Source organism: Procambarus clarkii, chromosome 41, assembly GCF_040958095.1.
Source record: "Procambarus clarkii isolate CNS0578487 chromosome 41, FALCON_Pclarkii_2.0, whole genome shotgun sequence".
Taxonomy (NCBI): Eukaryota; Metazoa; Arthropoda; class Malacostraca; order Decapoda; family Cambaridae; genus Procambarus; species Procambarus clarkii.
This window is the reverse complement of record NC_091190.1, coordinates 1,292,934-1,364,657: the sequence shown is the minus strand read 5'-3', so window position 1 is coordinate 1,364,657 and position 71,724 is coordinate 1,292,934. Positions and strand designations below refer to the sequence as shown.

At 47.6% G+C, this 71,724-nt stretch overlaps 1 protein-coding gene across 2 annotated transcripts; it reads left to right on the top strand.

The window, feature by feature from the left end:
- The first annotated feature begins 17,603 nt into the window (after positions 1-17,603).
- LOC138349660 (uncharacterized) lies at positions 17,604-66,788 on the top strand. Of its 2 annotated transcripts, XM_069339111.1 has the most exons (4): positions 17,604-17,734; positions 33,773-33,862; positions 50,171-50,918; positions 66,514-66,788. In XM_069339111.1, exons 1-4 carry the CDS (start codon positions 17,684-17,686, stop codon positions 66,561-66,563), a joined length of 939 nt encoding a protein of 312 aa, XP_069195212.1. In that variant the 5' UTR covers positions 17,604-17,683; the 3' UTR covers positions 66,564-66,788. The 2 variants fall into 2 exon arrangements, with proteins under 2 accessions (XP_069195212.1, XP_069195211.1); XM_069339110.1 differs by lacking the exons at positions 17,604-17,734; positions 33,773-33,862 and adding an exon at positions 35,884-36,043.
- The last annotated feature ends 4,936 nt before the right edge of the window (positions 66,789-71,724 follow it).

Genomic DNA, 71,724 nt, shown 5'->3' with positions numbered 1-71,724 from the left:
GGTGTCTAGAGCTGAAGTGGAGAAAATGCTAAAGGAGCTCAGTAAGAACAAAGCAGTTGGTCCAGATGGCGTTTCACCATGGGTTCTGAGAGAATGTGCACCTGAGCTCAGCATTCCACTTCAACTGATTTTTCAGGCATCCCTGTGTAAAGGAGTTGTAGCTAATGTGTGGAAAAAGGCTAACATCGTCCCAATCTACAAAAGTGGAAGCAGGGAAGACCCCCTTAATTATATAACTGTATCATTGACAAGTGTAATAGTCAAAGTATTGGAAAAAATAATTAAAACTAAATGGGTAGAAGACCTGGAGAAAAACGATATAATATCAGACAGACAGTATGGTTTTTGATCTGGAAGATCCTGTGTAACGAATTTACTGTTTCTATGATCGAGCCACAGAGATTTTACAGGAAAGAGATGGTTGGATTGACTGCATCTATCTGGACCTAAAAAAGGTTTTTGACAGAGTTCCACATAAGAGGTTGTTCTGAAAACTGGATCATAGTGGAGGGGTGACAGGTAAGCTTCTAGCATGGATGAAAAATTTCCTAACTGATAGAAAAATGAGGGCCGTAATCAGAGGCAATGTATCAGATTGGAAGAATGTCACAAGTGGAGTACCACTGGGTTCAGTTCTTGCACCGGTAATGTTCATTGTCTACATAAACGATCTACCAGATGGAATACAGAATTATATGAACATGTTTGCTGATGGTGCTAAGATAATAGGGAAGATAAGAAACCTAGAAGATTGTCATGCCCTTCAAGAAGACCTGAACAAAATAAGTATATGTAGCACCACTTGCCAAATGGAATTTAATGTGAATAAATGCTATGTTATGGAATGTGGAATAGGAGAACATAGACCCCACACAACCTATAAATTATGTGAGAAATCTTTAAAGAATTCTGACAAAGAAAGGGATCTAGGGGTGGTTCTAGATAGAAAACTGTCACCTGAGAACCACATTAAGAACATTGTGTGAGGAGCCTATGCTACACTTTCTAACTTCAGAATTGCTTTTAAATACATGGATGGCGAAATACTAAAAAAATTGTTCACGACTTTTGTTAGGCCAAAGCTAGAATATGCAGCGGTTGTGTGGTGCCCATATCTTAAGAAGCACATCAACAAACTGGAAAAGGTGCAAAGACATGCTACTAAGTGGCTCCCAGAACTGAAGGACAAGAGCTACGATGAGAGGTTAGAGGCATTAAATATGCAAAAACTAGAAGATAGAAGAAAAAGAGGTGATATGATCACTACGTACAAAATAGTAACAGGAATCGGTAAAATTGATAGGGAAGAATTCCTGAGACCTGGAACTTCAAGAACAAGAGGTCATAGATTTAAACTAACAAAACAAAGCTGCCGGAGAAATATAAGAAAATTCTCTTTTGTAAACAGAGTGGTAGACGGTTGGAACAAGTTAGGGGAGAAGGTGGTGGAGGCCAAGACCGTCAGTAGCTTCAAAGCGTCATATGACAAAGAGTGCTGGGTAGACGGGACACCATGAACGTAGGTCTCATCCTGTAACTACACTTGGGTAATTACACTTAGGTAATTACCAGCCAGTGTCAGACAATGTACTTCTCTCCACAGTGCAGCCACAGGACAACAGTATGAGACAGGAGAGGACACCACCAGTCACACACTGTACTTCTCTCCACAGCCCAGTCACAGGACAACAGTATGAGACAGGAGAGGACACCACCAGTCTCACACCAGACATCGCCAGCCTCTGCACATCTTCCAAAATTCAAAATAATGCAGACAGACCACTTTCCTACATCATATGGAGTAGTAACGGCAATAAGAAAAGAACAACCAGAGCTCAAACTTTCCATTACAGTCATCCTGAAAGGAGAAATAATAATGACACCACAAGACCAACAGACTGCAAATTACTTAAAAAAAGTACAGAAAGACGCACACGAGTCATGCTTTTGGGATACCCAATCAACTTTCCCCCTGATCCAGTACTAGAACATGAGCAAATCGTGAATGCGGAACGATGCCGCACAAAAGTAGACAAGGCAGGGACATGTTAGGTTCTGGTGACCATCATGGGACATGTGCCAGAAACATTCAGTCTTGGAAATTGGGGAACATACCGACCGAGACCATACGTCCCGGAACCCCTGCACTGCTTCAGGTGTCAGAAATACAGCCACCATCAATCACGTTGCACCGGACAGGAGAGATGCGGAGTGTGCAGCCTGAGACATCCAACCAAAGACTGTATAGCCAAGCACAAGGCAAACCAGGCCACAACAGCCAAATGTCCAAATTGTGGAGGCAAACATCATGCCTGGAGCACAACCTGCTCTACACGGAAAGAAAAAGTGCAGACAGCTCAGGCCAGGATAAACACACAGACCAGCACTACATACACCAACACCAACGTCTGGAACACTCGTGCACAGCCACAACACACACACACACACTCTCTCACAGAGCAAAGTTTCCCGAATTTATTAATTCTAAATTAGAAAATACACAAAAGTGCTGCAGAAATACAGCAAATGCAAAAGAGCAAAAAACAATTACTTTCAAAATCAACACAACAAATATACAGTTTTACCCCCAAGGTCCAGCTGAAAAACATAGTGAAGATCATGGCAGAAACCATTATCAATTGCCTACAGATGACGCAGAATGCCTCACAGCAACAAACTCAAGAAATCACTTGTGTAATAATAGACAAGATCGTGCAGCAGACCACAGTTACACAAGAAATAGACAGTCTGAGACAAGACGGAGCACAAGAGGACAAACAACGCAACATGGACATACAGACTACCAACAACAGGCAGGTAGTCAAGACACCAGAACATCAACATTTACAAAAGCAACTGCAAGAAGCAGTGACCACCCAAGATCAACAGAATCTTACAACACAAGAGCAGACAACAACAGCCAATGCAGTCTGATATGCAACAATACCAACAAAGACATATTGAACAGCAGAGATGCACAGGTTCCAACAATGCAAGAAACCGCCAAGAGCAATCAATGCAGTCCGACATGCAGCAATACCAACAGCAAAGCGATGGCCCACAGTTATGAACAAATTCCAAACAATGCCGGGGATGACCACGAGCAATCAGTGCAGTCCGATTTACATCGACAAGACTTGTGAGGTGGAGAATATAGAGGTAGATTCCAAAGAGGAATTCTACTAGAACAGGCAACACCAACCGAAACCGTCGTCTGGCCATTACGAATACTGCAGTGGAACATACAAGGTCTTGGAAATAAAAACCACACACTTCAGGAGGCTGCAATCAGCACGAAAGCAGATATAATCGTGTTGAAAGAAACTCTTTTTCTCAGCCACGAAATTCTTCAGATTAGCTGGATATCAGCACTATGTTATACTGTATGAGCAGGGGAGACAAAGAGGGTTAATGACCCTAGTCAGGAACACCATACCCAGCAAGAAAATACACCCAGTTTCATGTGGGGATGGAGTAGAGGTATTAGTAGTAACAGTGAATATGGCTAATACTCAGCTCCTCATATACAACGTTTACAAGCCCCTAGACGTAAACTAGAAGCAGAGGCAGTGCTTGCCTTGGCCACAGGAAAATGTAATTATTGCTGGGGATTTTAATGTTCATCATCAAGAGTTAGGTGCGACTGGGCAAGCCAATGCAAATGGGTGCCATTTAGCTGCAGCTCTGCTAGAAGTACCTGAAATTACACTTCTCAACACTGGGAAACCCATTAACATTCTAGGAGGTTCTCTTGATCTTACATTAATCTCAACAGCACTCAAGCATCAGGCGAAGTGGGAAGTAGACCCGGTGATCACCAGTGACCACTATGTTACTGTCACAACACTAAATATAGAACGACCTCCTACACCACCTGCACAACCTAGGTGGAATTTGCAGGCGATGAGTCACAATAACGTGGCTAAAGTATGTTGACCATACTACACACTAGAAGGTGAAGGGACGACGACGTTTCGGTCCGTCCTGGACTATTCTCAAGTCGATTGTGACTTGATCTAGGTGGAATTTAAAAAAGGCCAATTGGAATATATACCAAGAGGAACTTGAAAAATGGTATGCAACATACACGCCACCTGAGGATTTGAACATACATGAGACCAATCTGTAGGAAGCGATTGCAGCTGCTGCAAACAAAGCTATTCCAATCATTATCACATGAAACACAAAATGAAAGAACTATTGGTTTTATAGTAATGAGGTTAAAGAACAGAACCACAGAGTCAACATCTTTAGAAAACATCTAAAGAGAAACCCCTCACCAGAGGGAAGAATTTTGCTAAGAGCGGTGATATCTGAAGCAAGACGAGTTTCTAGAGAAGTAAAGGAGGCAAGATGGTTTGAGTGGTGTAAAACTCTAAATGAACATAGTAGTCTTGGCAAGATATGTGGTCAGGTTAAAACTATATCAGGTCGACCAACCCGATCACAGGCATGTATTCAACCAATGCAGGAGGCTGAGAGACTTGCTCTCCAATTTGCAGAAAGAACAGCTTCATATCGGCTTCCTGCAATGGTCCGAAGGCAGCAAGAAAAATTAAAACAAGATAGGTTGACAGCCATTCATGAGAGCATAGCTACAAATGATGAATGTAACTGTCCCTTCACAAAACAAGAACTAATCAGAGCCAAAAAAGGTGGTAAGGACACTGCACCAGGTGCTGATAACATTACATACTCAATGATCGCACATGCAGGTCCTGCTGGAGAACAAGGAATATTGGACGTCATCAATGCATCTTGGCAGCAAGGCAAACTACCGACCTCTTGGAAGAAAGCAGACATACCGATTCCTAAGCCGAAAGAACCTGGCAATTACAAGTCCATTTCATTAACATCATGCATTAGTAAAACTGCAGAACGGATGGTTTTAAATAGACTACTGTGGAAGACTGGAAACCTGCATAAACACACATTTGGCTTCACTAAAAGAGTAGGTACTCCCAACTGCATAGCAACATTACTAGGAACAGTTAACTCGGGTCCAGCTATAGTGATCTTCCTTGATCTAGAAAAAGCATTCGAACTTGCAAACCCGCAAGCAATTTTTCACAATTAGCACAATTAAGTCCCACAAGCACAATTAGGTGAACTAGGTGAGTACACCTTAGTTAAAAAAAGTGTAAAGGGAAATATGCTAGCATGGATTCAAGATTACCTAAGTCACAGGTATGCCAGAGTAAAGATTCAAGGACAAGTGTCGGACTACCACCTGCATGAGAATGGGACTCCACATGGAGGAGTCCTCAGTCCTAGTCTTTTTAACATCCTTATGGAAAACCTTGTTACCATGACATTTACAGAAGGGGTTAAATTGCTAAGCTATGCTGATGATATAGCATTAGTCATTACAGGTCCTTCACTTCTAAATAAAGCACAAGGTGCATTAGATAAAGTAACATCTGAATGCAGCGTTTTAGGTCTAAAAATATCTGCACAGAAGTATAAGGCAATGAGACTAGGCGGCAACACTCCAGACAGGCTCCTACGCATTCAAGACCTTCAGTGGGTTACACAATATCAATATCTCGGAGTGTGGATAGATTTTAAAATGACATTCAACAAGCAAATTCAATATCTAAAGGAGAAAGCAAAATCACGACTAAATATAATGAGAGCAATTTAGTGGGGTTTGTGCAGAAAACAACCACAAACCGTGGTTGAAACGGTTTGACGAGAACCGCACAAATCCCACTAAACCCCAAGGGCGAAGTTAAAATTTTTCTTCGTTTCGAGGTTCTCCGTTTGGACCCTTGGTAGGGAGTTGTTGGCTGGTGATGGCGGTTGTTGGCTGGGGCACAAAGTGTTTTGCGCAGCTTGCATGTAATTGCCTAAGTGTAATTACCCAAGTGTAGTTACAGGATGAGAGCTATGCTCGTGGTGTCCCGTCTACCAAGCACTCTTTGTCATATAACGCTTTGAAGCTACTGACGGTTTTGGCCTCCACCACCTTCCTGCCTAACGTGTTCCAACCGTCTACCACTCTGTTTACAAAAGAGAATTTTCTTATATTTCTCCGGCAGCTTTGTTTTGTTAGTTTAAATCTATGACCTCTTGTTCTTGAAGTTACAGGTCTCAGGAATTCTTCCCTATCAATTTTATCAATTTGTTACTATTTTGTACGTAGTGATCATATCGCCTCTCTTCTCTCTTCTAGTTTTTGCATATTTAATGCCTCCCACCTCTCCTCGTAGCTCTTGTCCTTCAGTTCTGGGAGCCACTTGGTGGCATGTCTTTGCACCTTTTTAAGTTGTTTATGTGCTTCTTAAGATATGGGCACCACACAACCACTGCATATTCCAGCTTTGGTCCTAACTAAAGTCGTGAACAATTTTTTTAGTATTTCGCTATCCATGTATTTAGAAGCAATTCTGAAGTTAGAAAGTATAGCATAGGCCCCTCGCACAATGTTCTTAATGTGGTTCTCAGGTGACAGTTCCCTGTCTAGAACCACCCCTAGATCCCTTTCTTTGTCAGAATTCTTTAAAGAATTCTCACATAATTAATGGGTTGTGTGGGATCAATGTGTGAAGATTGGATACAGAAGATTTGGGACACTAAAGCCCCGAAATCATCTCAAGATAACCTCAAGAAGACGCTGACACAGCCTACGCGGCAGGCTGTGATATTCTCTGGCCTCTAGTTGTTTGTGGCACATTTTCGAGGATTTCCGTTTTTGTTTTATTCCTGGAAGTCGTCGGCCTAGCTCCTGATTAGGTTTGCCAAGGTTGTGTAGGTGGTCCTCCTTTGACCCACTTGAGGTTGCACTCATGGCTTCATGGGGTAAGTTTGCCCAGTATTAGATGGGGTTCAATTGGCTTAGCACCACCAGTGCCTTGGTTCCCTGTCGGGGATTTCCCTCCTGGGGGCCTGGTAAACTCCTTGGGGCTCAGTGTGACTATACATACGTCTTCAGAGTCCCCACTTGCTCTGTGCGAGTTTGAAGGCTGTTCATTGCCCTTGTCTCAGGGTGACGATCATCTGTTCCGCCCCTCTCATGCTGCTTGTTGGGTCGGTTACACCTACGATGCAGAGTCATGCGGGACTTGTTCCCCGCTCGTCATCCACATTACCAATTCTTCTTCTTGTTCTTCGGAAGACCTTAGGGGTCAGGCAGCGGTTGCATTGCATGTTAGGTTTTTGTTGTTGCAACGCACCCGGTTAGTTACTCGGTCGGAAGCCCCGGTGCTGCCCCTCTTCGGTTAGGACCCTGGATTTGGGGACGTTGGTCACTCAACTTTGGTTTTGTCCGCACCCCCCGCTTCCTTCCTTTGTGGGCGTGGTTTGCCCTGCTCCTCTTTTCCCCTCCCTTCCCCCCCCCCCCTTTCTGCTACCAGCTCCCGGACGTCTGTGGGGTTTGGGAGTCAAGGCGGGGTTTAGCTTGGGGTGAGAGACTGGTAGGCTTCGACTATTTCCCTTTCGATTTGGGTACGGAGGTGGTTGAGCCTAGCTGTTTATCACACCGAGGCGTCTGGGTCGATCCAGTTCAAAAGATTCTTCTTCGAAGCCTTTCCCTTAAACTCCGCCTTTTCTACTGGGGTGGTGGGTATGGATCTGGGCTTTGCCCTGGGGCCTCTGTCGGGTTTTTTGGGGGGTGATTTGGGGAGAGCACGCAACGAGCACTTGGGCTGTTTGCCCCTGCCTGGGTCTTTATGCCTTCTGGGCTGGGGTTTTAGGTTTTCCACATTTGCTCGTGTGATTTATGCACCTTGTGTTGGGTGCATCTCTCTTTGGCTGGTGTTGTTTTGGCAGCCATTTTGCTTTCCTGGGACAGCTTCCTGGCCCGGCCACCAGGGCAGCACTGTGTTGTGTTTACATGTGCCGTCTGGGCGTGTGTGTGGGGAGCTCCGTCGGCTCCCTGGAGCTATCGGACTGATATTAGCTATATTAGTCTGGGTCTTCAGTTAATTGGCGTTCTGCCTACTGGGAACTATGCAACCTGTCCTCTTAAAAATAACGTCGCTTCTGGCCATTTGCCCGTATGGCCGAAAATGGATGTAATCTCAAAATGAAAAAAATGAAAAATAAATTTTGGATTTTTTTTTCTCAAAACAGTAAGTTAAGGGTCTTCTGGTAGGTTAAGTGTGCAGGAAATTCTCCTTAACCCTTCAATTCCACATTGCATCATATGATGCTTTGACCAACTTGCATTAAATTGCGCATCGCATCATGTGATGCTTTGGAGTACTACACAAGATTTAAACGGCCCGCGGATACACGGGGTTCACCACACCTTCATCAGGGCTCTTGTAAACAGACGCCATTTTAAAAAAAAATCGTGGGCCAAACTCCAGGGTGTTAGGGGCCTCAGTATTGAGTGAGCAACCAAGCCTGAAGCACACAGCATGAGCTCACAGCACTGCTGTTCAGTTTGTGACCACAGCATCGCCTAAAAATGCCATAATATACTTGTTCATGCTATTATGTAGTGATGATATTATTACAGAAGACCCCTGACTGTGATAAAACTGACCAGGGTTCTGATAATAGCAGGATTGTGGTGATATTTAGCGCCGTGTGCCATGGAGGGAGGAGTAATGCTGTGGGAGGGAGGGTAGTGGCGTTGTCTTCTGACTGTGTGGCCACCTTTTATTGACTGCACTCACTCTACCAGCTTAGCGGTTCGCTATGGTGAACACAAATGTAGATACTTATATATATAACGTGTGTATAGAGGGTATAAACAGCAAGAGTAGGTTGGGAGCCGCCATTTTGGTGAGGGAGGTGGCGTCGTCTGCACGACGCCACCGTGCAGACGATGGTGTTGTTTACTGGTTACCACGATGGTCTTTGGGCACCATATCAGTTTACTTGTACAAGTATGGTGAATAAAACAGGTAGATATTTATATATAATGTGTGTATATAGCGTAATAACACCACAATTAGTATTGTTGGAGGAGAAATATTAGTGCGTCTGGCCTTGAGGGTGGCAGCCATCAGCTGACTGTGTGAGGTCCTTTGTCTTTGTGCCTTTACTCACCATACAAGCTTAGATATACAGTTATGGTGAACAAAACATGTAAATACTTATATATAACGTCTGTATATAAGAGCAAAAACAGTATTGTGGGAGGAGAATGTGGGTGAGTCAGGTGACTTGAGGGAGGGTGTGAGTGGCTGGCTGGTACACAGCGGTCACTCCTCGTTACTTTTTGACTCATAGTAGCAACTTAGTGGTTCGTTATGGTGAACAAAACATGCAGATACTTATATATAACCTGTGTATATAGTGTAAAAACTGACAAAGTATTTGTTCACTGATTGATGAACATAATTGAATTAACGATATGCACACCATATTTATGAGTACAGCAATGATTCACTCATTTTATTATATAAATATATCAAACTACACACTATTGAATAATATTACAGCAAAAAAACTATGAAAAATCAATCAGAGACATTGAAATAATTAGGTAATTATCTCTTTGTGGCAACTTCGGCTGACATTCCATTTACTAACTACTCAGTCACTGAAAAAGTTCTTTCTAATGTCTCGGTGGCTCATTTGGGTATTCAGCTTCCACCTGTGTCCCTTTGTGCATGTGCCACCCATGTTAAATAATCCATCCTTGTCCACCCTGTCATTTCCCCTAAGAATTTTGTATGTGGTGATCATGTCTCCCCTAGCTCTTCTGTCTTCCAGCGATGTGAGGTGCAGTTCACATAGTCTGTCCTCATAACTCATGCCTCTTAGTTCTGGGACTAGCCTAGTGGCATACCTCTGTACTTTTTCCAGCTTCGTCTAGTGGTAAACTAGATACGGGCTCGATGCTGGGGCTGCATACTCTAGGATTGGCCTTATATATGTGGTATACAAGATTCTGAAGGATTCCTTACTCAGGTTTCTGAAAGCAGTTCTGATGTTAGCCAGCCTCGCATAGGCCACTGATGTTATTCTTTTGATGTGGGCTTTGGGAGACAGGTTTGGCGTGATATCAACTCCCAAATCTTTCTCGTTGTCCGTTTCATGAAGGACTTCATCTCCCATTCGGTATCCAGTGACTGGCCTCCTAGTTCCTCCTCCTAGTTTTATTACCTTACATTTACTTGGGTTGAACTTTAGTAGCCATTTGGCGGACCATTCCTTCAGTTTGTCTAGGTCATCTTGTAGCCTCATACTAGCCCCCTCTGTCCTGATCCTCCTCATTGTTTTTGCATCATCAGCAAACATCGAGATTAACGAGTCAATTCCTTCTGGGAGATCATTTACGTATATCAGAAACTGTATAGGTCCAAGGACTGATCCCTGTGGGACTCCACTGGTGATTCCCCGCCACTTCGAGACCTTACCCCTCACAGTGACCCGCTGTGTCCTGTCGCTTGTGTTGCCTGCTGTGTGTGGTGTGGTAGCCAGGATGTCCAGAGTGGACATTTGCTTGTTTGTTGTCTTATCTTGGGGGAGTTCTTAGCCTCTGTTCGGTCTTGGGTTGCCATATTTTACCAGTTGGGGTTTGTATTCAAAATTCAAATTCAAAATTAAAAAATTCAAATGTTTATTCAGGTAAAGTGCATACATACAAGGTGTGATACAAATATTGATGAATTTATAGATAGAGCTAGTACATACAATGCCTAAAGCCACTATTACGCAAAGCGTTTCGGGCAGTATTGGTTCGTATTCTGATTGGTTCTGATTGAAATTACCTACCTAAAATTATCTGCTAGATTAAGGACCTGCCCGAAACGCTGCGCGTACTAGTGGCTTTACAAGAGTGTAAATACTGTACTATCCAATGTATTCTCACAAACCCAATGTACCTTCTTTTATATATATAAATAAATAAATAAATAAATAAATAAATAAATAAAAGTATTGCATTATAAACGTATTGGTTCAGCAACCTTTTTGGATGATACTTTCTGGGTGTCAATGGCTGGCATGATTGTTCTTTCAAACAGTTGAGTGTTTCATAGAGCCATTGCTCCCTGTGCCTCTCATGAGGGAACAAGGTTCTGGCTCATGGTTCCCTGTAGGCATAAGGAGTCCTCTGGGGCTCAACTCATAAAATGGCGTTTCATTACATTGAACGCTGGATTTTTGCAGTAATATTATTCCAACCTGTTCTTGCACTTGCTTATAGTCAATATTGGCTTATTTAATAAGTGCATATGTGACATACTAATTGATTGTGAATATTTTAGTTTACCTTGAAAAGCTTCATAGAAAACACGAACCTCACCTAACCTTCTTAGTATGTTAAGATAAGCATCTTATTGCTTCTTAATTACAATTATTACTTAACATATACAGTTGATAGGTTAAGTAATAATTGTAAATAAATTAAAGCCAATATTGACTAAAAGCAAGTGCGAGAACGGGTTGATTATTCAGCAATGTATAACATGTGGAATTTATATAGTTAAATGTTTGGAACATCGCTATTCTAAAAAACATGGAGCTCATATATGGTGACACATATATTCTTAGATCAATCAAACAGTGTTCCTGTTGTTATTACACTATATGTACATGTTATATATCACTATCAACATTTATATGCACCATAACAAACTAATAAGCAGTTCTGGTTAGTATGGTGATGAAATTAAAACACAACATGGAGCCTCAAGCAGACGACGCCAGCAGTCACATGATACAAGACAATGCCTCCAATATTCTACACATCTTGCTATGACTAGCTACAAACCTGCTGTTTGTATCACATTCCTGTCACAAAATCCCGAATATGAATCCATTTCCATAAGGAAATGAACATTAGTGAAAGAACTTAAGGTCATTTCATGATGTGTAGATGCAGAAAACAATGGCTGGGTGCTGTGTTTGTACCTTATGCTATAAATATCATAACTAGCATTGTATTCACTGATATTTGAAAATTGTACACAGTCTTTATCACCTTCACGATCATCTATGACACTATTAACGCAAAATAATTTGTTGCCTATTTTATTCATCATTACTAAGTGGTGCTGTGGCCCCCCTAGCTGCACAGTGGTGCTGAGCGCTGCTCCTGCATGCGCCAGCCTTTATCGGTATCTCAGTACAGTACAACAGCGATTCAATGTACCCTGATTCAGCGAATCTCCAGCTAGGTCGCACACATTTCAGGCCAGATTTACTCACAGTTTCGACATAGTCTGGCTCGCCGAAGCGGGGGATGTGCGGATTTGCTTACGAACATCTTCTTGAGGTTATCTTGAGATGATTTAGGGGCTTAGCATCCTTGTGGCCTGGTCCTTGACCAGGCCTCCTTTTTGTTACACATCCTCAGGAAGAAGCCTGTAGCAGTGTTCTAACTCCCAGGTACCTATTTACTGCTAGGTGAACAGGAGCATCAGGGTTAAAGAAACTGCCCATTGGTTTCCACATCTGCCAGGGATCGAACCCGGAACCTTAGGACTATAAATCCCGAGCACTGTCCACTCAGCCATCATGCCCACACAATAAGTAAACCATATTAACCAAACACCAGTCAGAGTGGTTCACACAAGTTTATCATAATTCAGTGACCCATGACTTGGAAAGTGTCAGATCATTTCAGAATCATTTCTAAAACCAGTGTTTAACCCTCAAACCGCTAGGGGCCCAAATGGAATTCACACCCACAGGCGCAACAAAAAAACAAAATCCAAAAAAATTCTTTCGTCTTATAGAAGTGTTCATTTTTGTTCCCTGATCACGGAAAAAATAACAAAAAAATCGTAGGTGGCATATTTTAGCCGCAATAGGGTAGGGAAGTGTAGCAAAAAAGGGGCGTTGGCAGAGCCTTCGCCAGACGAGGTCTACTCAGCCCAAGCTGTCAGACGGCAGTTGCCACAAATATTACCTAATTATTTCAATGTCTCTGATTTTTTCTTAGTTTTTTTGCAGTAATATTATTCCATACAGTGAATTGTGGTATATTTATATTATAAAATGTGTGAACCATCGCTGTACTCAAAATTATGGTGTTCATATTAGTGATTCAATTATTATGTTCATAAAACAATAAACAAATAGTTTTGCTGTTGTTACACTATATACACAGGTTATATATAAGTATTTGCATGTTTTGTACACCATAACGAACTACTAAGTTGGTCTTGTGAGTCAAAAAGCAACGAGGAGTGACCGCCAAACACCAGCGAGCCACTCACTGCCACTCCCTCCCTCAACACCACCACACTCACCCTCATTCACCTCCCACAATACTCTTTTGTATTTATTCACTATACACAAACGTTATATATACGTATTTACATGTTTTGTTCACCATAACTGTACATCTAAGCTTGTATGGTGAGTAAAGGCCATAAAACGTAGCTACTCACACAGTCAGCTGATCGGCGGCCGCCCTCAAGGCCAGATGCACTAATATTTGTCCTCCAACAATATTGTTTGTGGTGTTATTACGCTATATACACACATTATATATAAGTATCTACCTGTTTTATTCACTATACCTGAACAAATAAGCTGGTATGGTGCCCAAAGACCATAGTGGCCATCAGTAAACACCATGCCAAGTCGTGCAGACGATGCTCCTCCCTCACCAACTGTGAAACAGTTGCTAGGTAAATTTGGCAAGGACACACCTGGCATACAAAGACCCATTCGAGACCCAATACTGAACCATGCTCCTGCACCCAGGCTCGCTTACAGGGAGGCCTTTCTGATACATCAAATCAAGAAATTACCACCAACTGGAGCTCGTGCAGCAGGCCAGCGTCGGTATGTTGTGTGTTCCAGTACCAAATTGAGGCCACAGAAACATAAATTGGTGTTGACATGGTGCGAAGCGTGTGCCGTCCCTCTGTGCTATATCGACTGTTTCGCACAGTATCACAGTCTCCTGGAGTACTAAATGTGTAATTCTTTGGTAAATAAATGTACATATCAAGTTTATTTTTGTGTTTATATTGAAAAAAATCCAAATACATTGAATATTTCCTGTAAATTATACCATTTTGGTGGGCATACTTGTGACACTAATATGTGAGCGCCTAGTGAGTTTATACCATTTTTATTATAATACAACGTCTATTGCTAATAATTGGAACAATACTAGCGAAAAAAAATTGTGTAAAATGACCCAAGAATACTGTAAATAATTCCGCGAAAATAAATTCGCGGCAACTCGGGCCGCGTGAGCGGCGCGAGTGACAGCTGGCTGACGCAGCACCCTTGAGCGCTCACGTTCTGTGACGTCATCGGCCAACTTCTCGGCTCAATTGTGTCATTGGTATGTATAATAGAATTTTTTTATTATTTTTCCCGTGCTCAGGAGACTCAAATCAACATGTTTAGAAGACGAAAAAAAAATTTTGAATTTTTTTTTTCTTGCGCACTGGGGTGTAAATGTCCATATGACCCCTGAGCAGTGTAAGGGTTAAAGTTCCAGGTCTCAGGAAATCTTCCCTATCGATTTTATCAATTCCTGTTACTATTTTGTATGTAGTGATCATATCACCTCTTTTTCTTCTGTCTTCTAGTTTTGGCATATTTAATGCCTCTAACCTCTCCTTGTAGCTCTTGCCCTTCAGTTCTTGGAGCCACTTAGTAGCATGTCTTTGCACCTTTTCCAGTTTGTTGATGTACTTCTTAAGATATGGGCACCACACAACCACTGCATATTCTAGCTTTGGCCTAACAAAAGTCGTGAACAATTTCTTTAGTATATCGCCATCCATGTATTTAAAAGCAATTCTGAAGTTAGAAAGTGTGGCATAGGCTCCTCGCACAATATTCTTTATGTGGTCCTCAGGTGATAGTTTTCTATCTAGAACCACCCCTAGATCTCATTCTTTATCAGAATTCTTTAAAGATTTCTCACATAATATATAGGTTGTGTGGGGTCTATGTTCTCCTATTTCACATTCCATAACATGGCAATTATTAACATAAAATTCCATTTGCCAAGTGGTGCTCCATATACTTATTTTGTCCAGGTCATCTTGAAGGGCATGACAATCATCTAAGTTTCTTATCCTTCCTATTATCTTAACATCATCAGCAAACATGTTCATTTAATTCTGTATATTAACTGGAATATCATTTATGTAGACAATAAACATCACTGGTACAAGAACTGAAACCTGTGGTACTCCACTTGTGACATTTCTCCAGTCCGATACATTGCCTCTGATCACTGCCCTCATTTTTCTATCAGAAAATTTTTCATCCATGTTAGAAGCTTTCCTGTCACCCCTCCAATATTTTCCAGTTTCCAGAACAACCTCTTATGTGGAACTCTGTCGAAAGCCTTTTTTAGGTCCAGATAGATGCAGTCAACCCAACCATCTCTTTCCTGTAATATCTCTGTTGCTCGATCATAGAAACTGAGTAAATTCGATACACAGGATCTTTCAGATCGAAAACCATACTGTCTGTCTGATATTATATAATTTCTCTCCAGGTGTTCTACCCATTTAGTTTTAATTATTTTTTCCAATTTTTTGACTATTACACTTGTCAATGATACAGGACTATAATTAAAGGGGTCTTCCCTGCTTCCACTTTTGTAGATTGGAACTATGTTAGTCTTTTTCCACACATCAGCTACAACTCCTGTAAACAGGAATGCCTGAAAAATCAGTTGAAGTGGAATGCTGAGCTCAGGTGCACATTCTCTCAGAACCCATGGTGAAACTCCATCTGGACCAACTGCTTTGTTCTTATTTTGCTCCTTGAGCATTTTTTCCACTTCGTCTCTAGACACCTCTATGTGCTCTATGTTGTTCTCTGGAATTCTTATTGTGTCTGGTTCTCTGAAGATTTCATTTTGTACAAACACACTTTGGAACTTTTCGTTTAATATTTCACACATTTCCTTTTTATTTTCCGTGAATCTATTTCCTATTTTCAACCTCTGAATATTATCCTTTACCTGCAATTTGTTGTTTATGAATTTATAGAATAGACCTAGTTCTGTTTTACATTTGTCTGCAATCCCTTTTTCAAAATTTCTTTCTGCCTCTCTCCTCACTGCCGTGTAGTTGTTTCTCGCATCTTTGTATCGCTGGTACATAATTTGGGGGTTTGGCCTCTTCCTGTATTGATTTCATTTTTGTGTCTTTTGGTCTCTGGCCCTCACGCAATTTCTGTTGAACTAATCCTGTTTCCTAGTTCTGCCTCTCTGTTTTGGTATAAATTTTTTTGTGCCTTTATCATATATTTCACAAAACTTGACATACCTTGGGTGGCTCTTCTGCTGAGTTCTTGGGGTTCACTCTCCATGCCATTCACATTCAGGGAGTGTCCAACGTCGTGGTGGACGACCTGTTTTCCTTCATTCGAATGTCGGACGTTCGGGCACCTGGAGGTGAGCTGCTTCGCGTCAGCCAGGTCCTGGCGCTTCCATTTACGTTGCATCTTTTCCCAATGGCGAGGTTTTTTCAGTAGACGCTTTCCAGCAGGAATGGTTGAGGGGGGGATTCCTGTACCTTTATCCTCCGGTCCAGCTGTTGCTTTGGGTTCTGGCTCGGCTCGAATTCTTTTGTAGGAGAGTGGTTCTCCTGGTTCCATGGTGGCCGGCCCAGCCTTGATTTCAGGTGCTACTTGCATGGGAGCAAGTAGCACGTCCACACCTGTTAGTTTTTCCACCTCTGGCCTGCTCATGCACTTTCTGAGTTTTCCTGGTTTTTGGATCAGGTGCTTTCGTTTCTCTCCTCTCCTAAGTTTGTAATGACCCATTCAGTCCAAATTGTTTTTTGAAGGCCTTGTTCTTGTTGGCTCTAGCCTCTGGGGGTCGGGTTAGGGAGCTTCATGCTCATCTCCAGTGCAGGGGTTTCTGCTCTTTTGGTCCTGTGGGTCATTTTGTTCATTTACAGCCCTCTCCATCATTTCTGGCAAAGAATGAGATGGCTGGTTTCCGGAGGGTTCCGTGGGTTGTTGATGTTTGGTTGGTTAGGCCAGGGATACATTATGTTTTGTGTCCAGTTGCGACTTTACATCGCTACCTGCATGCCACTCATATGGCGACAGTGGACGTGCTCTGGGTTCATCCGTTTCCCTGGTTCCCTATTCCAGGGCTTGTCTCTCTCAGGTTGTCTGCAGAGTTATCAAGTCTAGCCAGCCTGCAGTCTACCCTCATGCTCTTGATGTGAGGAAGTATACTGACATATTCTAAATGTTGAAAGCTAATAATGGTCTCTCTGCGCCTCTTTGAGGGGACCTTGGTTCTGGCTCTTGTCTCCAGAGATTGATGGCACCAAACTAATATAGCACATGTCAGTTTGATAGCTTCAAGGAACCTCCGGGACTCGCCCAGAAAATGGCGTTTCATTACTTTCAACGCTGGTTTTTAATAAAATATTTAATTCCGTACTCCATATTTTTTAATTGTACAGTACAGGAGTGTACTGTACATAAGTACAATACAATACTGTACTGTACATGAATACTGTAACATTAGTATACTGTAATTCATTATCTGTACTGTGTTAGCATTTTAGCCATTTGTTACAATAAACCCAACACAGAGTGTAACTGAGGGTATCTTTGATATTTAATTTTGTTAAATATTAAATATCAAACAATATATATATTTAAATATTGTACAATATAGCTTATAGAAGGCCTTTGTTTCATGTAATTTTAGAATTGGATATTTAACTAATCTTTCACCTGTTTTACAGAGTCAGCGAATTGCAGAAGTGAATCTCATAGAAATGCCGTTGATAGAGTAAAACGGTTGAAAAAAGCATACAAGTTTGCAATGAAGTGCATAAACATCTATGAAAAGATGCACACTCAGCAAAAAACTGAGGTACAGTATTGATTTTAAATAGTTATTAATTAATAAATTTTCTTAGATGGCTATTTTTTTTTTTTTTTTTAGGTTTTGTATATTTTGTTTTATACTTCCCTACATTATGTTTTCTGTGGGGAGCCCCTACGGCTCCCTGGAGCTTATCGGGCTAATGTATGTTATATTAGACCGGGACATTAGCTATGGAGTTCAGACCTACCAGGGACCAGCGCCAGAATCTGGCCCCTTCAGAGAGGTTTCAGGGAGCAATGGCCCCGGAAAACCTCCCTGTTGTTGGGGGTTTTCCTTATCTGCCATCGACCGGGGTTAGGCACCCAGAAAGGTAGGCATAACAAAACAAACCCCACATGGTAAGAAACTAAAACAAAAAATCCAAACAGAGAGATAGAAACAATCCCAAGGAAACAAGCAAACATCACACTTTACTGGTGCGCCGATTGTCCGCGCTGCCCTCCTTGCCCCAAGAGTAGGAGCCCCAGACCTCACCGTGCCAGCTGCCTAGCACCAGTTCATAAGCTAATGTCAGACAGGACAGACGCTTCTCTGGCCTTAGTTTCCTAGGCGGTGTTTGCCTTTATGGCGTTTACTGCCGTGTGTTGTGTTGTGCGGTGGCCAGGTGTACCAGGGCTGCATGCACTTAGGGGCTTCCTTCCCTAAGCGCCCTGTGAGTACTGCCCCTGCGTGACAGGGTTATCTTCCCTGGGGCATTCGGGAACCATTCCCGTAAAGGTTCTTGCTGCTCGGCTTTTGCCTCACCCTTGGGGCCAGCTGGGGCTTGGGGCCCTTGTTTGGCCATGGGTAGGGACTGGTATTTGCTTACTGGGTAGGGACTGGGTGCTTACAATGTCCAAAGAGAGTTCACTGACTGGTGGAAAACTTTCCCATTTTATCACGGAATATAATTAATGATTCCCTCATATGACAAGTTCGATCACACAAGTGGACCACATAAGTGGACCACACAAGTGGACCACACAAGTGGACCACACATGTGGACCACAAGTGGTCCACAAGCTTACGATGTGGGGACAGAGGTCACAGAGTGGTGGAAAACTTTCTCATTCTATCACAGATTGCAGTTAATAATTCCTTCTTAAGACAAGTTGGATCACACAAGTGGACCACACAACAAGTGAACCATATGAACCAAACACCAGCCAGAGTGGTCCACACAAGTGAACGACTGAGTTTTCAGTATTTTCATTCACTGATTTCTGGCACACGTATCTTTGTACATTAATTTAAAGGCTGAAGCGTGATTACCTAGCTACATGTGGTAAAATCTCCTTATAGACATTTTCTGTGATGAAACAAGATGAGTGAGAGTGGACAGATAAGAGAATACTGTATTGTAAACCTCACTTTACAGTGAGGTTTCACTCGCTTTCATCTGTGTCGTCATAGTTCAGTGACTCATGACTTTAAAAGTTTCAGATTAATAAATCATTTCTAAAACCAGTGTTTTAATAGCTTTTCATTATTCTAATTAAACTAAACTAAATAAAACTGAAAATGTACTGTAATATGATAGACATCTGCTCTTTGAGAAATTACAGTATGTTATTGGAACAACTCCAGCGTGAGTGGACAGGTCTAATCCCTGTACACACGGCACCATGCGTTTTTCGTTCAATTTTGTCACCACAGTTCAGTGACTACAGCCTCGAAATAATTCTCTAATCTCAATACTCTGCAGATTCATGCAATGTTAAATGGGATTCTTGTAATGTTATTTGTCTATTTGTACTCACTGCATTTGTGCGCCCCTTGAGGGACTTGAAGTAGAGGGGGGTAGAAATAGCCTAAGCTACTCTATCCCTTTGAGATGTATTTATTGCTTATCTCAATAAACATACTTGAACTTGAACTTGAATCTGCAGATTCAACTCCATCCTCATTATCTCAATCATAGCATTTCTTGAGCATCCTAAGATAATTCTCATGGCTTCATTTTGTACCTTCTCCAACTTGCCCATCCTACCTTTACCAAAACAAGAAATGACAGGTGCAGCATAATCAATAAGAGATCTCACAGTACTCAAGTATATCATTCGTAGCACAGGGACTCCCACTCCCTTTTCACAGCATGCTAAGGCCTTCATATTTACAGTGGGGCTCGGTCAGTCAATATGATTCCTTTGACATCACTCAACTTATGTATTCTGCTCTCGTATTGACAATTTGAATGATATCAAGAATATTTTGAATATCTTCTGACATAGATGGTGCTGTAGTTGATTGTTGTTCATGACCTGTCCAGTGGGTCGAGACTGGTCTCATTAGCATCTCTCAGATTAGTGGGAAGAAATTCTTGCTGCAAGAATGTGTATTCTCAGAGCTAACTAGGGTAACTAAAATACTAATTTCCTAAATAAATACTTTAATTGCAAATATTTGAAAATATATGGTATGTTTCAGAATTTCTGATGATATAGAACATATTGTGGTTTATAATTAAGTTCATAATATTTTTCATTTTTGTTCTTTATTATGCACCCCATACCCATCCCGTGGGCGGTGGTGTAAAGGGTTAGGGAGGCACATAATCGATTCAGGAACTGAACTCTCTAGTTCGTTTAGCTAAGCAAGTAACAATCTTTTGACAATCTTTAGATAAATAACAATCTTCACAATTATTAATGTTATATATACATGTACATATAATCATACATGTACATATATATACATATGCGGAAAATCCAGAGAAATGAAATATGGAATTTTCCGCATACATTCCGCATACATTTTCCATATACATTCACATACATATTCAATCACTCACACAAATACACACATCAATAATCTTTGTATCACAAGTGATTCAACAAGAGGCTCACAAGTCACTATACTAGGCACTGTACATCTACCTTGGTTACCTTGAGGTTACCTTGAGGTGCTTCCGGGGCTTAGCGTCCCTGCAGCCCGGTCGTCGACCAGGCCTCCTGGTTGCTGGACTGGTCAACCAGGCTGTTGGACGCGGCTGCTCGCAGCCTGACGTATGAGTCACAGCCTGGTTGATCAGGTATCTTTTGGAGGTGCTATGGTGAGTCGTCCAATTACTAGTCTTGCTCTACACCCACCCAACTGGGCGGCAGCTTAACAGTCAAGTGCTCTACACCCACCCAACTGGGCGGCAGCTTAACAGTCATGTGCCCTACACCCACCCAACTGGGCGGCAGCTTAACAGTCATGTGCTCTACACCCACCCAACTGGGCGGCAACTTAACAGTCATGTGCTCTACACCCACCCAACTGGGCGGCAGCTTAACAGTCATGTGCTCTACACCCACCCAACTGGGCGGCAGCTTTACAGTCATGTGCTGCACACCCACCCAACTGGGCGGAAGCTTTACAATCATGTGCTCTACACCCACCCAACTGGGCGGCAGCTTTACAATCATTTGCAGGAATTACTTATAGTAAGCAAATTTTAGATACTTCGCTAAGATTTCGGGCAGCACATCATTATAAATGAAGTACTTACACTTCTTGGACACCAATGATGGTGTTATCTCTGAATTACGCGATTTTTATTAAATTCCAGTACTGTATATAATGACGCAAAGTATGCGAATAGTTCTGCAATAGTGATCCTATCCTGCGTCATAATTTACATACATATCTACTTCTGTTTTGTGTATTAAAATTACTACATTTTTGTTAATTTCTTTCTGTAAATGATGATGATGATAAATTTCAATAAATGTAAGTAAGAACAAAAGAACGGAAACTGGTTGCGTAAATGGAAATAGTTGGGTACATTTCCTTTCACCTAATGCGACTATTCATGTGTCCGGACACTGGTGATGGTGTGGTATTGGCTATTTATTTGACCATATCTTTGCTTTCATTTAAGATGTTTTCCTTGAAATGTATTTACATTATCGTCTACATATGTCTTTATTCTGAAATAAAGACCTTTGATGTTACTTTACATATATGTACATTAATTATAAAATTGATTGGCGTGTGTGCAGGCCTTCACACTCCCTGAGCGAGCCATCAAGTAACTATAAAAAGGCATATATCTTCACTTTCACTTCAGTTATATTTATACCAAAGTACAGTGGTACCTCGCATAACGAATTTAATCCGTTCCATGTTCGTCATGTGAAACGGACGTCATACAAAACGAGTGTCCCCCATGTAACCAGTGTGATGCACTGTGTTTATTGTGAAATTTCCCCAGTGTGCATGACATCAAATGTTCCCCAAAATATAATTTTTCTTTGTAAAATGATAAATTACCGTCCCTGAACATGTCTATGTAAAAATAATTACCAAATTCCACTTACTTTGGCTGTGAGGGCGTGGACAAGGTGTGCTGTGACGTCATCAGGGGCTGGTCGCCGGTGTGTGAAGCTCCCAGACACGGTCGCGCAGGCCATTCAAGCACCGCGTATTGCCACAAATATATTTTCAAATATTTTTTCTATGCATTTCCCATGCGGTTTTATTTGTTTCTTTTATCGTATATGATGCATATTTGTGACCTTTACAATATGTATACAGTAGAATGTTCATAATTTTCCATGAAACTGTGATACATGTGTCAGTAATGTGTCCACAATAAATGTTTATTGTCACAATATTACGTGGTAAAAATTCACTAATATTACAATATGTACAGTTTCACATACTATTTACACAGTAACACACTGTATTACACACTCAGTACTTTGGAGGTGCATAATAGTCAACGAAGTAGTCCATGGTACACAGCGCGACTTTGCTCTCCTTGCACCAGCTACAGATAGATTTTTGCTTCCTGTTTCATCGTTATGTGTGCTTGCAAATAACGCACTCGCGTGCACTCTTGGCTTTAGTACTTGTAGGTGGTATGTAGCCAAGCTTGTAAAGCATAAAGTAGTATTGAAACGATTATAGGAAAAGCTCAATTTGTAAGGTAGTCTTGAAAAGATCGCTTTGTAAGGTCCCACACAGGAAGAGATTCAGCTAGCCTCAAAGAGTGTCCATCAGTCAGGAAGAGATTCAGCTAGCCTCAAAGAGTGTCCATCAGTCAGGAAAAGATTCAGGTATTCTTGAAAATATCAATGAACACCACCACCATGGAAGCCGCTAACACTGTTAATCTATGCTACTTGTATCAGATGCATCATCACTGAACGCAGAAAACGATTCATCTATGTATCATCTATATACATTAGAGATGGCAAGGGTGGGGCTCAGAGCTACACCTGGATACGCTTGCTGTATCATCCTCATAGGTGCTGTATCACTGGCATCCGACCGTTGTGTTAAGCCCTTATTGCGCCTAGCTTCACCAATGTTATGACCCTTATGTTCTTCAAACAAAAGGGTCTGAATTGCACCGACTGAGCACAGTCTTTCAACACCGTGTGGGACAGGTGTTTGAGAGCCAGAGGCACGTGTGCCACAAATGGTTGCTCACGCAGTACTAACCCAGCCAGCAGCCCTTGTCTTTCATATTCGTTATAGCAAAAGGTTCGTTCAGTGTTTGTTGGGTAGGCTGCTCCATTATGACAATCTTTCTTTGTTTCAAATGTGTTCCATTTGTTTTGTATTTGTCACTTACGTCTCAATAATGGAGCAGCCTACCCGACAAACACTGAACGAACCTTTATGACATTTATCCATTTTTCAAATTGTTTCAACAGTTCCTTTATTTTTCGTTTTTATTTTTTTTTAACAAACATGGAGCAGCCGACCTGTAGACCACCGAACGAACGTTTTTGACATTTGTACTGGTTTTCAAAATTCTTCATTTTTTTATTATTTACGTTTTTTGTATGTAAGAAACATGGAGCAGCCTACCTGCCGACCACCGAACGAACCTTTTGCTATAAGACAAATGAAAAATAAATATTGAACACATTTGAAGAAAGGAAAATGTCATAATGTTTTATTCAGTGTATGTAAGGTAGGCTTCTCCATTATTGAGACGCAAATGACAAATAAAAAACAAATGGAACACATTTGAAACAAAGAAAGATTGTTATAATGGAGCAGCCTACCTGCCGAACACCGAACGAACTTTTTTGACATTTGTTGTATATCAGACATTTCATTTCTTTTTTCCTACAAAAACGTCAATGCTTTGCAACATCTCAGCAGTCACCCTTTTATATCCCAGCATCATTAGCATCTTTAAACAAGAACAACATAATTTATGTGCATCGTCGGAGGCGTCTAAGAATGTGCAAGAAGCAGCGCGACCCCACCATGTGGTGTTGACGTTACTCAAACCAGCGTTCGTCATATGGGACGATTTGACGTCGATCGGGACGTTCGTTACCCAAAATATTCGTCTTTTGGGGCAATCGTTATGCGAGGTACCACTGTATTAACATGCAGCTTATATGTCTTTCTGATGACATAAAAAACTTCATTTTTTTCAATATCTAGATTAAATTAACATTGATCTTCAAAAGGTCATAGTTCCCATCGAAAGGGAGAGCGTCGGCCAAGAAGCCTTGTTTAAAATATGAATATTTTTCGTCTCTAATAAGGTATAATCTCTGTGATGCATTAACACAAACTATTTTATCTCTGCCTTCTGATAACATATACAAATATAATCTTTATTTGTGAATATTTGTTAATTAAGCAATATATCAGAGAGCATGAAGGGTTCGGGGTTCTATGAACGAAAAGGACATGAGTAGTTTAAATAGCGAACGCATACCAGCGAATAACGCTAGGATCTATATAACAAATTTATTATCATGTGGAATTGATTTAACTTCCAGACACTTTTTTTTAATAAATATTAAATATTTTGTGGCTGTTTATGAAAAATATTATTATAAATACACATTCTACTTGTTAATATTACCAATTAAATTTGCGACAATTTGAGCCATGTAATACGACGACTGGATCACTGTGTACAGGAGGCTGATATGGCAGCAAACACTCTCCAGGCGACCATATATCTTGGATAAGTCGCTCCACAAAATTGTCGCTTGGACCGTCGACTTCCTATGGCGTCACCTCTCACATATTTACGTCTCATTTCGTTATGAAATTAGATTATTTCAGAGTAAAAATAGGTTTGATCATGTTCTACGTATAGCACCAACATTATAGTAAGTAAATATACCATATTTCTTCATTACTTACGTAATGCTAGGAGGATTTGGGGTCTTTTGGGCCGATTTGGGTCGATTTGGGTAATTCTATGGACCCGCCACAACCCTCCCTCCCACAGCCTTACTCCTCCCTCCATGGAGCACAGCGCTAAATATCACCACAATCTTGCTATTATCAGAATCCTGGTCAGTTTTATCACAGTCAGGGGGCTTCAGTAATACTATCACTGCTAAATAATAGCAGTATCATTTATATTATGGTATTTGTAGGCGATGCTGTGGTCACAAGCTGAACAGCGGTGCTGTGAGCTCGTGCTGCGTGCGCCAGCCTTGGTAGCTTGCTCAATACTGACGTTGTAACACCCAAGAATGTTAGCCTGGATTTTTTTTCTAGGTGGCATCTGGCAACTATCGGTCATGGCTGTACTATAGCTGCCCCTATCCCAGGCGGGGGGTTTAAATTATAGCGCTAGACACGAAATCATATATAAATGATGTGCGTGGTTTCGGTTTTGTCACTGATATCATATATATGATATGCACGGTTTGAGGGTTAATATCTAACATATTCAGAGATTTGAGTAGGGGTACCGAGTGATGTCTGGAACCAGAGTTGGATATTGTCCTAATGGCAGCTTTGTGTTGAGTAATTAGAGGACGTAAATGATTTTGGGTAGTAGAATCCCAAGCACAAATATCATAGTTGAGATATGGATAGATGAGGGAGTAATAGAGCATCACCAGGGTAGGGCGGAGTACATAATATCTGATCTTAGAAAGAATGCCAACAGTTTTTGAAACTTTTTTTGATATATTTAGAATGTGTCCCTGGAAATTCAGCTTGTGGTCAATGAAAACGCCCAGGAATTTGCCATCTAATTTGTTAAAAATTTGGGTATTGTTAATTCTGAGATTTATTTGTTTAGAGGATTTATTGCCAAACAGAATATAGAAAGTTTTGTCAATGTTAAGGGTGAGTTTGTTGGCAGTTAGCCAAAGATGGACTTTATTTAGCTCAGTAATTACTGTGGCATTTAGAGCAAGGGGGTCAGGACTGGAGTAAATGAAGGTTGTGTCGTCAGCAAATAGAATTGGTTTGAGATGTTGGGAGGCATTTGGAAGGTCATTAATGTAGATGAGAAAGAGGAGAGGGCCAAGTATGCTGCCCTGAGGAACACCAATGTTGATGGGTAGGGTGGGAGAAATTGAATTATTCACAGAAAGATACTGGAGCCTGTTATTTTCATGCCTGGTGGGGGTCTGCCTAGTGTGGCTATAATTCCACTGGTAGTTTTTGGTGGCCCTCTGCTAGGCCCCCGTGATTGTACACGTCGCAGGTGTTTTCAGTGCTAACCTCTACCCTCTTGTTATTTTTGGGTTTCTTAACCAGTTAGTAGCACCTTGTCCGGAATTCCCGTAGCAGTTAGCCTACGGGCCCTGGAAACCCCTGTCTGGGCTCGGGGGACCATTGAATGTGTCTTCAGGGTTCCAACCCGTCTTGTATGGGTTTGTTGGTTGCTGTGCCCGTCTCCAGGTGATAGTCGCCACTTTTACCTCCGTCATGCTGCCTGTTGAGTCACTGACACCTTGACCCGGAGTCTTGCGAGAGAAATTCTCTGCTAGCTCTCCAGTACTCTCCTGATGTTATTACTGTTCAGAGTCAGGCAGCATCCGTGTTGCAAGCTAGATTAGGTTGCTGCAACATGCTAGGTTGGTTTCCCACTCGGATGCCCCGAGGCCGCCCCGTTTTGATTTGGTGTTGTTCGCCCCTTTCTCTCCCTGTTCCCGGCTCCGGTCCGTCTGCGGGTTTCGGGGTCAGGGCGGGGTTTAGTTGGGGCCGAGACTCGGGCGGTTTTCGGGGGCTGCCCTGTTCGGGTTGGGGGACGGAGGTTTTTGAGCCTGTTCCTCCTGCCAAGGCTTCTGGGTCTTACCAGCAACCCTTTCTTGCTGCCTTTCCCATGGACTCTTCCTTTTCTTTAAGGGCGGAGGGCTTGGAGGCCGGTTCTGCCCCAGGGCCTCTGTTGCTGGTTTCTGGGGCTGTGGGGGATGCCTGCTAGCAGTTCTGGGGCGGTTTGCCCCTGCCTGGGTTTTCTGCTTTTGGGCGGCATTTTTCGCCCATCCAGTCTACTTGCTTCCCACCTTTGCTGGCGTGTTTTCGTATCTTTAGCGTCGGTCACAGCCCTCTGTTTTGGCGGCCATTTTCGTCTGCAGGTTTCCCGGTGTGGCCACCAGGGCAGCGTTGCGGTTTGTTTGCATGCGCCTGGGTGTGCAAGCGAGCTTCTTCGGTGAGTGTTCACCTTTTTTCAGGGGTTTTATTCTCCTGTTGTCGTTTCTTTGCTTTTCTGGTGTTTTCTGCCCATTTGTTTTGGGTCTGGGCCCTTGGGTTTGGGCTCAGTGTCCCTGGCTGTTATGCTTGCTCCCACACCTTGTCCCTCGGTTTTCGGTCTGTTATGACAGTTTTCCCAGGGGGTTCTGTCTGTCTGGGGCTGTGCTTTGCCTTTCTGTGGTGTTTCTCTGCCGGCAAATGTGGTGGTTTGGGCTTCCCCCTGGTTCGATTCCGGGTTCCTTTGGGTTCTTTGGTTTCCTTCCAGAGGTTTCTTCCTCTTGGGCCCCCTTTGTGGGTTCAGGGGGCTTTGTTTCCTCGTGTGACCCGGTTCTGCCTTGTGGAGTTCCGGGGTATCCCTGGCTTGCAGACTGATCTTTTTGGGTCTTGGCACATGTTATGGTCGTGCTAGGGCTTTAAGGTTTTGTTGTCGAGGTGGGCCTTTTGATGCAGTTTTGTGCCTTCATTGCCTGGCCGGCGTGGTGCTCTCTGCCCACTGGTCGGCGGCTTGTACTTTTCTTTTAAAGTGTATGTGTGTGTGTACGCATGTACATGTGTACGCTGTGTGTGTGTGCACATGTGTATACACACGTGTGTGTGTAACATACCTTGTGTGTATGTGTATATGTATATGTATGTGTATATACATAATGTGTATGTGTACTTTTTCTTTCGGAAGGAGTTCTTTTCCCTTCTCTGTTAATGGGACGCTCGTGGAGCAGCTTGCTCTGTTGACTCTCGCATGGTCCCACTGTTAGTGGGCGCTTTTGTTTGTCTTCAGGCCTCTGGTGGCGACGGTGGATGGCTTCTCCCCCTTTGGGGGGGTTCAGAGCTGGCGGGGTGGGCTTCTTCCCCTGCGCTTCGTCATGTCATCTTAGTGGGTGCGTTGGACGTGGTCAATCCGCCCCATCCTTCTGGGGGTTCTCGTCTGCTCTTTGCAGTCATGGGCCTTTCGCATCTACGGTTCTTCTGGACTTCTTCAGTCTGCGCCATGGATTCTATGCCCTCCTCGGAGGACTGTGGTCTCCTGTCTGGCTTCTATTGGGGTCGGGTGCCTGGATGGTGGCCCTGGACCTCCAGGTCAATTCATGGCACGTTTCTCTCCAGTTTTCCGGGACTGACACAGTTGGTGGTGGGGCTTCAGGCTTGCTGCTTTTGTTGCCTTCCCTAGTTTGTAATTGGCACTTGGTGTATTTTTGTATCTTTATCGGATCTTAGTGCCCTGTCTGAGTCTGCTTGAGATTCGGTGTCTGGCCTACCTCGATGACTGGCTGGTGTGGGCTCCCAGTTGGTCCACTTGTCTGCTAGCCAGGGGTGTGGTTCTTTCAAGATTGCCCGAGTTTGGTTCCTGGTGATCTGGAGGCCATTCCATCTGTTTCCGTCCCGGGTTCGCGCCTAGGCCTTGTTTAGGGCTATTGGGCCACTCCTTGTCTTTCCCTACAGAAGTGTTACTACGGCTGTGGTCCCGCCTTCGGCTGTTCATGAGGGGAGTCCCGGGTTGCTCAGTGGTTGCTTGAGCAGTTGTGCGGGAGTCTGAACTTCGACGTGTTAGTCTGCTCGTGGGGTCGGGTTTGGCTTCGGCGTCTGTTTGGTTCCTTCGGAGACTCCCCTTCCACCTCTTGCAATCGTTGGGTTCGTTCCTCCGGGCATCTTGTGTTGGTGCTGCGTCACCAGCTTCCTCTTTGGGGTTTTCGGGGTTCCGTGCCTTGGCACCTCTCCGAGCCTTCGCTCGATGTGTTCACGGACGGGTCATCTCTTGGCTGGGGCTTTGTGACCAGTGCTCACCAGGTCAGCCAGGGATGGTGGAGTCTGTCCGTCTGTCGGGCTCACAGCACGTTCCGGAGTTCGTGGCTGTCTGGTTTGCGCTTCGGAGGGTTTGGGTCACTCGGTGCTCTTCCATTCGGATGCCTGTGAGGCGTTCACGGTCGATGCCTTTTAGCAGGACTGGTCGAGGTGGGGGTACCTGTTCCTCTTCTCCCTGTGCTTTTTGCCGTTACCTGCGTACCGTGTCTGGGGATGCGCTGTGATTGATCCGGTTCTCCTAGTTCCCTGTTTTCAGGGCTCGGGTCTCCCAGGTCATCCGCAGAGTTTTTCAGTCTTCCAGCCTGCGGTCTGTCTTTGCGCCCGTGTTGTTTAGACATTTGCAGCTTTTGCTGCAGTGTTGGTGACGTCTAGGGCTCATTTCGGGCGCAGGGATTTGAGGGTCGCACAGGTTCTTGGCCGCCCATTCTTTATGCGCGTCTGCTCCTGTACGTTCTTGTTGCCTTGGGTTGCAGGTTGCTTCCTGTTGTCTCGGCTTCGCTTTGCGGAGTTTGTGGTGGCCGCCTCCCGGGTTAGCTCTTTCTTTTTCCTTCTCTTTGAGTATGCAGCTCCAGGGAGCCGTAGGGGTTCCCCACAGAAAACCAGTGTTGAATGTAATGAAACGCCATTTACTGGGTGAGCCCCGGAGGCTCCCTGGCAACCCACCCTCCCACTGGTCGGCGTTTTTTTCGTGTTGGTTGAAGCTTAGCTTCCGAACTGAAGCTTGGCAGCCGGTGCGGTAGGTCCGGGGCCCCCCCTCTCCCTCTCTCGGGGCGGGGAGGGCTGCGCAGACAATTGGTGCGGCAGTAAAGTGTGATGTTTGCTTGTTTCCTTGTTTCCTTGTGATTGTAGGGAGTTTTTACCTCTGTTCGGTTTTTTGTTTTAGTGTTTTATCATGTGGGGTTTGTTTTGTTATGCCTACCTTTCTGGGTGCCTAACCCCAGTCGATGGCAGATAAGGCAAACCCCAACCACAAAGGGGTTTTCCAGGGCCATTGCTTCCTGAAACCTCTATGATGGGGCCAGGTTCTGGCGCTGGTCCCTGGTAGGTCTGAACTCCTTAGCTAATGTCCCGGTCTAATATAACATACATTAGCCCGATAAGCTCCAGGGAGCCTCCGGGGCTTGCCCAGAAAATGGCGTTTCATTACATTCAATGCTGGGTTTTTTTTTAAATCGTGGGCCAAATTCCCGGGTGTGAGGGCCTCAGTATTGAGTGAGCCACCAAGCCTGACTCACACAGCATGAGCTCACATCACTGCTGTTCAGCTTGTGACTACAGCATCGCCAAAAAATGCCATAATATATATGTTCATGCTATTATTTAGTGATGATAGTATTACAGAAGACCCCTGACTGTGATAAAAATGACCAAGATTCTGATAATAGCAGGATTGTTGTGATAATTAGCGCTGTAGTGGGAGGAGTAATTTTGGTGGGGAGGGAGGTAGTATTGTTTGCTGACTTTGTGACCACCTTTTACTGTCTGTACTCACTATACCAGCTTTGTTGTTGACTATGGTGAACATAACATGCAGATACTTATATATATAACGTCTGTATATAGTGAATAAAAGCAAAAACAGTATTGTGGGAGGAGAATGGTGGTGAGTCAGGTGAGGTGAGGGAGTGTGGAAGTGGCAGCCAGTGGTGGGCTGCCACTGCCACACAGCATACCAACTTAGTGGTTTGTTATGGTGAACACGAATGTAGATACTTATATATAAAGTGTATATACAGTGTAAAAACAGCAAAAGGAGTGTGGGGGAGAAGCCATTTTGGTGATGGGTGTGGCAACATCTGCATGATTTGTCATGTTGGTAGGGGTGGCCACAATGCTCTTTGGGCACTGTATCGGCTTAGTTGAACAGTTATGGTGAACAAAACATATAGATACTTACAGACCAGACAAGGTATCACCATGGATACTAAAAGAGGCAATGCTGGCCCTCAGCATGCCTCTGGCAAGGATCTTTAATGAATCACTTATGTCAGGAGAATTGCCCAATTGCTGGAAGAGGGCAAATGTTGTACCGATTTTCAAGAGAGGTGATAGGGAAGAGGCACTTAACTATAGACCTGTATCACTGACAAGCAGCCCATGTAAAATACTTGAAAGAATAATTAGGCTAAGACTGGTTGCACACCTAGAGAACATTAGCTTTGTAAACAAACATCAACATGGGTTCTGGAAAGGGAAATCTTGCCTAACAAACCTTTTGGAATTCTATGATAAAATAATAAGGATAAGGCAGGACAGAGAAGGTTTGGCAAATCCACAAGGGCCATGAGGAGAGTTCGAACCTACGTCCGAGAGGATCCCAGATGCTTCCTTAATTGACTGAGCTATAACATGGGTTAAAAGAATTGCAACCGGGAAATCATACTGATTTACCAACTGTTTCTGCAGTCTCTCCGAGACACAAACCAGGGTTTTACGCAATTCCCCTATGCGTCTCAAGAGTCCTAGCTATGTCAATAGGCTGTTCTACCTCTTCGCCTTTACTTCATTACTCACAGAAATCACAATAGCGTGATGCATCAAATGAACAAATCCACAAGGGTTTGGATGTAGGTTCAAACCCTCGTCACGGCCCTTGTGGATTTGTTCATTTGATGCATCACGCTATTGTGATTTATGTGTGTAAGGTTGGGCAGACTGCATATTTCTAGACTGCCAAAAAGCCTTTGACACAGTACCCCACATGAGACTGCTATTCAAACTTGAGAAGCAGGCAGGAGTGAGCAGAAAGGCCCTAGCATGGGTAAGGAACTAAATAACAGGAAGAAGCCAGAGAGTTACGGTAAGGGGTGAGAAGTCGGACTGGCGAACAGTAACGAGTGGAGTACCTCAAGGATTGGTGCTGGGACCAATTCTATTTCTAATATACGTTAACGACACGTTTACAGGAGTAGAATCCTACATGTTGATGCTCGCAGATGACTCAAAGTTGATGAGAAGAGTTGTGATAGATGAGGATTGTAGAATCCTCCAAGAGGACTTAAATAGGTTGCAGAGATGGTCAGAGAAATGGCTACTGGAGTTCATCACGAGCAAATGTAAAGTTGTGGAAATGGGACTAGGTGATAGGAGACCAAAGGGACAATACATAATGAAGGGGAACTGCCGATCTGTGACGATGTGAGAAAGAGACCTGGGTGTGGATGTAACACCTAATCTAACTTTTGAGGCACATATAAATAGGATATCGACAGCAGCGTACTCTACACTGGCAAAAGTTAGAACATCATTCAGAAACATGAGTAAGGGAGCCGGTCGGCCAAGCGGACAGCACGCTGGACTTGTGATCCTGTGGTCCTGGGTTCGATCCCAGGCGCCGGCGAGAAACAATGGGCAAGTTTCTTTCACCCTATGCCCCTGTTACCTAGCAGTAAAATAGGTACCTGGGTGTTAGTCAGCTGTCACGGGCTGCTTCCTGGGGGTGGAGGCCTGGTCGAGGACCGGGCCGCGGTCCTCGAGGAGGCATTTAGGACATTTTATACTACCTACGTGAGGCCAGTCTTAGAGTATGCCGCCCAATCATGGAGTCTCCACCTGAAGAAACAAATAAGGACACGGGAAAAGGTTCAGAAGTTTACAACAAGACCCGTCCCAGCGTTATGAGGGATGGGGTATGAAGAGCGTCTGAAGGAACGGATTGACAGAGTGGACATAGATGAAATGTTCACACGGAATAGTAACAGAAGGAGGGGACATGGGTGGAAGCTAGAAACTCAGATGAGTCACATAGATGTTAGGAAGTTTTCTTTTAGCATGAAAGTAGTGGAAAAATGGAATGCACTTAAGGAGCAGGTTGTGGAAGCAAATTCTATTCATAATTGTATAACAAGGTATGATAGGGAAATAGGACCAGTCATTGCTGTAAACAACCGATGGCTCGAAAGGCGGGATCCAAGAGTCAATGCTCAATCTTACAGACACAAATAGGTGAGTACACACACAGTATATATAATATAACATTCGTTGGAAACAATCCAGAGACTTCAGGTCTATCATGTGCGATGGGTTGTTGTATCGCAGCTATACTGAAAAAGATGGTATGGCTCTTCCTGACACAAATAAAAAAAATGCTGCTATTGGCCTTGCAGTGTGTAAGTCGCAGGTGGAAACAAATGAAAATCATCAAATAAATAATTAAGCAATTTACTGAAATATTAATGAACATAAATGCCCCTGAAAATACTTGGCTATCATGTAATGCAAAGGTGTACAAGTTAATATGACATTAATACAAAAATAAACTATAAGCAATGAATACAAATCATGAATACATATACTAGTGTAGTGAAGACAGCTACCATACCACCATGGCATCAGTCACACGACATTGGCTGAAGGCGGACGACGGGTGAGAGACACGAAGATGATCCTGGAGCACTAAGGGAGAGACGGGCTCTCCAGGGAGGCAGCGCCCTTTATTTAGTCCGGTGGTGATGACTCATCCAGTGCCAATGCGAGGTGGACATCTGGTCAACTAGCAAACTGCTCGTTGTGGCTGGCGATGCCTTTGTGTTGAGCTGCACCACTGCCAGTTGAAGGCAGCTAACTGCTTGTTTGTGGGGCAAACTACCGGTTAGCAGAGGCGCCCGGCTTGCCTCTGAATGGTACCAGGCCGTGACAGGCCCTGGAGGGTATGGAGATGTGGCAGGACTGATGACTCATCTGGGCTGGTGTAGATCTATACTTCCAGTGAAGAGGCATTGAAGGTGAGAGGAAAAGGCGGTTTCACTGCTATGCAGGGGATTAATGTGACACATGTTACCCAGTTGTTTCCCTATAAATCAAAAACTAATACAAGTTCTTCTTGGTTCTTTTCAGTTAAAAGAACTTGAAATGCAGCTCACAAGAAAAGAGCAGGAGCTGCTGGAGGAGAGAAAAAAGATTATCAAGTTAGAAAACAAGCTGAAGGTTTGTTCTTTCTAAATATTTAATGATATTATTTTACTGTACTGTACTATATATTTTACTGTAAATAGTTTTTCTGGGGAGAATTCTCCCTTCAGCTCCCCGGAGCTATCCAGGCTGATATGCTAATATTACAGTTAGTGTGAATGGAGTTTTTAGACCTACCCGGGACCACGAGCCAGGACCTGGTCCCCTCAGAGAGACACGAGAAGCAATGGCCTATAGAATTGCACATGTGATTTGGAGCATTCTATGTCTACCATCGACTGGGTCAGGCACCCAGAACTGTAAGCACCATAAAACAAACCCCTATTCTGATTAAAACTACTACTGAAAGCTAAACGAATGGAGAGAACTCCTTAAGTGAAAACGAGCAAACGAGCATGGCATCCCACATGCCTCACCGCTTGTCTGTGCAGCTCCTCCCTCCCCGAGAGGGAAAAGGGGGATCCCCAGATCCCTCACGCCGGCTACCCACACCTCAATTCGAGGCTGAATGTAAAAAGAACTCGATAAAAACCGCTGACCGGAGGTAGGGAGGGTTTCCGGGAAGCCTCCGGGTCTCGCCCAGAAAATGGCATTTCATCACATTCAACGCTGGTTTTCTGGGGGGAGCCCCTTTGGCTTCCCGAAGATACTTACCAAAGGATTAAAACAAGAGGGCCTTACCCAGGAGGCAGTCATCGCTCGCACCTCAACTCGAAGTCGAGACAACTGGCTGCAACTCCCAACCCAATGCGACACAGGCCCGACTAGGCCCCGGAACATTGACAAGGTAGAGAGTGGCCAGAACTCTGTTCGACCTCCAAAAACCCCATGCCTGAATATCAGCCCAAGACATGTTGCCGAAGACAGCAGTCAGCGCACCAAACTTACGCACGCCATGGGCACGAGGATAGACCACAGGCTTGCTGGACTGAATAACCCTGTGGACGACCTGGGAGACCCAAACCCTGAAACAGGGAAGAATGGAAACCGGGTCAACCCATAGCACATCCCCGGTCACGGAGGGTGTGGCGCGCAAAAAAACGGCGGAGAGCCACGACCGGACACAACACATGATGCACCCCTGGCCGATCCAACCAACTATCAACAACCCAAAGACCCCTCCTGAAAGCAGCAGTTTCATTCTTCGCCAGAAAAGGATGAGACCTCTGCGCCGGAGGAGAGCATGAAGTTCCCTGACCCAACCCCCAGAGGCCAATGCTAACAGGAAAAGAGCCTTAGAAAAACAGTCATGACATCGGCACACCTTAGCATGTGACATCATCCTCGTTTGCTTGTTTTCATTTGGGGAGTTCTGTCCACTCATTTAGCTTTCAGTGGTAGTTTTAACCAGAATAGGGGTTTGTTTTGGGGATCTTAACTTTCTGGGTGCCTGACCCGGTCGATGGCAGACATAAAATGCCCCAACTCACATCTGCAATTCTATAGGCCATTGCTCCTCGTGCCTATCTGAGGGGGGCCAGGTTCTAGCTCGTGGTCCCTGGAAGGCCTAAGAACTCCATTCACACTAACTGATGCCAAGTCTAATATATCCATATCAGCCTGGATAGCTCTGGGGAGCCTCTGGGTCTCGCCGAGAAAATGATGTTTCATTACATTCAACACTGTTTTTTCTGGGGGGAGCCCCTTCGGCTTCCCGGAGCTTAGTAGGCTCATATGTTAATGTCAGACTTTGGCATCAGTCATGTGTATGGAGTTCTATGGGCCTACTGGGGACCACGAGCCAGAACTTGGCCCCCTCAGAAGAGGCAAGGGGAGCAATGGCCTATAGAAACCCCATATGGTTGGAGGCATTCTATGTCTGCCATCAACTAGGTCAGGCACCCAGAAAGGTAAGCATCTCAAAACAAACCCCTATTCTGGTGAAAATATTGTTACCAAAAGCCAAACAAGTGGATAGAACTCCCCTAAAAGAAACGAGCAAACGATCATGACTTCACACGACGCCGTGCCGCTGTCTGTGCAACTCCCCCTCCCCCTCCGCATCAGACCCCTCACGCCGGCTATCCACCCTCAGTTCTCAGGCTGATGCTAGAGGCAGAGGTCGTGTGCTTGGCTCCAGCGTTTTTCAGTACTGTACTTAGCGTGTGGTGGCTGTCTTCCAGGGGTGCGAGAGCCAGGAGTTATTCCACGGTACTCGGGCTGCATGTGCCTAGGGTTATCGTCCCTAGGTGCCCTGTAAGTACTGCCCTTGGAGCTTGGGGCTACCTTCCACAAGTTCCTCGTGGTCTGCCTCTGCTAGGCTGTCTGACTGCTCGGTTTTTCGGCTGCCCTTTGGGTGCTTGGGGGTTTTGTCTTCCTTGTTTACCTTAGGGAAAGAGGCAGTTTGTACTGGTGGGGCACAGAGTGCTGCGCAGCTTGTTGTCACCAATCACGGTAGCCGGCTCAGTTCCTTGGGGTGCGTTGTCCTCTTGCAGGGTTTTGTTTTTCTTCTTGTTTTTGTGCCTTGTGGGGGGGTCTGCCTTACTTTGCCCTTATTGGGTCTTACCTGTGCATAGTTATTCGGTGGTGCCCCCTACTAGGTCCTCGTAAGTGTACACATCCCTGGAGTGCAGCTCTTAGATTGTTGTTTGGTGGTTTTGGGCGCCGATTAGTAGCATCCTGCATGGGCTTACTTGGGCACGAGTCCTCTTGTAGTAAGCGCTCAGGACCCCTGGGAATCCCCAAGAGGGCACGTGGGTCCAATGGATGTGTCCCCAGAGCCCCCCCCCCCTCCTCGTTCGTGTGAGTTTGAGGGTTGCTCGGTCCCCTTGACTCAGGGTGACCCTCACGGTTTTTGCCTCCGTCACGCTGCCTGTTGAGTTGGTGACACTTTCGACCCTGAGTCCTGTGAGTACTGCTGCTTACTAGTGACTCAATTTACCCAGTCCAATAATGATCTTTTGCGGGTACAGGCGGCGCAGGCGCTGCATGCACATTTTAGGTTGTTGCAACGCGCTAGGTTGGTTGCTCACCCGGATGCCCCGAGATTCCCCGTTTTGTTTATTGGGACCTGTACTTGGGGGTGGGGGTCGCTTCGACCTTGGTTCAGTCCACGCCCCCTCAGAAGTCCCCCTCTCCCCCACCCCACAGAAGGGGAGTGCGGGGGCACTCCCCTTCTGTGGTTCATTCTGGTCTTCCCCCCCCCCCCTGCTTCCAGCTCCGAAACGTCAGAGGGTTTCGGAGTCGGGGCAGGGTTTAGATGGTCTTAGAGTCTCAGGGATGCCTCTTCCGGTGTGACGACGGAGGCCTTAGTCTGATCTCCCTGCCGAAGCATCTGGGTCTGACCAGTGGGCCCCCCCCTTCTGTTTGGCTTACTCGGCTACGCCGGCCTTTTCTTTAGGGGCGAGTGCCTTAGGGGATGACTCGGCCTTTGGTTCTCAGGAGAGGGATCCTGGGGCTGGGGAGGGGCTGACTTGGGGGCCTTGGGCCCCACTGGACCCTGCCTGGTTTTTTCTACCCTCAAAGCGAGGCTTAATGTTACAAGGAGTGGGATTCTCCTTTCCCCCCTCCACATACGATTTGGATATGGTGTCTGCCCCTCCCCGGGTTCGGTTCCGTGTCCCCTCGGGTGCGTCGGTTCCGTCTTTCCCGTAGTTTTCGGCTTCCTGCATCCAACTGTCTGCAGTGCAGGCGGCCCTTGTGGCTTACCTTCTGCATGACTCGGATCACCCCTCAGTGATTTTTCGTCTTTCAGGTTTGGGACTTCGTTCTCTTTCTGGGTCGTTACGAGGTTCCAGAGTCGTCCTGGCTGGCGGACTGTCCTATCTTTGTCTTGGAGGCCTGGCATTTTTTCTGTTGTTCCTGCACGCTTGAGTGGCACGAGGTTTCTCCTGTGGTTCAGGTTTTCCTGGGGGGCGACCTTGAGCACCTCAATGAGTGCTTGTTTGCTCCTGCCCTTCCTCGGGATGTTGTTATTCTGCAGGTCCATGTGCAGGTTCCCTCCCATTCGGCTGCACAGGTAGCCGAGGATTTGCACGCCAGGGGCCTCTTGGCTTCGGCCTTGTGCTTCTTTTCCCCCTTTCGCGGTTCGCCCCATTGACGGAGCAACAAGGGGGAGGCTTGCGCTGTTCGCTCACGCCTGGTCCCACGATTTGTGGGCATTTCAGGTCATTTCCTTCGGCCCTGTGCTGGCGTTGGGTGGCCCCTCCCCCTTCCCCTTCCAGAGGTTCGGGGCTGATGGGCAGGCTTCCTCTCCTGCATTCCGACGAGTCATCTTGGAGTGGGTTCGCTTGGGCGTCGTTGAAATGACGTCATCCCTCAGGTGGGTTTCCCGTCTGTTTCCAGTCCCTGTGAGGACCTGCGGTTCATTCTGGACTTGTCCCGTCTGAACCCCTGGGTTCATTGCCCCTCCTTTCAGATGACTATGCTGTCTCAAGTTCGGCTCTTGTTGGAGCCGGGTTCTTGGATGGTGTCCTTGGACCTCCGGGATGCTTATTGGCACGTCCCTATTCATCCGGGGTTCAGGGAACCCCGGATGAAGCCGTGAACCCCGGGGTTCACGGCTTGGGTTTGTTGTGGGGCGTCACTGTTACAGCTTTCGTTGTCTCCCATTCAGGTTGAACCTGGCTCCTCGCGTGTTCACACGCCTCGTGTGAACACAGTCGTCGTGGCCCGTCTGCGTCTTTTAGGTGTTCGGATGTTGGCCTACCTCGATGACTGGCTGGTTTGGGCTCCCAGCCGGTCCAGTTGTCTGCTAGATTAGGGATTTGGTTCTCTCCCAGATCGCCGGGTTCAGGTTCTTGGTGAACTGGAGGAAGTCCCATCTGGTGCCCTCCCAGGTTCGGTCGTGGCTGGGTCTTGTGTGGGACTCTCAGACCGCTTCCTTGTCTCTTTCTCGGGAGTTTCTCCTTCTGCTGTGGCCCCGCTTGCGCCTGTTTTTGGGGGGCTCCCGGGTCACCCGGCGGTTACTCGAGGGTTTGTGCGGGAGCCTGAACTTTGCAATGTTGGTCTACCTGCTGGGTTGGGTTTGGCTTTGTTGGCTGTTCTGGTTCTTTCAGGGACGTCCCTTCCACCTCTCTCGCAATCGCAGGGTTCTACCCCCTGGGGGCTTTGCATCGGCTGCTGTGTCGTCGGCTTCCTCTTCGGGTTCTTCGGGGTTCAGTGCCTTGGCGCCTACCCGAGCCCTTGCTCGAAGTGTTCACGGATGTCTAGTCTCTCGGCTGGAGCTGTGTGACCAGTGTTCACCAGGCCGGCAAGAGGCGATGGGGTCTGTCCTTCCGTCGAGCCCACAGCACGGTGCGGGAGTTTGCGGTGATGTGGTTTGCACTTCGGTGGATTCAGGTCGCCCATGGATCGATGATCCAGCTCCATTCAGACTGCTCCCTGGTGGTCAATTGCCTGAACTGTGGGGGTTCGATGCGGTCCTTGGCTCTTTGGGGCTTGTCGCTTCGGGTGACTCGTCTGCCGAGTTCTAGGAATTTGGCTCTCCTGGCAGTTTATTTGCAGGGAGTGTCCAACGTCTTGGCCGATGGCCTGTCCCATTTCGTTCCCCCCTCTCCACTGAATGGACGGTCGACGCCGACTCCTTCCATTCGCTCTGCGGGACGTTTGGGTGCCCACAGGTGGACCTCTTTGCATCGGCGTGGTCACGGCGCCTTCCCCAGTACGTGGCGCCCTTCCCCAATTGTGAGGCCGTCGGGGTAGATGCCTTTCAGCAGGACTGGTTGAGGTGGGGGGTTCCTGTACCTCTTTCCCCCCCAGTTCAGCTGTTGCACCAGGTCTTGACTCGCTTGGAGATCTACCAGGGGAGAGTAGTCCTCTTGGCCCTGTGGTGGCCAGCCCAGCCGTGGATTCAGATGCTGCTTGCTCGGTGTCCGAACCCGGAGGTTTTCCCACAGCTCCGCCTCTTCCAACAGATTGGACCGAAACATCTCGTGGCTGGTTCGATCTTTTTCTTGAGTCTTCGCGTTTGGTGTTTTTGACTCAAGTTTATCATCATCTATATGGTGATCAGGTGGCTTCTTTGTTAGTGTCCCATCTGTGGGTTTCGTCTCACCGGCAGTACGAAGTTCCTGGCGGTCCTTCCATTTCTTCTTGCGTCTTCATCGTTGTACTTCGCTTTCTGTTAGGGTTGAGTTGTTTTTCTCTCTTGGTTGTTCCAGGACCGTCACTTTATGCCTAACACTTTTGCCTCATATCGTGCACCACTGGCGGAGCCGCTTCAGCTTGCTTTCGATATTGATGTTACTTCTGCACCGTTTCGCAAGCTGTCTCGGGCATTGTTTTTCCTCCAGCCTGCTCATGCACCGCCTGAGCCATCCTGGTCATTGGACAGAGTGCTCTCTGTCCTTTCTTCTTTTTCTTTCTTCTTTCTTCTCCTCGGTTTGTTGTGGCCCCTTCTGTTCAGGATTGTTTCTCCAAGGCTCTTTTTCTGTTGGCACTGGCCTCTGGGGGTCGGGTTGGTGAGCTTCATGCTCTCATCTGGTGCAAGAGTTTCTGCTCTTTCGGTCTTCGTGATGGTTTTGTTCGTTTGCAGCCGTCTCCTCCTTTTCTGGCAAAGAATGAGACTGCTGCTTTCCAGAGGGGTCCTTGGGTTGTGGATACTTGGTTGGTTAGGCCGGGGATGCATCATGTTTTGTGTCCGGTTGTGGCTCTTCACCGATATTTGCACGCCACAGCTACTGTGTTCGGGGACGCGCTTTGGGTTGATTCGGTTTCCCTTCTTCCCTGTTCGCGGGTGCGGGTCTCCCACGTCATCCACAGAGTTCTTAGGCCTACCAGGGACCACGAGCCAGAACCTGGCCCCTCAGAGAGGCACAAGGAGCAATGGCCTATAGAAACCCCCATGTGGTTGGAAGCATTCTATGTTTGTCATCGACCAGGTCAGGCACCCAGAAAGGTAAGCATCCCAAAACAAACCCCTATTCTGGTTAAGAAATTGCTACTGAGAGCTGAACTAGTGGACAGAACTTCTCAAACAAAAACATGCAAACGAGTATGACATCACCATGTTGCCGTGCCGTCATCTGCGCAGCTCCCCTCTCCCCAGGAGGGGGGAAAGGGGAGCCCCAGACCCCTCGTGCCAGCTACCCACAACCCCAATTCTAAGGCTGATGCGCTTGGCGGAAGTCGTGTGCTCTGGCTACTGACATTGGTTCTCAGCTCTGTACCTGTGTCGTGTGGTGGCTGTCTTCTTGGGATGCACGAGCCAGGAGTAATTTTTCAGTACTCGGGCTGAATGCATCTAGGTGCCTAGGTAAGTATGCAATTCCCAAGGTGCCGGGTAAGTACTGCCCTTGGGGCTTGGGGCCTCCTTCCACAAGTTCCATTGGTTTTGCCTCTGCTTGGTCGTTTGCTGCTCGTAGTGTGGTCGCCCTTTGTGTGCTGCTGTGTTCTGTCATCCTTGTTCACCTTAGGGTAAGAGGCAGTTTGCACTGGTGGGGAGCGCAGGGTTCTGTGCAGCTAGTTTTCACCTCTCATTGCGGCCGGCTCTGTTCCACCTGGGTACGCTGTCCTCTTGCGGGGTTTTCTTTTTCTTTTGTTTTATTGCCTGGTAGGGGGTCTGCCTTGGTTGTTGCCCCTGTTGTATATAGCATACGCTTCTCCGTTCTTTTGGTATCCCCTGCTAGGTACCTGTGAGTGTACACATCCCGGGGGTTCAGTTACTTAGAAAGTTGTTGGTAGACTTGGGCGCCGGTTAGCAGTACCCTGCCTGGGCTTCCCTGAGCGTGAGTTCCATCTCAGGACCCTGGCAAGCCCCACGGGGGTGCGCGGGTCCAATGGATGTGACCCCTGAGTCCCCCCCCCCCCCCTCGCTTTATGTGAGTTTGAGGGTTGCTCTGTCCCCTTGTCTCAAGATGACTCTCTTTGTTTTTGCCTCCATCATGCTGCCTACTGGGTTGGTGATGTTCAACTCAGAGTCCTGCGAGTTTTGTTGCTTGCTGGTGACTCGGTTTACCCAGTCTACTGATGACAATGTTCGGGTATAAGCGGCGCAGGCGTTGCACGTTAGGTTTAGGTTGGTTGCTGACCCAGCAACCTTGCAGACACGAGGCTTCCCTGTTATGGTTATTGGGACCCGGACTTAAGGCTGTTGGTCGCTTCAACCTTGGTTCAGTCCACACCCCCTCGTCCTTCCCCCTGCTGTGATTCGGTCTGGTCCCCCCTTTCCCCATGTTTCCGGCTCCGAAACATCTGAGGATTTTGAGATTGGGGAAGGGTTTAGATGGTATTGAGACTCGGGCGGTCTCAGGGGATGCCTATTCTGGGTTGGCAACGCAGGCATAAGAATCTTTCCTCCCGGAATGGGAGCTGGTCGGCCGAGCGGACAGCACACAGGGTTTGTAGTGATCCTGTGGTCCTGGGTTCGATCCCAGGCGCCGGGGCGAAACAATGGGTAGTTTCTTTCACCCTATGCCCCTGTTACCTAGCAGTAAAATAGGTACCTGGGTGTTAGCCAGCTGTCACGGACTGCTTCCTGGGGGTGGAGGCCTGGTCAAGGACCGGGCCGCGGGGACATTAAAAAGCCCCGAAATCATCTCAAGATAACCTCAAGATAGATAACCTCCCTGCCGAAGCATCTGGGTCTGACCAGTTGGCCGCCTTTCTACCAGCTTTTACAGCAAAGCTGGCCTCTTCTTTTGAGGCCGGATCTTTGGGAGATGACTCGGCCCCTGGGCACTTACTTTTTTGTTTTCTTTTGTTTTCTGTGGGGAGCCCCTACGGCTCCCTGGAGCTTATCGGGCTAATGTATGTTATATTAGACCGGGACATTAGCTAAGGAGTTCAGACCTACCAGGGACCAGTGCCAGAACCTGGCCCCTTCAGAGAGGTTTCAGGGAGCAATGCCCCGGGAAAACCCCTTTGTGGTTGGGGTTTTCCTTATCTGCCATCGACCGGGGTTAGGCACCCAGAAAGGTAGGCATAACAAAACAAGCCCCACATGGTAAAAAACTAAAACAAGAAACCGAACAGAGAGGTAGAAACTCCCTACAATCCCAAGGAAACAAGCAAACATCACACTTTACTGCCGCGCCGATCGTCCGCGCAGCCATCCCTCGCCCCGAGAGGGGGAGGGGGGAGCCCCGGACCCACCGCGCCGGCTGCCAAGCTTCAGTTCGTATGCTAATGTCAACCAGGATAGACGCTTCTCTGGCCTCAGTTTGCTAGGCGGTGTTTGCCTTGTGTGGTGTTCACTGCCATGTGTTGTGTTGTGCGGTGGCCAGGAGTACCTCATCAGTGCCAGGGCTGCATGCACTTAGTGGCTGACTTCCCTAAGCGCCCTGTGAGTACTGCCCTTGCGTAACAGGGTTATCTTCCCTGGGGCGTTCGGGAACCATTCCCGTAGAGGTTCTTGCTGCTCGGCATTTGCCTCGCCCTTGGGGCCAGATGGGGATTGGGGCCCTTGTTTGGCCCTGGGTAGGGAGTGGTATTGTGCTGGTTAGGGCGTCAAGGTGTTGCACGACCTGCCACCTAAGCGGCGATCGGTTCCTGTTGCCTCTGGAGACGGTGTACTTTTGCGGGGGTTTTCTTTTGTTGTTATTTTCAATTGCCTGGTGGGGGTCTGCCCAGTGTGGCTATAGTTCCACAGGTAGTGTTTGGCAGCCCTCTGCTAGGCCCCCGTAATTGTGCACGTTGCAGGGGTTTTCAGTGCTATCCTCTACCCTCTTGTTATTTTTGGGTTTCTTAATCAGTTAGCAACACCTTGCCTGGGCTTCCTGTAGCAGTCAGCCTACAGACCCTGGAAACCCCTGTCTGGGCTCGGTGGACCATTGAATGTGTCTTCTGGGTTCCAACCCGTCTTGTACGGGATCGTTGGTTACTGTGCCCTTGTCTCCGGGTGACAGTCGCCACTTTTACCTCCGTCATGCTGCCTGTTCGGTCACTGACACCTTGACCCGGAGTCTTGCGAGAAATATTCTCTGCTTGTTCTCCAGTACTCTCCTGATGTTATTACTGTTCAGAGTACAGGCGGCATCCGTGTTGCAAGCTAGGTTAGGTTGCTGCAACATGCTAGGTTGGTTTCCCACTCGGATGCCCCGAGGCTGCCCCATTTTGGTTAGGTGCTGTTCGCCCCTTTCCCTCCCTGTTCCCGGCTCCAAACCATCTGCGGGTTTCAGGGTCGGGGCGGGGTTTAGTTGGGGCTGAGACTCGGGCGGTTTTCGGGGGCTGCCCCTTTCGGGTTGGGGGACGGAGGTTTTCAAGCCTGTTCCTCCTGCCAAGGCTTCTGGGTCTTACCAGCGGCCCTTTCTTGCTGCCTTTCCCATGGACTCTTCCTTTTCTTTAAGGGCGGAGGGCTTGGAGGACGGCTCTGCCCCGGGGCCTCTGTTGCGGGGTTCCCAGGGCTGTGGGGGATGCCTGCTAGCAGTTCTGGGGCGGTTTGCCCCTGCTTGGGTTTTCTGTTTTGGGCGGAGTTTTTCGCCCATCCAGTCTGCTTGCTTCCCACTTTTGCTTGCGTGTTTTCGTATCTTTAGCGTCAGTCACAGCCCTCTGTTCTGGCAGCCATTTTCGTCTGCCGGTTTCCCGGCGTGGCCACCAGGGCGGCGTTGCAGTTTGTTTACATGCGCCAGGGTGTTTGAGCGAGCTTCTTGGGTGAGTTTTCAACTTTTTTCAGACGTTTTATTCTCTTGTTGTCGTTTCTTTGCTTTTCTGGTGTTTTCTGCCCATTTCCTGTTCCTCTGGGAACAGGAAATGTTTGGGTGTTGATTTTACACCGGGTTCCCATTTTGTCTGTTTTGGGTCTGGGCCTTTGGGTTTGGGCTCAGTGTCCCGGGACTGTTATTCTTGCTCCCACACCTTGTCCCTCGGTTTTCGGTCTATTATGACCGTTTCCCTGGGGGGTTCTGGCTGGGGGCTGTGCTTTGCCTTTCTGTGGTGTTTCTCTGCCGGCAAATGTGGTGGTTTGGGCTCCCCCTGGTTCGATTCCGGGTTCCTTTGGGTTCTTTGGTTTCATTCCGGAGGTTTCTTCCTCTTGGGCCCCTTTGTGGGTTCAGGGGCTTTGTTTCCTCATGTATGACCCGGTTCTGCCTTCTGGAGTTCTGGGGTCTTCCTGGCTTGCAGACTGATCTTTTTGGGTCTTGGCACATGTTGTGGTCATGCTGAGACTTTGAGGTTTTGTTGTCGAGGTGGGCCTTTTGATGCAGTTTTGTGCCTTCTTTGACTGGCCGGCGTGGTGCTCTCTGCCCATTGGTTGTCGGCTTGTAATTTTCTTTTCAAGTGTATGTGTGTGTGTGTACACATGTACAGGTGTACACTGTGTGTGTGTGTGTGTGTGCGCACATGTGTATATGCATACACACACACTGCCTGTTGGGTCTTTGGTTCTTTTGATCCGGAGTCGTGCAACGGGTGTCGTATGTACATGCTTTTGTTCACCCAGGTCATATGTGGGTGCAGGCGGCTGCAGCATTGCACGCTAGGTTTAGGTTGCTGCAATGCTCTTGGTTGGTTGCAGCCCTGGATGCCCCGTGACTGCCCCGTTTTGGTTGTAGGGGGTCCGGACTTGGGAATGGGGGTCGCTTCGGCTCTGGTTCCTTCCGCTCCTCCTAGTCCTTCTCCATCTGTTATGCATACTTCCTTCCCTTGCTGCTAGCTCCAGATTGTAGGCGGGTTTTGGGGTTGGAGCAGGGTCTCGTTGGGTTGAGACTCGGGCGGTCTCGGGGTTTTTCCTCTTCCAGGGTGGCGGCAAAGGCGTTCGAGCCTGTTCCTCCAGCCGTGCCGTATGGGTCTGACCAGTGGGCTCCCATGCATAGTGTTTTGCATGGCTGTCCCGGCTTTTCCTTATGAGGCTGGGGCTTTGGGGGTACGGCTCGGCCCGGGTCCTGCCATCGAGGTTCCCAGGGTTGGGGAGGAGTTGCCTGGGGGCCCTCGGCCCCGTTTTGCCCCGCTTGGGTCTTTGTACCATTAGTACGGGGCTTGCAGTTCCTCAGAGTGGGGAGTTTCCTTCCCCCTCTGCAGTCCTGTTGGTTTTGTGTATACCCCTCCCTGTGTTCGGTTTCATGTTCCTTGGAGTCCGTCGGTCACGTCATTCCTAGGGATGTTTCACTCCCTTTTCTTCATTCATTTCACGCTTTCGTCGTGATACTGTTCCCTTCGTATCGGGGTCCATGCCTGTACCTTGATCAGGGGTGTATGTTTTGTCCATGTGTGCCTCCGTGCATTTGTGCTTACTTGTCATGGTTCTCGTTTGTTCGCGCACCTCTTCGTACCTTCCAATATTATTGGAATGTCTGTTGACATCTGGTGGGGTTTCCCTCTAGTCTTTTTTCGAACTCATTGGTCCCCTTCCGTCCTCATTGTCTTCTTTCGCTTCTGTTTCGCCTTTTGTTTTCACGTCATCTCTCCTTCCTGTTTTGACATTCCTCCTATTCGTTACGTACACCTTACTGGTGTATGTACGATACGTGTATATACAATATGTGTATGTCCGACTGGTGTACGAGCCGCGCCACCCGATGGACGGGTGGTGCGATTCGTACCTCGCGTACTGGAGCCGGGGTGTTTTTGTTTCTGGGCGGTGTACGCGTGTGTTCCACGTTGTTTATCATGGTTTTTCTACTGCTTCTCGTTTGTCTTCTCTCTCGAGTCGTAGCCCTCTAGATGTTGGGTGTTCTAGATTTTATATGTGGGGACGTCGCTTCGTTCTTTTCTCTGCTTCCGGGTGTGGGGTGGCTCAGAGTGGCGCCTCCTCCACCTCTGTACTGCACCTTGTCTTCTGCTGGGAGCGCACCTCTGGACATCTTTCAACTTCAAATTCACATTTTTATTCGGGTATCTTGAGATGATTTTGGGGCTTAGCGTCCCCGCGGCCCGGTCCTCGACCAGGCCTCTTTTTTGTTACAAACACCCCAAGGAAGCAGCCTGTAGCAGCTGTCTAACTCCCAGGTACCTATTTACTGCTAGGTGAACAGGCGCATCAGGGTGAAAGAAACTTTTTGCCCATTTGTCTCCGATTCCACCAAGGTTTGAACCTGGAACGTCAGGACTACGAATCCGAAGCGTTGTCCACTCGGCTGTCGGGCGCCCCCTGACAACTGAGTTGTAACAAAAGTAGTGTACCTTTGTTACACAGAAGTAATGAAACACAAGACAGCAGGTCAGCAACAAAGAATACAATTACTGGAGACAAAATGCTGAGGAATGGTTGAGGAATAACAGAACTTGACTTATTCATAACATTTACACTACACTTTAAATTTTAAACTTAAAAGAAGGAGCAGTATTTATGAAATCTTATTGTGCAAACAGTAATGGAAAGAGAGTTCTTATTCCTTTTATGTCTGTCAATATATTGATAAGATAAGACACCCCAAGCCACAAAAGTGGTAAGAGTATCAATTATGCAACAACAGTCATGAACTTAATGCAACGACACCATGGCTGGGTTAATCTAAAAACAAAACAAAAAAAACAAAAAAGACGCTGTTGATGGAAAATTATTTAAAAAAATCTTCATTAACCAACTATCTCTAGCTGCTGCATTAGTTATAGCTGAAAGAATTATATGAATACTACACATATAATGTGTGTGAGTCAGAAAACATTTTCTGGTATAATGTATATTGTGACATGTATTGTGTATCTATTCCATTGTCTCTCAGTAATTATTCATTCAGTCAATTTGCTGAGGCATTAAAACTGATGATTAATGCATAATAATTAAGAAGACATTAATAAATTTAGGTAACACCTTGTGCGCATACAGCTTCGAGCCTTCCACTGGCGATGCTCCTGGAATGTTACTCTGCTCGACTGTGTTGTGGCACGGTTGTGTCTCCGCTCTGCAGGTGCGGTTGTATTGTCTGTCGACTCTGTCGGCCAGGAGCTGCTTCTCGACTTTTGGTGGGGTACTTGCCTAGTTGTGCTTGTGGGGGTTGAGCTTTGGTTGAGCTCTGGTTCTGCCTCTCGACTGTCAGTCATCGGGTGTGCAGATTCCTGTGCCTCTTGGGCTCTCTTCTCTCTTTTTGTTATTGTGTATGGAGTCTGCCTCCACCACATCCCTTCCAAGTGCATTCCATTTCCTACCTCCTCTGACATTGTTCTGGTTCTTTTTAATGTCTCTGTAGCGCATTGGGGTTCTCTGGTTCCTCCTGTGTCCCCTTGTGCATGTAACCCCCCCCCCCCCCCCCCCCCCAATGTTCAATACTCCATTTTTACTAACTCTGTCACTTCTCCGTTTGACAGGGTTGCGTCGCTGACTCCTGTCATGGTTGTTTGGTGGTGTGTGTTTTACTTGGGCGCCATGAGTGTAGCTTTCTTTGTCCGTGTATCTTGTTCTTCATTGTCCTGTAGGGCGCTGCCTCGCATTTCGGTGCTTTTTGTTTAGTTTTTGGCACCGGGGTCTTTTCGCTATATTTGGGCACAGCTTCGTTCCCTCAGTCCATGCTTCTGTGTCCTCCTTCCTTGCTTTGTCTCTGCTCTGGACCCTCCTTCCTTGCCTAACTTCGGTGCCTGGCTGCACCCTGATATCCATGGTGTCTCTCTGTGTAAGTGCGACCTCCCACTGCACACTTTGTGGTTGGTTGTGTACATTGCGTTCCCGGCTGCTACTTGGTCCGTATTCGGGTTTTTTCTTTCTTGTTTTCGTTTTCCTCCTCCTAAGCTACACACATGGCTGTGCTTCTGGGTTGGTGCTTCTTGGCTATACTGTTTTTGGGTGCTGAGGTGGGCCTCTGTCCATTTTCAGTTCCATGCTTTTGGACTGCCCCGGTGCTCGGTTTTGGTACAGAGTTCTTTCACTTTTTCTTTGTGCCTCACTGTAGGCTTCTGTGTTGCATTGTCTGTGGAGGGTTGTGCCTTTCGGTCCACTGTTCCTGCCCTCTGGTTCCCTCTTTGGGACAGGTAGCTGGGATTCAGGTTCTGGCTCCGGCTTTTCCTTGTTCCTTTTCCGGGCTGTGCATTTTTGTTTTCCTGTGGTTCACTTCCTGCATAGTTTTCCTCAGGTATCCCTCGGAGACGCGTGCATCGTTCTTCCCTTCTGGAGCTGGTTGCTATGCTCCTTTGGGTTGTGGGGTTGCTGTTTTTCACTCGCGTTTTTCTTTGTGATGCCCGCTTTCCTCATTGGCCTCTGCCTGGGCCCTAGCTCTTCAGTGTTTGGCCTTTTTGGTCCTTCAGGGGTCCTGGGGAAGGGGTCCTCCCGGACAGGGCATTTCTGCTTGCTCGGGCTGGTTCCTTTCGGCTTGCTGGGGTTGGGTTCCTGGTTCCTTGGCGGGCCCTGCTGCTTTCTTCGGTTTTGATCCTGTGGGTCTTCCCGCAGTTCTGCCTCTTTTTGCTGGTCGGTCCTGTCCTGTACAGGGTTGGTTCGTTCCTCCCCTCGAGTCTTCGTGTCTTGGGTTTTTGTCTCTTGTTTCTCGTCGCTTGTAAGGAGACTGGTGGCTTCCTTGTTAGTGTCCCACCTGCGTGCTTCATCTCGGCGGCAGTGTGTGTAGTTTTCCTGGTGGTCCTTCTAGTTTTCCTATCACTGCAAAGGATCCTGCGGTCTCTGATAGGGTTGTCTTGTCTTTCCCTTCGGAGTTGTTCTGGGACCATCTTCTGATACCATGAACTGTTGCCTCGTCTTGAATGACATTGGCGGAACTGCTCTAGCTTGCGTTCAGTGTTGCTGTTCCTTCTGTTCCGTTCCGCATGCTTTCTTGGGCGTTGTTTCACCTCTGGCCTGCGCTTGCGTTCCTGTGCCGTTCTGGTCGTTGGCCCAGGTGGTCTATTTTCTTCTCCTCGGTTTGGTCCTTGGGTTGCTGCTTGGTTGGTCAGGCCGGGAGTGCTTCCTTGCTGTTCGGTTGCAGCTCTTCGCTGTTCTCGGCGCGTCGTGGCATCTGGGGTCATGGATGAGTTTTGGTTTGCCCGGGTAACCTTCCTTCTGTCAATCCTGTTATGGGGTTCCGGTCTCCCAGGTTGTCTGCAGGATCTTTTCGTTTTGTCTGTGGTCTTGTTTTTAGGTTGGGGCACTTTGCACTTTAACTGATGGTAGAAAGTTATACATATCCATTCAGCCTGGATAGCTCCGGGGAGCCTCCGGGACTCATCCAGAAAATGGTGTTTCATTATATTCAATGCTGGGTTTTTTTCACCTGTTAGGGCAAAATGGGGGTAGCCAGTACATTCTTGGCATTTAGGCAGAAATGGATTTGTTGATTGTGCTAGTTGTGGGTTTCTACATATATATATGCAAACATAGTTAATACATACATGATTTCCCTTCCCATTAAAGTTGGAAGCAGTATAGGAGGATGTATGTACATCTGTTTTTGGTATAGTTTGGAAATTTTATTTAAGGGTTGGGAGGTTAGAATGCTTCTACTGATCTAGACTGGGTTACCTGTCCATCTCTGATAGCTGGGTGGTCAGATGGGAGCAGATGGCAAAATGAGTAATGAGATGTTCTACCAGGGCCAGATGAGTGGGCAGTATGCTATGAGCCAGCCACAACCACCACGATATCCTGGCCAACAGATGATGGGCCCAGGTACCATGATGCGACATGTGACTCCAGCAGGGGATCAGATGGTCGGTCAGACTGGCCAGATGATGTCTCGTCCACCACCGCCTGAATATCGGAAAATTACGCTACAGCAGCAGCAACAACAGATGATGGGTGAACCTATGCCTCAGCCAGTGTCCCAGATGGGCCAAAATATGGGTCAGATGAGCTACCAAGGCATGCAAAAAAATATGAGACCACGTATGGTTAGTTGCCCTAAAGTCAATAAGGGGACAAGTCAAATTATGGGTAGTATGACACGGCAAACATTACCCCCTAATAGGCCCACCATGAAGCCTGGTATGGTACCAACATCAACCATGAATCCCACATCTAGTATTGCAAGTAGTACCATTACTTGGGCTTCCATGCCTACCTTGAGTGTGGAGACTATATCAGCTGTGAACATGAGTCTAGATCAGGTCAGCACAGCAGGTACCATGGGTATGGTTAGTCGCACACCCATGGCCACTGGTGGCATGTTACAAAGACCTCGACCACCTAATGTTAACATTGGTCCAGGAGCTGGTGTACCTAATATTGAAGCACAAATGCCTCCTTCAAGACCTGAATGGCGCCAAATTATAATGCAGGGCAGCCAGGGTACCATGATTGGACCAATGAGGCCAGGATATCCTCAGCAACAACCACAACAAGGTTAGTACACCTACACTATAATGATTTATTGATTTATTCTGCTGTGATTTATGAATATTTTTCTTAGTCTGTGTAGGTTTCATATTAAATAATTTAATATAAACTACACTATATATATAATTGGTAGCATATAATAGATAATGCTATTTGGTCATTGGTATTGTACTGTGAAATTTTAATTGAATTATATTTGTATTTATATAATTGTAATGTGAGTCCTGTGGGGATTATAATTGAGTAGTGATTGTACCTTCATATAAATATAAATGATTGTAGAAAGTGTAAGAACTATAAGAGGCTATATATATAAGTTGCTTCAGCCAGAAAAATGATAGGATGGATTACGAGAACTTTCAAATCCAGGGATCCCATCACAATAGTTGTACTCAAGTTACTTATGCTGTCCCGTCTTGAGTACAGCTCAGTACTCACTTCCCCCTCCAGAGCAGGAGAGATTGCTGAAATAGAGGGAATACAGAGAACATATACAGCACGCACAGACGAGATAAAGCACCTAAATTAGTGGGATCGTCTCAAAACTCTCTAAATGGTACTCACTAGAAAGGAGACGAGAGAAATAACAAATAATATACACGTGGAAGATACTGGAGGGCCAGATCCCAAATCTACACAGTAAAATAACGACGTACTGAAGTGAATGATATGGAAGAAAATGCAGAATAGAACCAGTAAAGAGCAGAGGTGCCATAGGCACAATCAGAGAACACTGTATAAACATCAGAGGTCCACGGTTGTTCAACATCCTCCCAGCGAGCATAAGAAATATTGCTGGAACAACCGTGGACATCTCCAAGGAGTACTGGACCAACCGGGCTGTGGTGGGTATGTGGGCCTGTGGGTCGCTCCAAGCAACAGCCTAGTGGACCAAACTCTCACAAGTCAAGCCTGGCCTTGGGCTGGGCATGAGAAGTAGAACAAGTCCCAGAACCCCATCAAGCTGGTATCAAGCAGGGGACCTGATGTGGTGGTTCCCAGGGCGAGGGAGGGGCTGACTTGAGTGGGGTTTTCTTTCCCCCCCCCCCCCCTTCCTTTTGTGTATGAATTAGATCTGGTGTCTGCCCTTCCCCAGGTTCGGTTCCGTGTCCCTTCGGATGCTTCGGTCCCGTCTTTCCGGAGGTTTTCGGCTTCCCGCGTCCCACATCCCACCTCCTGTGGTGCGGAAGACCTTTGCAGCTTACCTCCTGCGTGACCCAGATTACGCCTTTTTTATGGATCCGTCTACATTCAGGTTTGGGTCTTCGTTTCACTACTGGATTCGTTACGAGGTTCCAGAGTTGTTCTGGCTGGTGGACTGTCCTGTTTTTTCTTTGGAGGCGAAGCATATGTTCTGTCGTTTCTGAATGCTTGAGTGGCATAAGTCATTGACGGTGGTCCAGGTTTTCCTGGGGGCAAGTTTGAGCACCTCAATATGTGCTTATTCGCTTCTGTCCTTCATTGGGATGTGGGTGTCGTGCAGTTTCACGTGCAGGTTCCCTCCCTTTCGGCTGCACTGGTTGCTGAGGATTTGCGCGCTTGTGGCCTGCTGGCTTCAGCTTTGCGTTTCTTTTCCCTCCTGGAGCTGTCTGCCATCTGGCTTGAGGAGGATGTGGAGGCACTTGGGGCCGTTCCTGTGTCTAGTGCCTTGGGCTCGGCGACGTGTTCGTCATCAGCCTTGTTAAAGCTGTTTTGCGCCGATCCTGTGGGATGCGGTATCACTGTTTTATGCCTCCCTGCTCGTGTGTCAGCAGGTGGTGCTTGCTTCCTCCTTGGAATCTGATTGGTTCCTGGCTCTTAGAATGTCTCCGCCTTTTGTCCCTTGCTGTTTGCTGATTCTGCGGTGGCGCAGTATCTGCAGGCGGATTCGGCTAGCTGTCATCTGATGTCCGATTTGTTGGTTCTCTGAGGGTCCCCGGGGGAGGGTTTTTCCTGGAGGGGTCGTGCCAGGGCTCGGGGTTTCACTCATCGTGATAGGCCACTGGTGCCAGTTTTGGGGCCAGCGTCGCCTTCAGACCCGTCTTCGTCTGGTCACCGCAGTGTTCGCTCTGTGCGGAGCTCGGGCTCTTCTAAGGGGTGTTGGCCCTTTCGCGGTTCATCCCATTAACGAGGTGATGGGGAAAGGCTTGCTCTGTTTACTCACGCCTGGTCCCACGATTTGAGGGCTTTTCGGGTCGTTTCCAATGGTCTGCGGTGGCGTTGGGTAGCCATGAATCCTTTGGGGAGTTCGGGGCTCACGGGGCAGGCCTCTTCTCCTGCGCTCTGTCGGGTTTGCCTTGGAGTAGGTGTATGGGTGCGGTCGAAAAGACGACGTGTCTCAGATGGGTTTCCCGTCCGTTCCCAATCCAGAAACGGGACTGTGCGGACCTGTGGTTCATTCTAGACTTGTCTCGTCCAAAATCCTGGGTTTATTACCCCTCCTTTTGGATGACTACTCTGTCCCAGGTCCGGCTTCTGTTGAAGCCAGGCACTTGGATGGTGTCCCTGAACCCCCAGAACACGTATTGGCATGTCCTGATTCATCCGGGGTTCAGGTACTGGCTCGGTTTTGTTGTGGGGCATCAAGGTTACCACTTGTCTCCCGTTTGGGTTGAACCTGGCATCTCCTGGTTGATACCTGGTTGATGGGGTTCTGGGAGTTCTTCTTCTCCCCAAGCCCGACCCGAGGCCAGGCTCGACTTGTGAGAGTTTGGTCCACTAGGCTGTTGCTTGGAGCGGCCCGCAGGCCCACATACCCACCACAGCCCGGTTGGTCCGGCACTCCTTGGAGGAATAAATCTAGTTTCCTCTTGAAAATGTCCACGGTTGTTCCGGCAATATTTCTTATGCTCGCTGGGAGGACGTTGAACAACCGCGGACCTCTGATGTTTATAGTGTTCTCTGATTGTGCCTATGGCACCTCTGCTCTTCACTGGTTCTATTCTACATTTTCTTCCATGTCGTTCACTCCAGTACGTTGTTATTTTACTGTGTAGATTTGGTACTTGGCCCTCCAGTATCTTCCAGGTGTATATTATTTGATATCTCTCTCGTCTTCTTTCTAGTGAGTACATTTGGAGGGCTTTGAGACGATCCCAATAATTTAGGTGCTTTATTGCGTCTATGCGTGCCGTATATGTTCTCTGTATTCCCTCTATTTCAGCAATCTCTCCTGCTCTGAAGGGGGAAGTGAGTACTGAGCAGTACTCAAGCTTTCCATCTCGCATTTTCACATGCCTTACTCGGGTCTTGGTGGCCTATCTGCATCTCTTAGATTTTTAGGTGTTGGCCTACCTCGACGACTGGCTGGTCTGGGCTCCCAGCCAGTCTGCTTGTCTGCTTGCAAGGAATTTGGCTCTTTTCCAGCTCGCCGGGTTCAGGTTCTTGGTGAACTGGAGGAGGTCCCATTTGGTTCCCTCTCAGGTTCGGACTTGGCTGGGTTTTGTTTGGGACTCTCGGACCGCTTCCTTGTCTTTCCCTCCGGAGTCTCTCCCTCGGCTGCCGTCCCACCTTTGCCTTTTTCTGGGGGTATTCCAGGTAACTCGGCGGGTGCTCGTGGGTTTGTGCGGGAGCCTGAACTTTGCAATGATGGTCTTCCTGCCGGGTCGGGTTTGGCTTCATTGGCTGTTCTGTTTTTTCTGGAGCCAACCCTTCCACCTCCCTGGCAATCGCTGGGTTTGTCCACCGGGGGCCTTGTGTCTGTTGCTGTGTCACCGACTTCATTTTTGGGTTTTTCAGGGTTCATTGCCTTGGCGCCTACCCATGCCCTCGCTTGGTGTGTTCACAGACACGTCGTCTCTGGGCTGGGACTTTGTGACCAGTGCTCACCAGGCCGGCCATGGGCGGTAGGGTCCGTTCTTCCGTCGAGCCCACAGCATTGTGCGAGAGTTCACGGCGGTGTGGTATTCCCTTCGGAGGGTTTGGGTCGCCCGCAGATCAACAATCCAGCTCCATTCAGACTGCTCCCCAGTGGTCCATTGCCTGAACCGAGGGGGTTCGATGCGGTCATTGGCTCTTTGGCGCTGGTCGCTTCGGGTAACTCGTCTGCTGAGTTCTTCTGGTTTGACTCTCCTGGTGGTTCACGTTCGGGGGGTGTCCAACGTTTTGGCGGACAGCCTGTCTCGGTTCATTCCCCTCCTAACGTAATGGACGGTCGACACCAACTCATTCAATTGGCTCTGCCAGACGTACGGGCACCCGGATGTGGACCTCTTCATGTCAGCATGATCGAGGTGTCTTCCAGTTTATGTAGCGCCCTTCCCCGACTGCAACGCCGTCGGGGTCGATGCCTTTCAGCAGAACTGGTTGAGGTGGGGGTACCTGTACCTATTTTCCCTGGTTCAGCTGTTGCTTCAGGTCCTGGCTCGCTTGGAGACTTGCTAGGGAATAGTAGTCCTCTTGGTCCCTTGGTGCTCGGCCCAGCCTTGGTTTCAGGCGCTGCTTGCTCGGTGTCTAAACCCGGAGGTTTTCCCCCGGCTCCACCTCTTTTAGCGGATCGGTCCGGTCCGTCACATGGCTGGTTCGATCTTCTCCTCGAGTCTTCACATTTCGTCTTTTGACTCGGGGTCTACCACCATCTGTAGGGTGATCAGGTGGCATCCTTGAATGGTGTCTCACCTGTGGGCTTCGTCTTGGCTGCAGAATGAAGTATCCTTGCAGTCCTTTAATTTCTTTCTCTCGCTTCATAGGTATCCACTCGATTTAATGGCCTATATGGGGCTGTATCCAGCTCGTTAAATTCGGGGCGCCAGTATTTCCGAAGTTGTTAAGTGTTGGTAATATTTAAAGTAATATTCAAGTAAGATATATTTTGTACAGACAGCCACTTGGTCCAGTACTCTAGTGCCTTCTACCCTGTGACGTCACAGATTCACGGCATATTGTTTTGATTTGTCATGAGGCTGGAATGTTTATTCTGTGACTTTGTTGGACATATCTGCTCAATCAAGGAACATCTGTGCACCATGTTGGCTCCAAATGCACTCATTGTGTGAAGTGATGGCTGACTGGTGGGTGGATGGGCAGGCAAAGTGGGCAGGCGGACAGGGAGGAAGAGGCTCGGAAGTAGGCAGGGAGGGAGAGGCTGAAATGTAGTAAGGCAGGAAAGTAGGCAGGCAGGCAGAGGCTGGGAGGTAGGCAAGGAGGGGGGAGAGGATGGGGAGGTATGGAGGGATTGAGGGAGGGATGGATGGTTGGATGGATTGGATGGATGGATGGATGGAGGTAGGGAGGTAGGTAGGGAGGGAGGGAGGGAGGGAGGGAGGGATGAATTGAGGGAGGGAGGGAGAGAGGATTGGATGGATGGAGGGAGGGAGGGAGGGAGGGAGGGAGGGAGGGAGGGAGGGAGGGAGGGAGGGAGGGAGGGAGGGAGGGAGGGAGGGAGGGATGGATGGATGGATGGAGGGAGGGAGGGATGGATGGAGGGAGGGAGGGAGGGATGGATGGATATAGGGAGGGAGGGATGGATGGATATAGGGAGGGAGGGATGGATGGAGGGAGGGAGGGAGGGAGGGTGGGTTGGAGGGAGGGACGGAGGGAGGGATGGATGGATTGAGGGAGGGTTATGGAGGGAGGGATGGATGGATTGAGGGAGGGAGGGAGGGAGGGAGGAAGGGATGGATGGAGGGAGGGAGGGAGGAAGGGATGGATGGATGGATTGAGGGAGGGAGGGAGGGAGGGATGGATTGAGGGAGGGGGGGAAGGAGGGAGGGAGGGAGGGATGGAGGGAGGGAGGGAGGGAGGGAGGGAGGGAGGGGGGGGAGGGAGGGGGGAGGGGGGGGAGGGAGGGGGGGGGGGAGGGAGGGAGGGGGGGGGAGGGAGGGAGGGAGGGGTGATGAGTTGAACTACGTGACAAGTGAAGCAAAGAGTGTATTCACCTAGTTGTGCTTACGGGGGTTGACCTCTGCTCTTTCGGCCCGCCTCTTAACTGTCAATCAATCAACAGAGTGTGTATGGGATGTAGAGGGAGTGGGGGAGGTGTGTCAGTGGTGGGGAAGGAAGGCTCACTCCGATAAGCCTATCATACTCGACCATGTTAGCCAAATTTGTTTCTTAAATTCTGGATGTACATCATATATATTTTTGGTTACAGATTTTGTTTAGTAATATTAGGATAATAAAACGTTATAAAAATACTTGTTTCATGAATGCTTTATTGAATTAGATGGAGATTCTCCAGGGTGTCTCTGGCTGGCTGGCTGGCAGGCAATCTACTGAGCCACCTCCCAAAAGGATCTTGGGAGGGGGGGGAGAGACAGGAAGTGAGGGGTGTGGGTGAGAGGTGCAGTGAGAGTGAGAGAGGGGATAGAGGTCAGCAGCCTGCTTGCCATGTGAGGTCCCCTCTGATGCCAAAACAAACCCAGTACTGACCTACGGTTCTATCAACCGCCAGACGGGTACATGAGGCTCCAGATACCGGTCTCTCAAACATGTCTTTAGAACCGGCAGATCGATAAATAAGAGGCCGTTAAACCGAGTGGATACTGGGTATTCTTCACTCTGTTCAGGTTGTCTTGTCTTTTCTCTCGTGGTTGTTTCAGGACCGTCATCTTATGCCTAATACTGTTGCCTCGTATTGTGCGGTGCTGGCAGATCCGCTACAGCTTGCTTTTGGTATTGATGTTATTTCAGCACCGTTTCACAAGCTATCTCGTGCATTGTTTCTCCTCGGGCCTGTTCCTGCGCTGCTTGAGCTGTCCTGGTCTTTGGATCGGGTGCTCTCTTTTCTCTCTTCTCCTCAGTTTGTTTTGGCCCCTTCAGTTCAGGATTGTTTTTCGAAGGCTCTTTTCCTGTTGGCATTGGCCTCGGGATTGGGTCAGGGAGCTTTATGCTCTCCTCCGTTGCAGGGGTTTCTGATCTTTTGGTCCTCGTGATAGGTTTGTTCGCTTGCAGCCATCAACTTCTTTTCTGGCGAAGAATAAGACGGCTGCTTTCTGGAGGGGTTCTTGGGATGTTGATACTTGGTTTGTCAGGCCCGGGGGGTGCATCATGTGTTGTCTGGTTACAGCTCTTCGCCGTTATTTGTGCGCCACGGCTTCCGTGTCAGGGAACACGCTTTGGGTTGATCTGGTTTCCCTTCTTCCCTGTTCCAGGGTGCGGGTCTCTCAGGTTGTCTGCAGGGTTATTCAATCCAGCCAGCCTGCGGTCTATCCCCGTGCTAATAACGTTCATAAGTTTGCTGCTCTTACTGCCATCTTTGGCAACATGTCTTGGGCTGACATTTGGGCGCAGGGTTTTTGGTGGTCGAACAGGGTCTTGGCTGTGCGTTACCTAGTTAATGTTCCTGGGCCTCATCGGGCCAGTGTCGCTTTGGGTCGGTGGAGGCAACCAATTGTCTCAGCTTCACATTGAAGAGCGAGCAAAAACGCCTCCCAGCTAAGTCCCTCTTGTTTTCATCTTTTGGTAAGTAGCTCCAGGGAGCCAACGAGGATTCCCCAGAAAACCAGTGTTGAATGTAATGAAACGCCATTTTCTGGATGAGAACCGGAAGCTCCCCAGCAACCCTCCCTCCCTCCAGGCAGCAGTTTTTAAGGAAGGGTGGCGGAAGAAAACCCACCGAAGAAACAAGAACAGCCGCCGAAGCCAGATCTGATTCGATGGGTAGACCAGCACATCGAAGTTCAGGCTCCCGCACAGCCACTCAAACAACCAACGTGTGACCCGGGTGCCCGCCAAAAACAGTCGTAGGCAGGACCACAGCCGCAACAACACCACAGGAGGGAGAGACAAGGAAGCAGTCAGAGTCCCACACAAGACTCAGCCAAGTCCGAACCCAAGAGGGAATCAAATGGGACTTCCTCCAGTTCACCAAGTACCCAAACCTGGCAAGCTGGGGAAAGAACTAAATCCCTGGCCAGAAGACATAAATTGGCTGGGAGCCCACACCAGCCAATCGTTGAGGTAAGTCAGAACCCGAACCCATAACAGATGCAAACAGGTCACCACGACCCAGGTAAGACGTGTTGACACGCAAGGTACTAGAGTCAGACCGCATGGAAGGCAACGAAAGCAGTAAGCCTGTCGCCCCACGACAAAAACGAGCCAGTCCCTGAATCCTGGATGAATTGGGACGTGCCAATATATGTCCCAGAGGTCCAGAGACACCATCCAGGTACGTAGTGCCATAAGCAGCCGGACCTGAGATAGTGGTCATCCAAAAGGAGGGGCAAAAGACCCAGGGGTTCAGACGGGACAAGTCCAGAATGAATCGCAGATCCGCACAGACCCTTTTCAGAACTGAAAACAGGCTGGAAATCCACTCCAGGATGACCTGACAGAGCGCAGGGGAAGATGCCTGCCCTGATACCCCCGAAGGAGGAGGAATGACCCAACGCCACCGCAGGCCGGAGGAAACGACCCGAAATGCCCACGAATCGTAGGATCAGGCGAGAGCAAATAGCGCAAGCCTCCCCATTATCGCCCCGTCAACGGGACGAACCGCGAAATAGCCGAAGACCCTACGAGAGCCCAACCAACACTCACAGCAATCACTGCGCCAACCAGACACCGACGACTTCGCAGGAAGGGCCAGTCCTGAATCTGGCACTACTGGCTTACGACGACCAAAGAAACCCCGAGACCTAGCGCGATTCTTCCGGGCAGGATCCCCACGGGCCCCCTGGAGAACTAACAAGTTCAACAGAGGCCAGCAACTAGACAAAGCCACTTGCAGACTCTGCACCACCGCAGACTCTGCATCACCGCAGACTCTGCAAACAGCAACGGACAAAAAAAAGAGATGAAAATCTAAGAGCCAGAGCCCAAGACGATTCCAAAGAATAAACGAGCACACCTCACGTGAGGTGAGAAACGAAGAACAGAGACACCACCTCCTTCAAAAATGGCGCATGCAACTTCAACAAGGCAGCCGAAGCCCGAGCTGCCGAAGCAAGCACATAGGACACTGGCCCGGAACCCAGCTCCTCCACATCCACCCCAAGCCAGTCCGAAGACAACTCCAGCAGGGAAAAGAATTGCAAGACCGAAGCCAAATGCCAACAGGCGCGCACATCCTCTACTACCAGAGATGCCGAAAGGGAGGGAACCTCCATGTGAAGCTGCACCTGGCTGACATCATGAGGAAGGATGGAGGTGAACAAGCACGCATTAAGGTGCTCCAACTCGCCCCTCCCCTCAGATAAACCTGAACGACTGTAGTCTAACTCTTGCCATTCAAGTGCGCAGTCCGACAATGAATGCCAAGCCCCCAATGAAAAGAAAGGGCAGTCTGCCAGCCAGGAAGACTCTGGCACCTCGTAACACACCCAATAAGGAAAAGAGGAGCCAAACTCAAAAGATGAAGTCTTCATTATCGAGGCATAATCCAGATCTCGCAGGAGGTAAGCCGCATGGGCCTCCCACACCTTCCACGGTGGGATGTGGGAAGCCAAAAACCTCTAGAAGGAGGGAACCGAAGAACCCAGGGGAACTCAGAACGAATCCCGGGGAGGAGTATGAGGAATACTGCCTAAAAAAGCAGTATGAGGACATGTTTAGCACTCCAATAAACAACATGAAAGTGGAAGATCCAGACAATTTCTTTATGCGGGATATTCAAACCCCTGTAAATATAACTGATATCAACACGAGTGCACTAAATTTTGAAAGAGAAATTGAAAACATGCCCATGCACTCGGCCCCAGGTCCAGACTCATGGAATTCAATATTTATAAAGAAATGCAAAGTGCCGGTAGCACAGGCACTCAGTATAGTGTGGAGGAAGAGCTTGGACACGGGGGAGATACCAGATGCACTTAAAGTAGCAGACATATGCCCTCTACACAAGGGAAGGAGCAAAGCATTGGCAAAGAATTATAGACCAGTTGCACTAACATTGCACATCATAAAAGTATTTGAGAGAGTGATTAGGAGTCAGGTCACCAATTTCATGGAGACCAATGACCTTCACAACCCAGGCCAACATGGATTTCGAGCGGGAAGATCGTGCCTCTCACAGCTACTTGAGCACTACGACAAAGTCACTGAGGCATTAGAAGAAAAACAGAATGCTGATGTGATATACACGGACTTCGCAAAGGCTTTCGATAAATGTGACCATGGCGTGATAGCACACAAAATGAAGTCAATAGGAATAACCGGTAAAGTAGGACGCTGGATACTCAGTTTTCTGTCAAACAGGACTCGGCGAGTAACGGTCAACCATATAAAATCTAGTCCAAGTGCAGTTAAAAGCTCTGTACCTCAGGGTACAGTTCTTGCACCGCTGCTTTTCCTTATTCTCATATCAGATATAGACAAAAATACAAGTCATAGCTTCGTATCATCCTTTGCAGATGACACAAAAATCAGTATGAAAATTACCTTGGCTGAAGACATTGAAAAACTTCAAGCTGATATTAATAAAGTTTTCGACTTGGCATCAGAAAATAACATGATGTTTAACAGTGATAAATTCCAGGTACTCAGGTACGGTAAAAATGAGGACCTTAAACATAATACAGAGTACAAAACACAATTAAATGTACCCATAGTAGGAAAACAGCATGTAAAGGATTTGGGAATAATAATGTCTGACGACCTAACGTTTAAGGAGCATAATCAAGCAAATACAGGTATTGTGACAGCCAGAAAAATGGTAGGATGGATTACGAGAACTTTCAAATCCAGGGATCCCATCACAATGGTTGTACTCTTCAAGTCACTTGTGTTGTCCCATCTTGAGTACTGCTCAGTACTCACTTCCCCCTTCAGAGCAGGAGAGATTGCTGAAATAGAGGGAATACAGAGAACATATACGGCACGCATAGACGCAATAAAGCACCTAAATTATTGGGATCGTCTCAAAGCCCTCGAAATGTGCTCACTAGAAAGAAGACGAGAGAGATATCAAATAATATACACCTGGAAGATACTGGAGGGCCAAGTACCAAATCTACACAGTAAAATAACAACGTACTGGAGTGAACGATATGGAAGAAAATGCAGAATAGAACCAGTGAAGAGCAGAGGTGCCATAGGCACAATCAGAGAACACTATAAACATCAGGGGTCCGCGGCTGTTCAACGTCCTCCCAGCAAGCATAAGAAATATTGCCGGAACAACCGTGGCCATCTTCAAGAGGAAACTAGATTTATTCCTCCAAGGAGTGCCGGACCAACCGGGCTGTGGTGGGTATGTGGGCCTGCGGGCCGCTCCAAGCAACAGCCTAGTGGACCAAACTCTCACAAGTCAAGCCTGGCCTTGGGCCGGGCTTGGGGAGTAGATGAACTCCCAGAACCGCATCAAGCAGGAGTCAAACTCATAACAAAATCATACAGGGAGGGGGACAGGAAAACCCCTCCCCATGTAACAACAAGCCATGTGCCGAGGATACCTACACCCAAGCCGGGATCAATTGGGGTCCAAGCTCCCCCAAGTCAACTCCTCCCCAGCCCTGGAATCCTCCATGTCAGGACCCTGGGCTGATCCGTCCTCCAAACTCTCTGCTTCTGGAGAAAAACTGAGTCCACCGGAAAAGCAGAGATGAAGGGGGGCCCACTAGCACGACCCAATAGCTTTGGCAGGAGGAATAGACTCAAATGTCTCCGCCACCGATTCGGAAGGGGCAATCCCCAAAGCCGCCCAAGTCTCACTACCAGGTATAATCAAAGCGGGGCAGCTGCTGGGCATCTGGAAAGGCAACCAACCTCATGCGTTGCGACAACCTAAACCTTGCATGTGATGCTAAAGCTGTCTGCACTTGAATATAAGTCTCAGTGGACTGGGTGAATGGAGTACAAGCAAAGAACACCACTCGCAGGACTCCGGGTCAAAGGTGTCACTGACCCAACAGGCAGCATGGCGGAGGCAGACGGTGAGTGTCATCCCGAGACAAAGGGACAGAGCAACCTTCAAATTCGCACAAGGCAAGGTGGGACTCGGAGGTGTCCTCTATCGGACCACTGAATCCCAATGGGGGTTTCCAGGGCCCTTAAGGTGACTGCTAATGTAACCCAGATGAGGTACTGCTAACCGGTTATTCCAGAGCTACCAAGCAAACAAACTAAAAGCTGAACCCCTGCGACATGTGCAAGCACGGGGACCTAGTGGAAGGCCACCCAAATCCTACAAGTGGTCCTACCACCACACAAGGCAGACCCCATCAGGCAAATCAAAACAAAAGAAAAACCCCGCAAAAGCACTACGTCTCCAGGTGAACAGAACCGGTCGCTATGTGTATATCAGACAGCTGCACAGTACCCCGCATCCCAGCCAGCGATGAAACTAGTTCCTACTGAATGACAAACAGGAGTAAGAACCACCCCAACTGAACCCCAAGGGTGGGCAATCACCAAGCAGTAACAGAACCACACAGAGGTAGCTGCTCCTGAATGACTCATGGAAGATAGCCCTAAGCCACAGAGGCAGTGCTTACAGGGCACCTAGGGAAGGTAGCCCTAGGTGCATGCAGCCCCAGGACTCTTGTGTTACTCCTGTCTCGCACACGACCAACACAGAGCAACAACACTGTCAAGCAGCACTGCGCAAAGAGTGCAGCCAGAGCCGATCGACTGTCACCGACACAGCAGCCTTCTGAACTGATGAGAGTTGCTGACATGGAGGTCTGGGACCCCTTTGTCCCGCTCCCTTGGAGGGGGATGGGGGAATTGTGCAGACGGATGCGTGGAGGTAGTGGTGATGTCATACTTGTTTCCTTGTTTTTGATTGGAGAGTTCTGTTTGCTAGTTCGGCTATCGGTTTGCAATTTTTGACCAGCATTAGTTTGTTTCGGAATTCCTACCTTTCTGGTTGCCTGACCTGGTAGATGGCAGACAAAAACTGGTTCCAATTACACGGGGGTGTCTTTAGACCATTGTTCCTCGTGCCTCTCTTGAGGGAGCCAGGTTCTGGCTCTGGTCCCCGGTAGGCCGAGAACTCCTTCGATTGACTGTTGCCATGGTCTAATATATATACACATCAGCCTGGTATAGCTCCGTGGAGCCAAAGGGGCTCTACAGAAATAGCTCTCTTTTAATTATCACACTGAATCCAGGAGAAGTTAACAGTGTAATATTTATTCAATCAGGTGTATTTTTCATGCTTCAAAATGTTTTTGAAGAGTATCCACTCGATTTAACGGCCTATATGGGGCTGTACCCTGGTCATTATTTCTGGAGCTCCGGTATTTCCGAAGTTAGGTATCGGTAATTTTTCAAGTTACATTCAGGTAAGATATATTTTATACAGACAGCCACTGGGTCCACCACTCTAGTGCCTTCTACCCTGTGACGTCACAGATTCACAGCACATTGTTTTGATTTGTCATGAGGCTGGAGTATTCATTCCATGACTTTGTTGGACATATCTGCACAATCATGGAACATCTGTGCACCATGTTGGCTCTGAATGCACTCATTGTGTCAGTGATGGCTGACTGGTGGGTGGATGGGCAGGCAGGCAGGCAGGGATGGAGAGGCTGAAATGTAGGCAGGCAGGCAGGGAGAGGCTGGGAGCTAGGCAGGCAGGCAGGGAGGAAGGCAGGCAGGGAGGAAGGCAGGCAGGTAGAGCTTGGGAGAGAGAGGCAAGGAGAAAGGCAGGCAGGAAGAGGTTGGGAGGTAGGCAGGGAGGAAGAGGCAAGGAGGGAGGCAGGCAGGCAGAGCTTGGGAGGGAAGCAGGAAGGGAGAGGCAAGGAGGGAGGCAGGCAGGCAGAGCTTGGGAGGGAAGCAGGAAGGGAGAGGCAAGGAGGGAGGCAGGCAGGAAGTGGCTGGGAGGAATAGGCAAGGAGGGAGGCAGGCAGGCAGAGCTTGGGTGGGAGGCAGGCAGAGGCTGAATAGTAGGAAGGGAGGGAGGGAGAGGCAAGGAGGGAGGGAGGGATGGAAGGAAGGAGGGAAGGAGGGATGGATGGAAGGAAGGAGGGAAGGAGGGATGGATGGAAGGAAGGAGGGAGGGAGGGAAGGAAGTGTGGAAGGAATAAGGAAGGGAGGGAGGGATGGAAGTGTGGAAGGAATAAGGAAGGGAGGGAGGGATGGAAGAAAGAAGGGAAGAAGGGATGGAGGGAAGAAGGGAGGGAGGGAGGGATGGAAGGAGGCAGGGAGGGAGGGAGAGAGGGAAGAAGGGAGGGAGGGATGGAAGGAAGAAGAGAGGGAGGGATGGATGGAAGGAGGGAGGGAGGGAGGGAAGGAAGGAAAGAGGGAAGGAAGGAAGGAGGGAGGGAGGGAGGGAGGGAGGGAAGGAGGGAGGAAGGGATGGAGGGGGAGGGAAGGAGGGAGGAATAGGGGGAGGGAAGGAGGGAGGAAGGGATGGAGGGGAGGGAAGGAGGGAGGAAGGGATGGAGGGGTGGGAAGGAGGGTTGGTTGGATAGAGGGAGGGAAGAAGAGAGGGAGGGAGGGAGGGATGGAGCGATGGATGTTGAGGTGAAGCAGAGACAGCGTGTGTGTGTGTTAAGTATGGGTGATGGGGGCTTGGGAGGGGGGTTGTCGGTGGTAGGGAAGGATCAGCTCACTGATAAGCCTAACACACTTGACCCAGTTAACCAGATGTTTCTTAATTAAATTCTGGATGTTTTTCCATCCAGAATTTTTCCATCTGATTTGGATGTTCCTAATATTATTAGGATAATAAAAAGTTATAAAATACTTGTTTCATGACTGTTTATTGTATTAGATGGAGATTCTCCAGGCTGTTTCTGGCTGGCTGGCAGTCTACCGAGCCATTTCCCAGAAGGGTCTTTGGGGGGGGGGAAGGCAGGAAGTGGGGGGGGGGGAAGGCAGGAAGTGGGGGGGGAGGCAGGAAGTGGGGGAGGGAGGCAGGAAGTGAGGGTGTGGGGGAGAGCAGGAGTGAGGGAGTGGGGGAGAGGTACAGTGAGGGTGAGGGAGGGGACAATAGAGGTAAGCGGCATGCTTGCCATGTGAGGACCCTGTGATGCCAAAACAAACCCAATACCGACCTTCGGTAATATCGACCGCCGGACCGTTATATGAGGCTCTAAATACCGGTCTCCCAAACCGGTCATTATTACCGGCAGATCATATAAAAGAGGCCGTTAAATTGAGTGGATACTATTCAAAGAGTTCTTTGTGTTTTTGTGGTTTCATTCTATGTATTGGTGCTGTAGGTTATCGGCAGTTATCCAGAGATTTGCACATTTACCCAATTGTTTTCACCTGACTATTACGAGTATTGACTACAAAAATGTTCCACAGCCTGTACATAGGGCTAAAACTTATTACCAAACAAGAATGAAAAAAAATCACCTTTACCATATGAGCATGCTGACAATGAATTTGAGTTTGTGTGGAATCAATGAGTTGTTTTAAACAAAATGGTGAAAGAAACTGTGCCAATTTGTTTCTGCCTCCACCGGGAATCGAACCTGGAACCTCAGGACTACGAATCTGAAGCACTGTCCACTCAGCTGTCGGCCCCATTTACAGTTCATTGAAGTATAACTGGATCATAACCATTTTGTTGCACCTGGATTTCCATTTAAACAAGTTCTATTCAAGTAGATGCCACTGTACATTGCACACATATCAGCAGGGTTGAACAAATTATAAAGGTACTGTATTAAGCTCAATATTATACTTAATAATAGTGCTTTCTTTGGTTACCACATTAAGTGGTAAATTTTTCTTGCTCATTGTAAATATGTAATATTAAAAGACTCTTGGCTATATTTTTCAGTATCAAAAAAAGAAGGTACAGATAGCAGTGAAGAGGAAGTGACCCCATAAAAGCCTCAGACTAGCTTGTCAATCACATGATTGACAGCTGTGAAACACAAAATAAATAATTATGGATAAACCATCCACCAGTGCCAGAAGATCTGAAGAGTGACTGTTTTCCAAATATGTTAACTGAATGATTTTTGTAGTGTAGTTTTTGCTCCTACTAAGCCAAATTATTATTTCTCTTTTGTATATTGAAATGTGCATATTGTTACTGAGAATCTTGATCAATAATGGAGGCATTATCTAGCAGGTGCCAATAGCTTCAATGAATAGTTTCGATCAGGAACTATATATATGCTATTACAGGTATTAGTAATGTTTGATGGTACTGTAATTTATTATATCTCCTACAATATAACTACAGAGCTATGAAAACATGTTGAAAATATAAGCTTAATATTTTGAATTATAATTTTTTTTTTTTGGTAGGAAGCTGTCAAAATACCGAGTTTATAAGGAAACTTGAGAAACACTTATATAAAGTAAGTAGTTTTCTAGGGGGGAGCCCCGTCGGCTCCCCGGAGCTATCCCAGGCTGATATGCTAATGTCAGACTTTGACATCAGTCATGTGTATGGAGTTCTTAGGCCTACCAGGGACCACAGCCAGAACCTGGCCCCCTCAGAGAGGCAAGGGGAGCAATGGCGTATAGAAACCCCCGTGTGGTTGGAAGCAGCCTATGTCTGCCATCTATCTTGAGGTTATCTTGAGATGATTTCGGAGCTTTAGTGTCCCCGTGGCCCGGTCCTCAACCAGGCCTCCACCCCCAGGAAGCAGCCCGTGACAGCTGACTAACACCCAGGTACCTATTTTACTACTAGGTAACAGGGGCATAGGGTGAAAGAAACTCAGCCCATTGTTTCTCGCCAGCACCCGGGACCACAGGATCACAAGTCCAGCACGCTGTCCTCTCGGCCGACCAGATCCATCGACCGGATCAGGCACCCAGAAAGGTAAGCGCCCCAAAACAAATCCCTATTCTGGTTAAAATTGCTACCGAAAGCCAAACTAGTGAATAGAACTCCCAAACAGAAAACGAGCAAACTAGTATGACGTCACACGTCGCCGCGCCGCTGTCTGCGCAGCTCCCTCTCCCCGGGAAGGGAAAGGGTTAGCCCCAGACCCCTCATGCCGGCTATCCACACCTCAGTTCTTGAGGCTGATGCAATAGGCAGGGGTTACTTGATCTCGAGACTCAGGCAGCTTCGGGGGATGCCTCTTCCAGGGGTCGGTGGAGGCTTTCGAGTCTTGTCTCCAGACCGAAGCTTCTGGGTCTGACCAGTGGGCCCCCCTTCCTTCCGGCTTCTGCGGCTGCACCGTCCTTGCCTTGTGGGGTCGGTGCTTGGGGAGATGACTCGGCCCCAGGTCCTGCTGTAGGGGCTCCCTAGGGGTTGGGGAGGGGCTGACTTGGGGGGCCTTGGGCCCCGCTGGACCCCGCCTGGGTTTTTATTCCCTCTGAGCGGGGCATACTGTTACTCTGTATACGAGTTGGATTTGGTGTCGGCCCCTCCCCGGGTTCGGTTCAGTGTTCTCTTGGGTGCGTTGGTTTCGTCTTTCCGAAGGTTTTCAGCTTATCACATCCAACCTGGTATGGTGCGGGTGGCCCTTGCAGCACCTGGCCGGTCAGGGGCGTTGGGGTTCATCCTTCCGTCGAGCTCACAGCACAGTGCGGGAGTTTGCGGCGGTGTGGTCTGCACTTTGGAGAATTCGGGTCACTCGCATATCGACGATTCGGCTCCATTCAGACTGCTCTCCGGTGGTTTATTGCCTGAACTGCAGGGATTCGATGCGGTCCTTGACTCTTTGGGGTTGGTCGCTTTGGATGACTCCTCTCCTGAGTTCTCGGGGTTTGGCTCTTCTGGTAGTTCACATGTGGGGAGTATCCAACATCTTGGCCGACGGCCTGTCTCGCTTTGTTCCTCTCTCCATGGAGTGGACGGTCAACGATGCTTCCTTTCGTTGGCTTTGCCAGACGTTCAGGCGTCCCAAGGTGGACCTCTTCATGTTCGGTGTGGTCGAGGCGCCTTCCCGGATATGCGGTGTCCTTCCCTGATCGCGAAGCCGTCGGGGTCAATGCCTTTTGGCTGGACTGGTCGAGGTGGGGGTTCCTGTACCTCTTTCCCCCGGTTCAGCTGTTGCGCCAGGTCCTGACTCGCTTGGAAACTTACCAGGGGAGAGTTGTCCTTCTAGCCCCTTGGTTTCAGGCGCTGCTTGCTTGGTGTCCGAACCCGAGGGTTTTCCTGCAGCTCCGCCTCTTTCAGCAGATCGGTCCAGTACGTCACGTGGCTGGTTCGATCTTCTCCTCGAGTCTTCGCGTATGTTTTTTTTTACTCGAGTCTATCATCATCTTTATGGTGATCAGGTGGCTTCCTTGTTGGTGTCCCACCTGTGGACTTCTTCTCAGCGGCAGTATGAAGTTTCCTGACGGTCCTTCTGTATCTTTTTGCGTCTGCGTTGTTTTGGTTCCCTGTCGGTTAGGGGGGGTCTTGTCCTTTCTCTCTTCGTTGTTTCAGGACCTTTATCTTATGCCTAACACTGTCGCCTTGTATCGTGCGGCGCTGACGGAGCCACTTCAGCTTGCCTTCGGTATCGATGTTACGTCTGCACCGTTTCGCAAGCTGTCTCATGCTTTGTTTCACCTCCGGCCTGCTCATGCGCAGCCTGAGCCGTCCTGGTCTTTGTATAGAGTGCTCGCTTATCTTTTGTCTCCTCGTTTTGTCATGGTCCCTTCAGTCCAGGATTGTTTCTCCAAGGCTCTTTTCCTGTTGGCATTGGCCTCTGGGGGTCGGGTCGGGGAGCTTCATGCTCTCCTCCAGCGCAGGGATTTCTGCTCTTTCGGTCGTGGGGATTGTTTTGTTTGCCTGCAGCCATCTCCTTCTTTTCTGGCGAAGAATGAGACTGCTGCATTCCAGAGGGGTCCATGGATGGTTGATGCTTGGTTGGTACGGCCGGTGGTGCATCATACTTTGTATCCGGTTGCGGCGCTTTGCAGTTATTTGCACGCCACGGCTTCTTTGTCGAGAGACGTGCTTTGGGTTGTTCCGGTTTTCCTTCTTTCCTGTTCGCGGGTTTGGGTCTCCCAGGTCGTCCGCAGGGTTATCAAATCCAGCCAGCCTGCAGTCTATCCCTGTGCCCATGACGTCCGTAAGTTTGCGGCTCTTGCTGGCGTCTTTGGGAACATGTCTTGGTCTGATATTCGAGCGCAGGATTTTTGGCGGTCGAACAGGGTCCTGGCTGCTCGTTACCTCTTGAATGTCCCTGGGCCCAGTTGAGCCTGTGTTGTTTTGGGTCGGCGGTTGCAGCCAGTTGTCTCAACTTCAGGTTGAGACATGAGCGACGACTACCTCCTGGGTAAGTCCCTCTTTTTCCATCTGTGGGTAGTTAGCTCTGGGGAGCGGACTGGGCTTCCCCTAGAAAACCAGCGTTGAATGTAATGAAACACCATTTTCTGGGTGAGTCCCAGAGGCTCTCTTGCATCCCTCCCTCCAGTCGGTGTTTTTCATGCTTTTGACATCCAGCCTCAGAACTGAGGTGTGGGTAGCCGGTGTGAGGGGTCTGGGGGCTCCCCCTTCCCCCTCCCGGGGAGGGGGGAGCTGCGCAGACAGCGGCACGGCGACATGTGACGTCATACTAGTTTGCTCGTTTTCTGTTTGGGAGTTGTATCCACTAGTTCGGCTTTTGGTAGCAATTTTAACCAGAATTGGGGTTTATTTTGGGGCACTTACCTTTCTGGGTGCCTGATCCAGTTGATGGCAGACATAGAATGCTTCCAACCACACGGGGGCTTCTATAGACCATTGCTCCCCTTGCCTCTCTGAGGGGGCCCGGTTCTGGCTGTGGTCCCCGGTAGGCCTAAGAACTCCATACACATGACTGATGCCAAAGTCTGACATTAGCATATCAATCTGGGATAGCTCTGGGGGAGCCTCCAGGACTCACCCAGAAAATGGTGTTTCATTACATTCAACGCTGGGTTTTTTTATTAATTTTTTTAATATGCAGGAGTCAAATTCACGAAGCAGTTACGCAAGCACCTTCAAACCTGTACATCCTTTTCCTAATCTTTGGCGGCTTTGTTTACAATTATTGAACAGTTAATGAGCTGCAAAGCACCAGGAGGCTGTTTATAACAATAACAGTTGATTGGGAAGTTTTCATGCTTATAAACTGTTTAATAAAGTTAATCAATGCCGTCAAAGATTGAGGAAAGATGTACACGTTCGTAAGTACTTGCGTAACTACTTCGTGAATCTGGCCCCAGATGTTTTGAAAATTTGTTATGCCTTTAGTTGTATAAACCAAAATGTCATTGTGTAGTGAATGTGGGAAGAATGGAAGCATTTGATGTAACTTGATTATTCAGTCACAACATGTTTGTTCTTTTTTGAGTTTATAATGAGATGATAATCTACAATAGAGCAGTGGCTATTCTGGCTGGTATTGTGCCAGTCACATGAATAAAAAAAAAAAGTAAATAAGACTGCTTGTTTCCTTTACACTGTAAGAGCTGTGAGTAAAACAAATATAAACTTACAACATTTAATATAACAAAAATTACTTTAATAACATACAAAACAAAGCTCCTTATCCATTTGGCTAAAACACAATTTACAAGAGCAATATACTGTACACATGTGAAAGTTACTTTAATGGCAAGGGTGCAATTAATAGTTATACAAAAGCTGCACGAGTCTACCGACACCCAGGGGAGCAAGAGTAGAAGTTGCAGCTGAGAGCACGAAATATATTCTGAGGACTATGGACGCCGGTGAGCTCCTTATATGTGGCCAGGCCAGCATAGATGGCGTGAATCTTGTGGGTAACCATCGGCTGGCAGTTAAACAAGCAGTCAGTGTCTGGTCGACTGGCGAGTAGCGTCTGGTCCTCTGCCTAGACAGCAGGTGTCCAGGTGTCTCGGTTAGTAGAGGGGGAGGGTGTCTGTCTAGACACTGAGGCATCTAAGCACGTATTGCTGTTGTCATTGATGTTGATTCCTTATGTTGGAGCCTGCAGATACGTTGGTGAATAGGTAGTAAAGGGAACAGGAAGACTCTTCTGCCTAAGCAGGAAATTACCATAACATTAGATACTGTTCATAATAATGTCTGCATTTGAACCTAGATATGAATAGGGAAAGTTGTTGTTGTATTATGTACCACAAGTTG

Bases quoted from the DNA above. Each gene is read 5' to 3' on its own strand.
- LOC138349660 (XM_069339110.1), top strand. From the start codon at position 35,894: ATGCTAGAGGCAGAGGTCGTGTGCTTGGCTCCAGCGTTTTTCAGTACT. The intron at 36,044-50,170 runs GTAAGTACTGCC...ATGTTCTACCAG, and splicing joins TTATCGTCCCTAGGTGCCCT to GGCCAGATGAGTGGGCAGTA. The intron at 50,919-66,513 runs GTTAGTACACCT...TATATTTTTCAG, and splicing joins TCAGCAACAACCACAACAAG to TATCAAAAAAAGAAGGTACA.